At 53.2% G+C, this 59,176-nt stretch overlaps 1 protein-coding gene across 1 annotated transcript; it reads left to right on the top strand.

Annotated features, from left to right (window-relative positions):
• The first annotated feature begins 21,734 nt into the window (after positions 1-21,734).
• Positions 21,735-55,927, top strand: GRID2IP (Grid2 interacting protein). The gene is made up of 22 exons (XM_032603918.1): positions 21,735-22,151; positions 30,273-30,427; positions 38,385-38,633; positions 38,863-38,948; positions 41,471-41,540; positions 42,034-42,128; positions 42,460-42,643; positions 45,226-45,380; positions 46,391-46,546; positions 46,802-46,899; positions 47,079-47,196; positions 47,970-48,325; positions 48,740-49,156; positions 50,950-51,037; positions 51,831-51,908; positions 52,448-52,644; positions 52,972-53,127; positions 53,252-53,338; positions 54,208-54,337; positions 54,427-54,545; positions 55,440-55,604; positions 55,841-55,927. The coding sequence occupies exons 1-22, from the start codon at positions 21,738-21,740 to the stop codon at positions 55,910-55,912; spliced, it is 3,645 nt and encodes a 1,214-aa protein (XP_032459809.1). The 5' UTR covers positions 21,735-21,737; the 3' UTR covers positions 55,913-55,927.
• The last annotated feature ends 3,249 nt before the right edge of the window (positions 55,928-59,176 follow it).

Below are 59,176 nucleotides of genomic sequence, written 5' to 3'. Positions count from 1 at the left end.
GGTCTTTGCTACCTACCCAGCTTACAGCTTCTTAATTTTTTTTTTTTCCTTCTTAATAACTTACCAAGCTGGGCACTTTCTGATACATTGTGTGAAAGGCCTTCACGAACTTGTGGACACAGAGTTGAAAAACAAAACCCCAAAATCAGAAAATGTGATACCACCAGGGAGGACTGTGGTTATTGGATGGAGCCTCATCACGTATGCAGAGTGGCTGGACTTCATCAGTGTCTCCAGCTGACTCCTCACCCTGCTGGTTCATTCTGAGCCGGTGGTTAAGTATTTTAATTAGCTTTCCTCACTCATAAATGCCGAATTTTAGTTTTAACCCCATTCATTTTTTTTCTCTGGATGGTTTCATTTGAGCCTAACTTTGATCTTCGTTTGATTACCTGTGGTATTTTGCGCTGGACTGCTTTTCTTTCGTTTCTTAAAATTTATGCAAGTGAGACAATGTTGTGTTCTCCTTGTAAAAGAGTCAAACTATACAAAACAAAACCAGAAAGCTCCCTTGACCATCACCCCTCCCAAATCTCAGTCCCTCGGCAGGATTAATCACTTATTTAGTGTGTATCTTCCACGACTCTTTTATACATATGTACTTATTAAACAAATATGTATTGAGTACACAGTATATGCCAGGCACTGTTTTAGTCACTGGGAGCATAGCAATAAAACAGAAAAATCCCTGAACTTCATAGTTTACATTCTAGATTGTACATACACATTTATAATTTTTTGTTTTACCAAAATAGCATTATCTTATACATAATGGCTCTACATCTTGCTTTCCTTTTACTTCCCCAAAGATATGTCTTGGCGATCCTTCCACACCAATACGTATATATTTGCTATATCGTATTTACCTCATTATGGCAATTCATTGTTTAGCTGAGCCATAGCTCATCTGCCAGGGTCCCAACTCTAGTGCCTACAGGGGATATGCAGGTAACAAATCAGTAAAGTGACAAAGTGGAGCAGGTGTGTTTTGTTCTAAGCAGAAGTAGCTATTTATTTACACAGACCAAAGGATTGTTAACTTGAATTCCAGTGTTTTAAGAGTATTTGAAAACCTGGCTTTTTATGACATAAATCAAAATTTTTAATGTTGGCAACTAATTCAAGATTTTAAAACACTATTCAGGCTAAGCACAACATACCTTCAGGACAAATCTAGCCTAAGGGCCACCAGTTTGTGACCTTTAATATAATGGTCCTATTACTAAACATTTAGGTTAATTTCACATTTTGCTATTACAGACTGTGCTGAAGTGAAAATACCTTCATGAACTTCGGTTACACACAAGTAGGTGTATTTCTCTAGGACAGCTACAGGAAGTAGAATTTCTGGGCCACAGCATAAATAGGCATTTTAAAATTTAATAAATACTAAATTGCTTTTGCACTACAAATGTCTGAAAGAGCCTATTTCTCCAAACCCTTGCCAACATTTGATAGATCGGCTTCTGTTTTTTTTTTTTTCTTTTTGGCCCTGCCATGAGACTTGTGGGACCTTAGTTCCCTGACCAGGGATTGAACCCCAGGCCACAACACTCTGGACCGCCAGGGAATTTCCCAGATCAGCTCCTTTAATATGTACGTTCTGATGGGTTAAATGGCGTTTTATTTATTTATTTGCTCACCACACACTTATGTAGCACCTACTGGGTACCAGGTACCGTTCTGTTTAAAAATTTTAAAATATTTATCATTTAATCTTTATAGTAAACTCTATGAGATAAGTACTATTATTAATATAATACCACTTTTATAGATGAGGAAATGGAGGCATAGAGAAGTTAAATAATTTTCCTTCAGGCCGTAGAGTTAAAAAGTATTAGAGCCATGATTCAAACTCAGGCCATTGGCTAAAGAATCAGTGTGCTTAATTGCTGTGCTGGGCTGTCTTCACTACAGCTGGCTGGTTTCTAGTGATGTTGAACATCTTGTGTGTTTATTGGCCAATTGTCTATCCTCTATTGTAAACTGCTTACAATTATCCCTTGCCACTTTTATTTGTTTACCATTTTCTTGTTGCATTGTGGTAATTATTTACGTATTTTATGTATTTGTTAGGGAACAGGCTAAGGTGCTTCCCTTAGTTCAGGCTCCCTAAGAGCAAACCCCAAGACAAGGATTTGGTATAAGTAGTTTGTTTGGGGAGAGGTTCCCAAGAAACATGGTGAGGGATTGGGGGAGAGAAAGGAAAGCCGGGAAAGCAGATGATGAGTAGAGGGGGGCATGTGGGGCCTCAGTCCACTGGGGATCATCTGAGAGGCTCCACAGAACACACCTCAGGATTGTCCCACAGAGGAACAGCTACTTCTGGGACAGTAACTCCCTAGTCCTTCGGGCCCGCCCACACGTAGGCCAGCCCAGCCCCACGTACAGAGGACACCTCAGGCAGACACTCAGGAAGCCATCCATCTCCACGGAGGGCTGTGGGGATACGGGCAGGGCACCTACAGTGTCTGCTCTGCTGTTATAACAGAGAGACCCCAAAACACAATGGTTTTATTAGGAAAGAAGTTTATTCTTTCGCATGCGATAGTCCAGAGGTAGGTGGACAGTCCAGGCGTGGTAGGCAGTTCCGCTCCAGGAGATCCACGCGATCACACAAAGACCCAGATCCTTCTTATCTTGTTGCTCCACTGCTTGGTAAAAATTTCCAAACCTTCTCTGATTACATCACCCCTCAGGGACTTAGAATTTTTTTTCACAGAGCACCTCAGCCAAAAGAAATATCTAATAATCCCATCTGTTAAATAATTATCTCTGAACAACTTCATAAGTATTTGTGTCCAAACAAACTTAGTGCCCCTTGCACACTGCACAGTTTATCAAACTTTAAAAACAGGTTGAAAACCACCATTCTCATTCCTGCTCCACATTCCAGCAGCACTTGCTTTCTAAAATCCATCTTCACAAAGATGAGACGTCAGGAATTTCTCCATCTAACGGCTGAAATGTGAACTACCTCAAGCTAGCATTTCATGTACAACACAGATGTTACTTTGTTTCTCAAATTTTTAAGATTATCCCATAGCATCCCCATGAGTTTTACTGTGGCACCGCCCCCGCCCCCCCCCCCCCCCCCCCCCCCCCCCCCCCCCCCCCCCCCCCCCCCCCCCCCCCCCCCCCCCGGCACTTTGGGCACAGTATGGAGCCACAGCACTAGGGTGTTGCCCTTACGCCAAGGTCACTACCTTCTAGCCCCTCAGTAGGGGAAAGAAGGAAATGAAAGGCTGTTCACTTTCAAGAATGAACTTTCCAGTTGCACTTAGCCTTTCCTGCTCAGATCCAATTGGCCAGAACTTAGTCACATGGCCATAACCTGTCTGCAAGGGGAGCTGGGAAATGTAGTCTCTGGCTGTACTGCTGTGTGTCTAGCTAACACTTGGAAGGTTGTTACTTCTAAAAGGAAGAAATAGAGAGACATTATTCTCTATCTTATTCTGGATATTAATCCTTTGTCTATGATATCAATTCCAAATATTTTCTCCTACAGATCACATCTCTGTTAACTTTGCTTATGGTGTCTTTGTCATACAGAGATTTTAAATTTGGAAGTACTCACATTTATCAGCCTTTTGTTTGTGGCTTTTGGGTTTTGTTTTGTTTTATTTTGTTTTGTTTTGGCCGCGCCCTGCAGTGGAAGTGTGGAGTCTTAACCACTGGGCCGCCAGGGAAGTACCAAGGGGCTTTTGTTTTGTATCGTATTCAGCAAGGTATTCTTTATTTCTTTTTTAACTTTTAGGTGTACAGCAAAGCGATTCAGTTAAACGTATACATGTATCTATTCTTTTTCAAATTCTTTTCCCATTTAGGTTGTTACATAATATTGAGCAGAGTTCCCTGTGCTATACAGTAGGTCCCTGTTGGTTATCCATTTTAAATATAGCAGTGTGTACATGTCAATCCCAACTCCCAAAGCGAGGTATTCTCCAATATTACATATACCAAAAATAAAAAGCACACACACTCATACACACAGATATATTCTGCAGTGTTTTCTTCTAGTTGATTTAAACCTTTTATCTCGAATTCATCTGGAGTTTCTTCCCTGATGGCTGAGATCATTTCAGAAGGAAAGGAAACATTTTAAAGTGGTAGCCAAGGCATTATGTATCTATATATCTTTCTCCATTTACAATGGAGTTACCTTCCAATAAACCCATTGTAAGTTGAAAATATCGTTAAGTTGAAAATGCATTTAGTACACCTAACGTACCAAACATCATAGCTTAGACTATCCTACCTTAAACGTCCTCAGAACACTTAACATTAACCTACAGTTGAGCAAAATCATCTAACACAAAGCCTATTTTATAATAGTATTGAATATCTCATGTAGTTTATTTAATACTGTAGTGAAAGTGAAAAACAGAATGGTTGTATGGGCACAGTATGGTTGTAAGCGTATGTTGTTTACCCTCGTGATTGTGTGGCCGATTGGGAGCTGCAGCACACTGCCACTGTCCAGCATCACAAGAGAGTGTTGTACCACAATTCGCTAGCCCAGGAAGAGATCAAAATTCAAAATTCGAAGTCTGATTTCTCTTGCACCATCATAAGTCGAACCATTTTAAGTCAGGACTGTTTGTATTAAATTCTCAACTGCCTTACAACTCTCCTTCCTGCTTTTCATGGCAATCTTCTGCACACGTTCCACATGGAACAGTGAACACTGGTGTTTCCTACCCAACGTGTACACCACACACCTCCATGCATACTCTTTGGGTATGACTGAACTACCCCCACCTCTAGGAGTGGGTCTTAATTGGTCTCAGCCAATCAGGATAATCCTATCCTCCTTATCACAGTAATTTTTCAAAACAAAAGCCAATGTCTGGAATGCATGACCAGCCTCTGGGATGCAGTGAACCAATTAGAATGAAGCTAGGATTCCTTTCCAAAGGTGTCTCCTCTCCCTTAGATTGACTAAAGATATTAAGGAGGAAGCCTGTACCTTCACTTCCCTTAACTCGTAACTATGAGGAAAGACAGCCTGAGGATAAAGCCTACATACTGGACGAGGGCAGACCCAAGAGAGGCGCAGAGAAATGAAGTCAGAGCCCTGATCAAACTCTGCCTGAAGCCCACCCCACATCTGGACCTCCTAGTTAGATGTCCCCTTTATTTTTTTAAACTATGTTGAGTTACATTTTCTGTAACTTGCAGTTGAAGGCGTCCTGATCCTAAAAGAAACAGGTAGTCACTCAGCTCTTTTTCCCCTACCTCATATTTTTCTCTTTAAACTCATTTAAAATTTTATAGAAATGTAGAAATAAACAGCAAGAAAAAGACTGTATTTTACTATCATAACTGCTACTTTATTATTGTGTGTTTCTATAAACATGAAAATGTGAACTTTATATGCGTTTAAAAGGTTTACGTAGCTGTACCGTAGTGTCTAGACAATTTTTAAGTTTTGCTTTTTAAATTTAGTTTATCATAAACTCTTTTACTCTATCTAGATAATTTTAATTATTTTTCAGGATACAACATAATGAGCTTAATCTTACCATACAACATAATGAGCTTAATCTTACCATTGGACATTTGTATTATTTCCTACTTTTCAGTATTATAGTTTTGCAAGTATTCATATTCATAGCTTTTATTTTATTCAGTTGAATTACTTTCTCAGGACACATATCCCAGTGGTCAGTCAGTTCCTGAAACTCATGTATTTCTGGAATTTTAGTGTTTCCCTCTGTTCTTCAAAACCTCCAAGCATGAACCTTGACACTTGTACTTTTATAAATAGCAGAGGAGAATACATGCTACTTAAGCCTAAATCCAAAATTTTAATTCAAGTGTGATAGGAAGGATTGTATCACCCATGAAACATGTAGCAAAGAATCCCGCTTTGGAGCATTCCTAGGGCCCTCCTGTCAACCCCTGAAACTGGACCTGTGGTATCAGTTTTTACCTGCTACAAGATCGGTTGACAGGATCAACCACATTTTATACCGCCACCTCTTGTCCCCAAGGGAATGACTGAAGCAATACTTTGGAAAGGGGATACGGGACTTCATAGCTACCCTTGCAAAGACAAATATACCACATTATGCTTGTTTACAGTGATTTACTGGTTAGGAGGAATTTTACAATGGAGAAAAAAAGAAAAATATATAAAGGGACATGACCAAAGTATTTTTTTTGGAGCACAAACTTTGGGTCTGTATCTGCTTACTATTGTATCCCTATCAGCTATTTTGGTGCCTCGTTCATAGTAGATGCTCAGTAAAAACGTGTTGAATGAACGAAAGAAAAAGGATGAATTCTACCCAAAGGAAAATCTATATCCTGGATAGCAGCCAAAACAAAAATACTTCTGGCCAGTAGGTGGGGCCATAGAGTGTCACCATTAACCAGCCTGAAGCATTACATAGGTGTGGCCAACTTAATACTTTCCAATGGGCCTTTGCTTCCTTCATTGCTGCCCCTTAAGGTAACTGTGTTCAGCTCTCAGTTCAAAGGGATTGTCCAGAGCAGAATCTCCAGTTCCCGATCACTTCTGGTCTTGTCTTAAGCCTGTGCCCTGTTCAGCTCTCCTCACCCCAAATGCTCTGTCATTCCGGGCACCAATTACTGCAGTCCACTGTCAACTGTGGTATCTCTCAAAAGAGGGAATAAGAATAGCTATGCTAAAAAAATTATCCTTTCGTTTATCTGAAATTCAAATTAACTGGGAGTCTCGTATTTTATTTCCTAAATCTGGAGAGCCTATCTCTAGCTACCTATCTTAATGCCTCTCAACAGAGATTCTCGTTTTCTAACCCCAGTTGAGACCAAGAATTAGTTTTGCAGTTGGAATCTGGTCATCCCCTGGTTAGCAGGGTTGAGCAGAAGGAGAGTCCAGCCCTGGACATTGAGCTGGGGCTGAGCTGTCTCTGGCCTGACCCTGAGACATTTTCAGAAAAGAGAAGCCACCTGACAGCCCAAAGAAAAGGCAGACAAGCAAGAGATTCCAGGCTGACTGATGGAGGATGGCCCCTCCCTTCACATAAAGTATACAGTTTGTTCTTCACTTGTTTGGTTTGTATGTTACACAGAAAGAGGCTGGAGAAAGACAAGGGATGATGTTGTGAATACTGTCTCAGAGCAGTGGGGAAGAAATGAGGGGCACTTCTTGGTCAGGGTCCCAGAGTCACGACTTCCTTGTTAATGCTCTCGACGCCAAGCAAATCAGGACTGACACTGGGCTCTGTGAAGGGCAGACATGAGTGTCATCCCAGGAGGAAATTCAGAATGAAAATATTCGGTGGGAAGTCATGTAGGGGTTAAGAAGATGAGTGCAGGGGCTTCCCTGGTGGCGCAGTGGTTAAGAATCTGCCTGCCAAGGCAGGGGACACGGGTTCGAGCCCTGGTCTGGGAAGATCCCATGTGCCGCGGAGCAACTAAGCCTGTAAGGCACAACTACTGAGCCTGCGTGTCTGGAGCCTGTGCTCCGCAACGGGAGAGGCCGTGACAGTGAGAGGCCCGCGCACCGCGATGAAGAGCGGCCCCCACTCGCCGCAACTGGAGAAAGTCCTCACACAGAAACGAAGACCCAGCATAGCCAAAAATAAATACGTAAATTTATTTAAAAAAAAGAAGATGAGCTCAGGAATCAGGCTTCCTGGGCTCCAGTCCAAGATCCACCTCGTCTAGCTGTATGGTTTTTACTTAACAGCTGTGAGTCTGTTTCCTCATCAGTCAAGTAAGGATAAGAGACTCTACCTCAAGCGTTGTTGGGAGGCTTAAATGAGATAATGCACGTAAAGCACATTTGATCAACACTGGCCACTGCTACAGATGTTAACAAATGTGATTAATACAGGAGAACAAAGTGGGAGGGTACTTCTGACCTCTGAAGAGGTTTGGGGTATCAGAGTTCTTTATGTTGCAAGTAACAGTAAGCCCAACTCAGATGGGAATAAACAACAAAGGAGATTTCTTGGCCTCTGTCACTGGAATAGCCAGAGATGGTGCAGGCTTCAGAAATGGTTCGAACCAGCAGCTCAGTGACATCATCAAGGACAGAGGTTCTTTTTGTCCCTCACTCTGTCATCCGAGTATCAGCTTCGTCCTCAGACCAGCTTTCCTTCTGGCGGTAGGCTAGCTTGCCGGCCACAGCTGGGGCTTCATGCTTCCCCATTCACTTCCAGATGTTTACCCTGGTGTTCCAAGTAGGAGGTGCTGAGCTTCACCCTGGCTGGCTTGCAGCAGAGGCTCACTCCTGCACCTTGAAGGGCTGGGAAAAGGGACTGTGCCTTTTGGTGAGTTAAACAAGGCCCCCTGCTGAAGCTGCAGGGGAGATCGATTTCTTGCAAATCACGTGAGCTGCTCAGGGGAGAGGATGATTCCAGACAGAGACCTGGGTAATACTAGAAACGGGCATGGATGCTGGGTAGGCACTCAATAAGTGGGCATCTAATAAGTTGTATCTGGGATGGATGGTACAATAAGTAAAAAAATGTTCCCCCAGTTAAGATTGAGCCCAGGGCCTTCCCCGGTGGCGCAGTGGTTGAGAGTCCGCCTGCCGATGCAGGGACACGGGTTCATGGACCCGGTCCGGGAAGATCCCACATGCTGCGGAGCGGCTGGGCCCGTGAGCCATGGCCGCTGAGCCTGTGCGTCCAGAGCCTGTGCTCCGCAACGGGAGAGGCCACAACAGTGAGAGGCCCGCGTACCGCAAAAAAAAAAAAAAAAAAAAAAAAAAAAAGAGTGAGCCCAGGATGAAATAAGTTGCCACAGTGAAAACGTGGGATGAGTGGGGCGTAGCAGGAGCTCGTGGTGGATGCCCTTCGTCTCCCAGACTCAAAGGCAAATATATTAATAAAATTCCTTCCTGGCAAGCCGTCTCCTGGTGTAAGTTCGAGAAAATGTGTATTCAAAGGAAGAGGGAGGAGATTCTAGCCACAAAGCTGCAATCTCACAGTTCTGCAAGGTCACCCAGAACGGATGCAATTCCTTAGGAAGAGCAAGAGGCCTAAAGAGAGAAGAGGCAGAGGCTCTCCAGCATCACGGGGTGGCAGGCAAAGAAGGGCTGGCAAAGACAGCCAAGTTAGGGTGGTCCGCCAAGAGGGCCACCATGGAAGCCAAAGGAGGAAGTGTTCTCTAATCTCTCCAGGGGGGGCTCCAACAGGGGAGGCAAATGGGAGGCCCTGGAATGAGCATCCCACAGACGTGAAGAAATGTCCCTGGGGAAGCGAGGTGCCCCCTATCCTGGCACAGGTTCTGGCGGCCCTTCCGGTCCCCCGAGCTACCACAGCAACACCTCTTGCTACAGATGGCACGTTGTGGGCTAGGAGCTCCAGAATCCGCAGGATTAACAGCTTACAAACTGCAGCCTGGAGAAGGCCGATCCGGATCCTGCCGTGTTGGGAAGCAGTCCTGCATATTAGCCCGAAGCCAGAGGAGCGGAGGGAGAGGCTCCTGGGATACACAGAGTGTGTTGTCTGTCACACACAACACAACGAGGTCCTGCCGCACCCTGACCGTCCCACTCTGATGGCGCTCCCAGGAGTGGAGCAGGGCGCCGAGGGGGCGTGTGCAGCCGACAGGAGCTCAAACTGCCCCCAAAGTCAGCTGTGCCAAACGCAACCTCCTTCGTTTCCCCATAACTGGACCGAGCTTGGCTCCCATGACCTGGGTTCTAGTGGGGCGGTGGGTCTGCTCCTCCAAGCCTTCTCCTAAGCCTCCCTCCTTGCCCACTGCTCCAATTCTTACTTCTTTTGGGTGTGAAGGAGGCTCTTGGTCCCAGTGAAAGCAGTCTCACTCTATGGTTTATGGTGTAAACCATAAGCTTTTGCGATAATTTTTTTTCCCCTTCCAAAATCCCCAACTTGACACCAAAAAAAAAGAGTTTGTATTTCAGAACTTGATCTTTCGCCAGACACACTAAAGTCCACGAAAGAGGTTGAAAGACCAAAAGGTGCTCTTTTAAGGCTAAGTCTCCCCATCACACACACACCCCAAGTTCCCATCTAAAGCTACCTTGACGACTGAGGGAAGAGCAACAGGTATAAGGGATAGGCAGGGCGATTTCTCCAAATCTCAAACTATTCTCCACCACATTTACTTAAGGACAGGTGCTGTCTTATTCCTGGCAGGACTGGAGACGGTTTACATAGACATACAAAACAAGATAAAATAACTTTCAAATGAGTAGAGGGGAAACAAGACAAAGGGGAAATGAACGTAAGAAAGACAAGGTGCACCAGTGGGTGGATCTCACTTCCGTCGTGGAAGCAGGGGTGCCAGGAGGGGCTCCTACCGGCACTTGGCTCACAGACCAGCTCTACATGCAGCTCAGGCCAAGGCTCGTGCCAGGGGCTGAGCAGAGAGTCAATCCTGCCTGGACCCGGACGTGACAGCTACTTTGTTCTTCACTGTTGTTTTGCTAACGCTTCCTGTGACATGGTGGTGGGATCTACAGTCCCAAATGCTGCTCATCACACCACACTCCTCTCCAAAGAGCACCCCCAGCAACTCCCATCCTTAATTCACACCAGATCCGTGGTCAAGTAAGCCCCCAACTTTTACCCTGTTTACCACTAAGCCAACTCTCCTACTATCCTGTTGGATTGAAACGATTGTGGCAACCGGCATCCCTGACTCTGGAGGCTGAGTCCCCACCCACCATCTTCCTCAGCATCCCAACATTTACAGGCTGGGTGGGAAGATGAGTGTCTTTATCTGTGGTAGGGACAATGCCAGGTGCTTACCACCCGGCTGCCTCTTCCTGGGCACAAGGGAAGCTGACATGTCCCAGGCTCCTTTGAAGTTTGTTCTGGGCATTGAAAAGCAGGCAGAAGAAATGTAGGTCACTTCTAGACCACGCCCTTAAAACATTCCCGCACAGCCCTCTGGCAATCTCTTCCCCTTCCATAATGACTTCTACAGGAGTGACCACATGTTTACGATGTCGGCATCACAAGATAGAAGGATCTAGAACCCTGTGTCTTTTCCTGGAGGTAGCCCCCACCCCCGACCCAGGAAAGCCACCCAACCCATGCCAGACTGTGATGTAGGCAATAAATAAAACTTTATTATGTTAAGCCACTGAGACTGCTGGTCGTTTGGTACCACAGCCAACGTGCACCACCCTGACTAATACACTAGCCAAGTTGATGTCAGTCATCAAAATTCCATTATGACTCTGGTCAACTTCAGCTCTCATGTCACAGGGATGGACAATCATCTGGACCAGCCCCTCCGTCCCCTCAGTAGGCTGTTGCCTATTCCCCTGCCTTTGTTACCCAAGGTCCAAAGATACAATGCAGATATACTCAGAGGCTTTGGGTAGGAGTGTATGACATGACTGCAAGATATCAGTGCCCAGTCCTCAGTCCTGGGTGGCTGGATGTGTCAGGGTAGACTTGGCATGGAGAGAGGAAGACACGAGCCAATTTTAAACTGATGTCTGGGTCTTCCCACTCAATCCCTGTTTGCCCACATTTGCTCTCCTTGGCCAAGGCCACTCACCTAGCTCTTAACACATCCTGAGTGAAGAGCTCTTTAACCATATTCTGATGAAACTTCATTACAGCAATGCATAAGTTTGCTAGGGCTGCCTTAAAAATACCGCAGACTGGGTGGCTCAAACAATAGAGGTTAATTTTCACACAGATTTCAAGATCTGAGATCAAGGTGTTGGTAGGGTTGGCTTCTCCTGAAGCCTCTGTCCTTGGTGCTGTGTCCTCACATGGTCTTTCCTCTGTGCACATGAATCCCTCGTTGTCTCTTTGTGTCCAAATGTCCACTTCTCATAGGGACACCAGTCAGATTGGGTTAGGGGCCACCCTAACAGCCAAATTTTAATTTAATCACTTCTTTAAAGATTTATCTCCAAATGCAGTCGCATTTGGCGGTACAGGGGTTAGGAATTCGACATATGAACTTGAGGGGACACAATTCAGCCATAACAAACAAGATCCATTTTGTGGTGTTCACAGTCATATTCCTGTGGATTATTTAAGGAGAAAAAAGCATCTTCTTATGGGGGAAGTCAGATCAACTACAATATACTCTTAACAGGGCACCAGGACTGGGCTGGATGTTTCCAAAGTTTGCTGGAAGAAAAAACTTAGGAGAAAATCTGTACAACCTTGAGTTTGGTGATGGGTTTCTAGGTACAGCAGCAAAAGCATAATCTCCCCCCTGCAAATTTAATAAACTGGACTTTATTCAAATTTAAAATTTGGCTCTGTGAATAACACTGTAAAGAGAATTAAAATACAAATTACCCACTGGAGAAAATATTTGTAAATCACATAACAAGTGAAGGACTTGTATCCAAAACACACACCAAAAACTCCTAAAACTCAACAAAAATTTTAAACAGACAAAATACCTGAACAGACACCTCACCACAGAAGATACATAGATGGCAGATAAGCGTATGAAAAGATGTTCAACGTCATTTGACATTAGGAAGAAGCAAATTAAAATATCAATGAGATACCACTATATACCTACTAGGGCTGAAACCCCAAATAACTTTTACAATACCAATTGCCTATAAGGATGTGAAACAACAGGAACTCTCGTTCACTGATGGTGGAATGCAAAATGATACAGTCACTTTGGAGACAGTTTGACAAAGCTAAAGTCTGTCTTACCATATGATACAGCAATCGTTTGTATTTATGTACAACTCCTAGATATTTACCCAACTGATTTATGTCTACACAAAAGCCTGTATGTGAATGTTTATAGTAGATTTACTAATAATAGCCCCAAACTGGAAGCAACCAAGATGCCCTTCATAGGTGAACGGATGGTGATCCATCCAAACAATGAAATGATGTACAAAAGTAAAGAGGAATGAGCTATCAAGACACAAAAACATGGATGAATCTTAAGTGCATATTACTAAATGAAAAAAGCCAGTCTAAAAAGGCTGTTTGATTCCATTTATATGACGATCTGAAAAAGGCAAAACTAAAGAGACAGTAAAGAGATCAGTGGTTGCCAGTGGACTGAGGGAGCAGGATTGATCGAGCACAGGGGGTATTTTGGGGCAGTGAAGCTCCTATATGCTATAGTAATGGTGGACACGTGACATTAATCACGTGTCAACATCCGTGGAAAGTTAGAGCACAAAGAGTGAACCTTAATGTATGCAAATTAAAAAATCATTTGGGAAGTCAGGGCATCCCAAGATGAAAGACAGAATGCGACCCCCCCAATTCAAACTGTATTACAAATGTATGAAATAAACTCAATGAAGGGCATGAGGGGAAAAGATGCTGACCTAACTTGGGAACTGAGTGGAGACTATATGACTAAAGGTGCAGAAGCAAGGACACCCCAGTAGGAATGAGCACATCCAGTGCCAGATCTTAGTCTCTAATATCATTCTTCGAGAAAAGAAACCAGAGCTCCTCGGAGAAATGGCTGATTCTAGGGGTGGGATGAGCCTGGCCTGCGTTGTAGTAGCAGAAAATAAGACAGTGTAAAACACACGTATGATCTGAGCAACAAAATAAATAATGTAGGACTGGATTATGAAACAAAGTATAAAACAAAATATCCATGAGTCTATACAGATACAAATGATGGAATAAATCAACAGAGGAGAAGAGACATGTCTCCTATGCAGAAGGATCCCAAATAATTTATGTAGAGCGTAACTCCCCAACTTTAAGTGACTTCCAAAGAAGGCAGTGTGCAGGGGTGGGGGAGGGAGAGCTGTACAGGGGAGAAACCTGACAAACGGGACCTCAGTCAGGTGATCAAGTTAACAGCATGTAAATCACGTTGATAGCATGTTCCCTTGATACGCCGCGATGAGAATCGCAGTTTGCTTCTCTGGTCTTCCTCCCCCAAACCCACAACCAGTCTAACTATGAGAAAATATCAGGCATACCCAAGAGAGGAACATTCTGCGGAACAGCTGACCAAACCTCTTCAAAACTGTCAAGGTTAAAAAAAAAAAAAGTACTAAAGAACATATTCAATGAATCTCTTATGAGCTATTTCCAAAAACAAACCAAAAAAAACCTGTCAAGGTTATCAAAATCAAGGAAACTGCCACAGATTGGAGGGGCCCAAAGAGACATGACAACTAAATGCGGCATCTTGGATGGGATCCTGGGACGGATAAAGAACCTTAGGTGAAAACTAAGGAAATCTGAATTAGCTGATAATAGTGGATCAATTTTAGTTCATCGGTTTTGACAAATGTAACATGTAGATAATGTAAGATGTCAGCGATAGGGGACATTGAATATGGGGTATACGGGCACTGCACTATTTTTGAAATTTGTCTGTGAATCTAAAACTACACTAAATAAAACTACTCTAAAATATAAAGTTTCTATTTTAAGTGGTTTGTGACTTTGGGGAACACAACTGAATTGTCAGAAGAACCGAATAATACTGGATATAATAATGATCACAATACTTACCATGTGCCATACTGGGGCCCATCCTGGAGATTCTCTTAAGGTTACTAAGGGCAGGGGCTTCCCTGGTGGCGCAGTGGTTGAGAATCCTCTTGCCAAAGCAGAGGACATGGGTTTGATCCCTGGTCGGGGAAGATCCAACAATGCCCCAGAGCAACTAAGCCCGTGTGCCACAGCTACTGAAGCCTGTGTGCCTAGAGGCCGTGCTCCACAACAGGAGAAGCCACCGCATAGAGAAGCCCATGCGCCGCAACGAAAAGTAGCCCCCGATCGCCGCAACCAGAGAAAGACAACGCACCGCGATGAAGACCCAACAGAGCAAAAAATAAATAAATAAGATAAATTAATTTTTTAAAAAAAAGAGTACTAACGGCAGCCTTGGGGAGAGAATACACTTCCTTCTGTTTGAGGCATACAGCGTGGCTTTATTTATTTATTTATTTATGGCTGCATTGGGTCTTCATTGCAGCGCACGGGCTTTCTCTAGTTGCCGCAGGCAGGGGCTACTCTTTGTTGTGGTGTGCGGGCTTCTCATTGCAGTGGCTTCTCTTGTTGCGGAGCACAGGCTCTAGGCGCGCAGGGTTCAATACTTGTGGCACGCGGGCTCAGTAGTTATGGTTCGCGGGCTCTAGAGCGCAGGCTCAGTAGTTGTGGCGCAGGGGATTAGCTGCTCCGCGGTATGTGGGATCCTCCCGGACCAGGGCTCGAACCCATGTCCCCCGCACTGGCAGGTGGATTCTTACCCACTGTGCCACCAGGGAAGCCCAAGGTTTTATTCATGTATTCATTCATTTTACAAATATTTATTGAGCACCTGCTACGCAGCCAAGCACTGTTTTAGGTACTACAGATACAGCAATGAACAAAAGAGATGGATATCCCTGCTCTCCTGGGGCTTGCACTTTAATGGGGAGAGACAGACAATAAAAAAGTTAAATCAATAGGCCACACGGCAGGTCAATTGGTGAGAGTGTTATGGGGGAGGGAAAACAGAAACAGGGGACAGAAGGAGTGCTAGGGAACCACTCACAGAACAGGAGACACCGGAACAGATTCTAAGGGGGAGGGGGAGGGGCGCGTGCAGACATATGAAGGAAAACAATCTAGGCAGAGGGAAGAGCTAGTGCAAAGGCCCTGAGGTGGGAACATGCCTGGCCCTTGCACAGAGGGAGAGAGCAAAGTGTAGTGTAGCAGGCGGAAAGCCAGGGATTTGCGAGGGGCCTGACTGGGTGGGGTCCTACAGGCCACTGTGAGGAATTAGTGCTGGGCTGGGTTTTGAGCAGAAGGGTGACGCGATCTAACTTCAATTCAACAGATCATTCTGGCTGTTACATTGACAATAGAGTGCCGGGGGCAAGGGAAGACCAGTGAGGAGGCCGAGGAACCAGTCCAGGAGAGGGATGATGGCGGCTTGGACCAGGATGGCAGCAGGGGAAGTGGAGAGAAGCAGGTAGGTTCTGGTTATCATTTTAAAGTCCAAGATAGGGCTTCCCTGGTGGCGCGGTGGTTGAGAGTCCGCCTGCCGATGCGGGGGACACGGGTTCGTGCCCCGGTCTGGGAGGATCCCACATGCCGCGGAGCGGCTGGGCCCGTGAGCCATGGCCGCTGAGCCTGCGCGTCCGGAGCCTGTCCTCCGCAACGGGAGAGGCCACAACAGTGAGAGGCCCGCGTAACGCATAAAGTCCAAGATAGAGTCCGTAGGATTCGATGATGTTTGAATTTGGGATGTAAAATAAAGAGAGGGGTCGAGGGTGCCTGCTCTTTTCAGCAGCATCCACCAAGGGTCTCCAGAGGTTCCTTCTTCCACACCTACAGACATCCCCCTCCCTGACTCCCACGAAACCCTGGAAACCTGGGCCTGGCCTCCCCCACCCCCCACCTGCCGGCATGCCCACACCTTGGCTGGACCTTCTGAGATTGGGGTGGGAAATGCCCAGGACACATTGTGAGCCTACTGGGACATGCTGGGCAAAAGAAGGTGGAACCCGGAGGAGCATGGAGAAAGTATCTAGGCTTGGGGGGCAGAGATGTGCATTCATCTGCGGTCAGTTCTATAGGACCATGAGTCTCCCTGAGGGCTCAGGTCGAGGAGGGCAGAGATGGTCAAACACCATCTCAGCCACTCATGAGCTCGTGTGGCCCTGGACAAGTCACTTAACTCTCTGAAGCTCTGTTTTCTCCTCTCTGAACTGGGGCTAACAATTCTGACTTTGTTGGGAGAGTCGTGACCATCACATGCGATAACAAATATATGACAATTGCTGGCACACGATGGGGTCTGGCTCAGTGTGTGTTACTTTCCCAGCCTACATAAGTTACAGGGTTTAGGAGTGTACCCCTCAAGTACTTCAAGTTTCTAAACATCACCTTTATCGAGGTATAATTTATATGTAAGAAACTGCATACATTTAAAGCGTACAGTTCAGTGAGTTTTGACAGGCACATCCCTGCCAAATTACCACCACAATCACAATACAGAACATTTCCATCTTGTCCAGAAGTTTTCTCACACCCCTTTGCAGTTCATCCTTGCCTCTACCTCGGCCCCAGAAATCACTCATCTGCTCTCCAATGTTATAGGTCAGCTTGTATGTTATAGATTTTAATATAAATGGAATCATAGAGCCTTTCATTACCAGCTTCTTTCACCACGGAGCTTTTGAGGTTCATCCTTGTTGTTGATTGTATCAATAGTTCATTTCTTTTTATTACTGAGTAGCATTCCATTGTAGAGACAGACCACAATCTGTGTCTCTATTCGCCAGTACACGGGTATTAAGATTGTTTCCAGTTTTTGGCTGTGTGAATAGTGCACACACTCTTTTTCATATTCTTTTCCATTATGGTTTATCACAGGATATCGCATACAGTTCCCTGTGCTATACAGTAGGACCTTGTTGTTTATTCATTCTATATATAATAGTTTGCATCTGCTCATCCCAAACCCCCCCTCCATCCCCCACACACACACTCCCCCTTGACAACTACCAATTTGCTATGTCTGTCTGTTTCTGTCTCTTAGACAAGTTCATTTGTGTCATACTTTAGATTCATATTTTGATATACTTAGATCACATAGAAGTGATATCATATGGTATTTGTCTTTCTGTTTCTGACTTCCTTCACTTAGTATGATAATCCCTAGGTCCATCCATGTTGCTGCGAATGGCATTATTTCATTCTTTTTTATGGCCGAGTAGTATTCCATCGCATATATGTACCACATCTTCCTGATCCATTCATCTGTCGATGGATTCATGTCCAAGTCTTTGCGTGGGCATATGCTTTCATTTCCCTTGGATAAGTCCATACCCAGGAGTGGGATGGGTGGGTCATTTGAAAAGTGTTTAGTATGTTTAGCTTTTTAAGAAACAGTATTCCATAATGGTTGTACCATTTTACATTCCCATCAGTGCTGTTAGGTAACTTAATTTTGTACCATATAGACTCTGTTAGTCAGGAGGACAAAAGAGCAGCCCAAGTGAATCAGCCACGTGACTGCCCTGGTTTGTGTCCAATTACCATGCAGCACAACAGTTCTGCAGCCTAACAGGCACTCAGAGTTGTGCTTGAAGACGTACTCAATTACAGCATCAGTCACTCTTCCACCGGGCTCTGGGGACACTCTTGTTCACTCACAGTTTTGTTTTTTTTTTTCCAATGAGCATATACTGTAAGCTTCCTAGCACAGTTTATAATGTACATGAGACTAGAGCACACATATATACACTTCTCTCTCTCTCTCTCTCTCTCTCTCTCACACACACACACACACACACACACACACACAGTAACTTGGAGCACCTATGGTTAAAGCAAACTCTGGAAAGCATCCAGCTCAATCATGATGACCTATTAAGAGTACCTTCTAATCTGTCTGATCCCCATTCCCCACATCCTGAGAAAAGGATTTTAAAATAAACTTTTAATTTTAGAACAGTTTTAGGCTTGCAGAACGTTGGGAAGACAGTACAGAGTTCCATCTTACCCCGTACCCAATGTCCCCTATTGCTGTCATCTTACATTACTATGGTCGATTTGTCACCCCTAATGAACTGATACTGACCCATTATTATTAGCTAATTCAGATTTCCTTAACTTTTCACCTAACGTGCTTTCTCCATCCCAGGATCCCATATTGCATCTAGTCATCAGGTCTGCTTAGCCTCCTCCAGTCGGTGAGAGTTTCTCATACTTTTCTTGTTTTTGATGACCTTAACCATTTTGAAGAGCTACGTATTTTCAGAATGTCTCCCAATTTGGGTTTTCCTGAAGTTTTTCTCGTAGTCAGACTGATTACGGGTTTTGCAGAGAAGTCCACAGAGGCAAAGTGCCATTCCCATCACAGCAAATAAAGGGTCCGTGCCATCAACCTGATTTGTCCCTGCTGGTGGTGACCTTGATCACCTGACTGAGGTCATGTTCATCGGGTTTCTCCACTGCAAAATACTCTCTCCCCACCCTCACATCTGTCCTCTTTGGAAAGAAGTCACTACGCTAAGCCCACACTTAAGGGTGGGGAGTTCCGTTCCACCTCCAGAAGGAGAAATAGCCGTCTAAATTATCTGGAATTCTTCTGTACAGGAGATATGTCTCTTTTCCTCATTTATTTATTCAATTGTTTATATCAGTGTAAACGTGCAGATATTTATTTTATACTTTGGGTTGTAACCCAACACTATGTTATTTACTTTTTTGCTCAAATTGTTCCAGTTTTGGCCACAAGGAACCCTTTCCTTCAGCTCCTGTGTCCCTTTGACAAACCCCATCGTGTGTGTGTGTGTGTGTGTGTGTGTGTGTGTGTGTGTGTGTGTGTTTAGCACTTCCTTACTCTCCAGCACTAGAAGATGCTCCAGGCTCACCTTGTATATTTCCTGCCCCAGCCCTCGAATCAGTCATTTCTCCAGGGAGCCCGGGCTCCTTTTACTGGGCAATGATATTAGAAATCAAGATCTGGCACTGGATGTGCTCATTGCTGCTGGGATGTCCTTGCTTCTAAGCCTTCTCAGCTGACAGAGCAAGCGAACTGATGTGCAGGTACTAACCTATGCCTATGCGCATATCTGTAAAGATTTCTCTGTGTATCTATCTGCTGTATAGTAGTCTAAGCATGAGTTCATACCGCTGTTCCTGACTAATCCAGTGCCTCGCGGGTCATTCCAGCTTTCCCCCTTTGCTCATCTGTAATCTCCCACTCCAACAGGGAGAAACCTGGCTCCCACGATCCACTGACTTAACTGTTCAGTGCCAGTGTGCACGTACAGTGTGGTTTCAGAATTGTCAACCCGCACCCCTGTAGGGAACAACTTTCCCAACTAGAGCACAGTGTTATGCACAGTTCCTTTTGCCTTTCGTTTTACAGACCCTGCTCGTTTCCAAAATTACTTAGGTCAGCATCTTTTCTCCCATCCAAACGTCTTTTTCTGGACTGGGTCTCCCTTTCTCCTGCCAATAAACCTGGCCTGTGGGGCTCCGGAGGTGGTGTCCTCCGTGGGGACTGGATCTCCATGCCCCAGTGAGTCTCATCAGTCCCCTGTGCCGTCACCCCCACTCCCAAACAGCCCAGTTGAATCCTCTTGACCCACCTGTCAAGCTCTGTGACCTCAGGGGTGGACCTGGCCCCAGCCCCAGCTCCAGTCAGACTTCACTCCTGCCTGAGGACCACTGCGCATCCCCCAGGACCCTACAGCAGGGGCCGGCCACTCTGGGCCCTGGCCAAGCTGTCCAACCATCCTGCTGGTCCACCTGGTAACCGGGGCCTTCTCGGGTTACTCAGAGGATCACTTTGCCTTAGAAACTCCAGCTGTCACCTCGGACGCATCAGTAACCAATGCCAAGGCCCTGAGCAGCAGAGGGCCGGCAACAAGCGAGTGTCCCCAGGTGTCCCGCGAGCACTGTGCTCTGTCACTGCAGCCACTGCCGTCACCAGGGAGGAAGGTGAGCAAACCTGGAGGGAGGTGGGGGACCCAATATTCTGGGATGCCTGCCTCTCGTAAGCCCTGTTGGGAGCCTGGAGTCCTGTTTCCAGGGGAAGATGAGGGAGGAGAGTGACCCAGACGGGGAGCTCTGCACGGGTGAGAGAGGGCTTTGGTCAACCTGCAGGGCTGCGGACGCACTGGAGGGCTGGACACAGCTCAAATGCCCAGCAGGGTTCGCTTGCGGGCAGCCTCTTTGGTCGTGCAGGCTCCCCAGGTTGGGTGTAGATGTGTTAGGAGTTGCCTGTTCTGGCCTCTGATAGGCAGCCCTGCCAGAGGTCGCTGGTCAGAATAGGTGTGCGCAGTTTCCAGCCAGCCCCTCTTTGATCGTGGAGGAGCTGACTGCTTCTCTCGTGGTACAAGAACTGAGCTCAGGCCCATCCAAGACACGGGGATGCCCCCACCCCGCCTGGGCCCAGCAGACCCAAGAGTCCAGTGATACCACCGTGTGACAGAGTAACTGTCCCTGAGGCTCCATGGTGGCACCACTGCCTGGCGGAAGAGGACCAGGTCCCTTGGGGTGGGCTCGGGAGTGAGCCTGCTAGCCTCGGGGTATGGCAGCTCCCCCCCCCCCACCAAGTGTGAGGAGTTCTCACACCGTGCACTCTGGTGGCAGGTGACACAGGTTCTCACTGAATGTCACTCAGGGACATTTCCTCCCAGAGTCCATGATGCTCCTGGAAGCCTGGACCTCCTCCCTGCCCCCCAACGGTTCTAAGAAGTGTTCCCCAGGTGTCCTGGGAGAGGCCAGCTCCTGGGAGAGGGAGCCAGTGGGAGGATGACACCCATAGTGTGGGTGGAGGGCTCTCCAAACACCTTCGGAGGGCTGAGGGGTACCGAGCCCAGGGCCTTCAAAATCCAGCCCTCAGACGTTCTTCTAAGCCAGCTTCAAGAAGTTCTCAGAACTATGGACTCTTACCCAGAAAACTAAGCCTCACCTATGACGTGTCAGCCTCGCCTCCCCAAGATGTGTTTGCGTCTCCAGCCCACACAATCATCTGCTTTTGGAGGACAGAGTCACCTCCCCTACCCCGAGCCTGTCCTAAGGCCAGGAGCCCAGAGCCCCCAAATCAGCCATATCACGCTTCCTCAAGGAGGGCAATTCAAAGGGCAAATAACCCCCAAAGTCAGTAGGAATTTGTGAGCTCATACCACTGGGAAGTCCCATTGTCCCATGGAAGTTGGTGAATCGGGCACAACTGGATCAAAGAGTTCAGACAATATCCTAAGAACTCATCCTCCACACGGAGGCAGAGAGGAAGAAGTAGAGACTCGGACTAGCACAGGCCTTGAGTCTTTGAGCGGCACGCAGCCCAGTGTGCTGTCTCTCTCCCTCTCCAGCTGCTCGGACACCACTGCCATGCCAGCCACCAACCAGGGCTGGCCTGAGGACTTCGGCTTCCGGCTGGGCGGCTCGGGTCCCTGCTTCGTCCTGGAGGTGGCCGAAGGGAGCAGCGCACACACCGGGGGTCTGCGGCCTGGGGACCAGATCCTGGAGGTGGAGGGGCTGGCCGTGGGCGGCCTGAGCCGCGAGCGCCTCGTGCGCCTGGCCCGGCGCTGCCCGCGCGTGCCGCCCAGCCTGGGCGTGCTCCCCGGCCCCGACGGCGGCCCCAGCGTGGGATCCGGCTGTGCACCCTTGACCACAGCCTCGCGGCCCCCTCGCTCCGGCCGCGGCCTCTCTCTGGGCCGCGAGCTGCTACGCCTGGCCGGCCGCAAACGCCCCGACGCCGTGCACCGAGAGCGCAGGCGCAAAGCCCAGGAGTTCAGCCGCAAGGTAGGGCGCCCAGGGCAGGACGGGGCGGGGCCCTAGGAGGCGGGGCGGTCTGGGGGGCGGGGCTCTAGGGGCTATTGTTCTGGGGGGCGGGCACTGTGGGCGGGGCACGTCAGGGGCTTGATTTGTGGGAGTTGCTTTTTATTTATTGAGGTAATACGGATGCACAGCTCAGTAAATCTTACCTAGGCATACACCATTGTAACTACCACCCTGATCAACCTGTAGATTAATAGCATAAAGACAGTAATAGAATACAGAGCATAGAATGATTCCTTCACCTTCTCCTTCATGAGAAGGTTCTCATGTGATCCTTTCCCTCTCTGCCCCAACCAGAGGTAGCTACTACGCTGACTTCCATCGTTATAGATGACTTTTGCCTGTTTGTGAACGTCATATAAATGGAATTATATAACATGTACTCTTTGGTGCTGGGCTTCTTATGGTCATGTTATATCTGTGACTTTCATCCCTGTTGTGTGTGGTAGTGGATCATTCTTTCTATTGCCCGTATTAGTAACATACTGCCTTAGTCTACTGCGGCTGCTAAAATGAACTGTCAGAGTGTGAGTGGCTTATAAACAACAGGAATTTATTTCTCACAGTTCTGGAGGCTGGGAAGTGCAAGACCACAGTGCCAGCAGATCGGTGTCTGGTGACGACCCACCTCCTGGGTCACAGACAGTGGCCTTCTTGCTGTGTCCTCACAGAGTGGAAGGGGCGAGGGATCTCCCTTGGGTCTCTTTTATAAGAACACTAATCCCTTAATGAGGGCTCTACCCTCATTACCTGAACATCTCCCAAAGGCCCCATCTTTGGGGGTTAAAATTTCAATATATAAATTGGGGAGGGGGACACAAACACTCAGACCATAGTACATAGTGTTATTTTTAAAAGAGCCACACCTGGGCTTCCCTGGTGGCACAGTGGTTGAGAGTCCGCCTGCCAGGGCTTCCCTGGTGGCGCAGTGGTTGAGAGTCCGCCTGCCGATTCAGGGGACGCGGGTTCGTGCCCCGGTCCGGGAGGATCCCACGTGCCGCGGAGCGGCTGGGCCCGTGAGCCATGGCCGCTGAGCCTGCGCGTCCGGAGCCTGTCCTCCGCAACGGGAGAGGCCACAACAGTGAGAGGCCCGCGTAACGCATAAAAAAAAAAAAAAAAAAAAAAAAAAATCCGCCTGCCAATGCAGGAGACACGGGTTCCAACCCTGGTCCGGGAAGATCCCACAGGCCGCGGAGCAACTAAGCCCGTGAGCCACAACTACTGAGCCGCTGTGCCACAACTACTGAAGCCCGTGTGCCTAGAGCCCGTGCTCTGCAACAAGAGAAGCCACCACACGAGAAGCCTGCGCACCGCAACGAAGAGGAGCCCCCACTCACCGCAACTAGAGAAAAGCCCGTGCGCAGCAACGAAGACCTAATGCAGCCAAACATAAATAAATAAATAAAAGAACCACACCTATTTCAAGCCCCCACAAAACCGGGATCTGGCCCTGCACAGCAGTCTGGATGGCAGGCTGGCCACAGGAGGCCCAGGTTTGGGTCCCCCAAACCTCCAAAGGCATCGCCTGTCAGCCTTTGGCACAAACAGGCTCTGAGTGTTCTCAGGTGGAAAGTTAGGACTTCCCTGAGGACTGAGAGTTAGGAGCCTGAAATGGCCAAGGCCTCTAGACGAAAGAGGAGCCCAAGGCCTGAGTCACCTTCAGGAAGTGAGGGGTAGCCACCAGGAGAGGTGGGGACCTGGGGCTGGGAAGGAAAGGCTGAGGATGGTGTTGGCCTCAGGCCAGAATCCCAAGAAATCCCTGATTTGCGGAAACATATCCCTTTACTGGACCAATCCAGGCAAGCCCGAGAAACCTGGGATGTGACACATATATGAGGAAGAGCCTGCCCAGTACGATCACGTCTAGCAGGAAGGTCTCAGTGCAGCAACTACCTCAGGCCATCCGCCCTCCTACGCTCCAGGGCCTTCAGATGTGGTCCAAAGGCCCTCATTTGACTGAAACTCCAACTGAACAACAAGTGAGCCAGGAAAGAGTCTGGAGCCTAGACACTCCCCTCACCCTGCCTGGGGTTCAGGCCCCATGTGGATGCCAAGCCCAATGTCCTGGAAACTTCGTATCTGCTTGGTACTTGGGACAGTTGTGTTCAGATACCATTCCTTGTCCTCCATGGAAGTGGATTTGCTCAGTCCTACCCTTGGCAGGGTTTGGCCATGGGGTTTGGGGGCGAAGGGGCCAGGAAGCCATGCTGGAGTTTGGCCATTGCCCAAATGGCTCCCAGCTCACTGCCCAGGTATCAGATCCCCACCCACCTGGCCTCTTCCAGCACCTAAGCTTGGCCCAGTCCTCCTTCTAAACTGACCCCCCTCAGGAGCCTCACCTCTACCATGTGCCCCAGCATAAACCATTGTCTGGGCAGGACCTCAGCCGAGCCTTTCAGCCCCATTCCCCCAAGCAGGCCAGACCCTAGCCAGGTCCAGGCAGTCACTCACACATACACACAGGACTCAGCTCTGGCCTTCCTAGGTCACCAGAGTCCAGCTCCTCAAAAGATGTGACTTTTTCCTATCTCCATAATAAGCTCGCCCGAAACAACAAACATCAAAGATATGGATGCCTTTGCACCCACCACAGTTTATTTTTACCCCCACTTTTAGTCCTCTAAGTGTCCAGAGGGCTGACCTCTACATGAGGTCCCAGCATTCCAGACTCCTCCATCTCAACATGACGCTCAAAGATTCCCATAGAAGAGGAAGAGAGCATAAAAGATTGTGCCTCACAAAATTAAAATTCTAAGCAATACTAACAAGGAATATGATAGGGTGATAAGTGGAGGCGAGCTGTGTTCCATAGTAAAGTGTCATAAATTTCTTTTCTTATCTAGGAAGGGGCCAGAGATTAATGTCAGACTTCGGGTCATTTTCTTTTTTTTGGTTGTTTAGTTAAATACATGTGTTAATAATTTAATGGTAACTACTTAAAAAATTAAGAAAATATTCATTAAAAAAGAAAAGAAGATTGGGCCTCAACTCTTAAGGGAGGAATCCACCCACTGCACCTCCCGTCAATGCTCATTGGCTAGAACCAGTCACACTGCTGCTTCCAAAAGATGCTGGGAAGTATAGTCCTCTGTGTGTTCCAGGAAGGAGGGGAGACCTAGAGATATTGGTGAGCGCTAGCACCTGAATCCATTCCAGCTGTTGTAAAAAACTACCACAGATTGGGTGACTCATAAACAGGAATCTATCTCTCACAGCTCTGGAGTCTGGAAGTTTGAGAACAGGGTGCCAGCATGGTTGAGCGAGGGCCCTCTTTGGATTGCAGACTTCTGGTTTTGTCCTCACATGGTGAAAGGGGCGAGGGAGCTCTTTGGGGCTCTTTTATAAGGGCACTAATTCCATTCATGAGACCTCCACCCTCATGACCTAATCACATCCCAAAGGCCCCACCTCCTAATACCATCGCCTGGGGCATTAGGTTTTCACCGTACAAATTTTGGGGGGACACAAACATTCAGACCATGGCAACTAGTAAAGTCTGCTGTAATGCCAGATGACCTGCTGTAGAACCAAAGGTCTGTCCCAGACTCCATGCAATCCCTGGAGAGTCGGAAGGGGGCCCATCAGAGGCCCCAGAAGGGCAGGGTGGACATGCACACTTGGCCAGGAAGCAGGGCCAGGGGTCATGACCGAGGGAGGAATCTGACCAGCTGCCCAGGTCAGCTGTGGTGCATTTTCTGGCAAGAGGGAATGGAGAGTGGTAGATTCTGGTTAGAGCTCCCCAAGCAGCTCCACAAATCCCAAAAAAGGGAAGATCAACAGTGTCTGTGGAGCGCCTCCCCCCACCATCCGCCATTGGTTTTGAACAATCAGCTCCCAGATTCTCGCCAGCACTCTTCCTGCCCCAGATTGTCCTCCTTGAAGAGTCTGATATTTAATAGAAAATCCATTAGTGTCCCGTGATGGCGCATCATGCTTAGATGTAGGTTGAGAGCATCTCGGTAATAGCTGACACCAAAACCGCACTGTGGCAGGGGCCCCAGGAGGGAGGAACTATTTTTTCCTCTTTCTTACATAAAACATCTTTCCCCCTAGCCATGTTCTCCTTTGAATCGAGGCTGCAGCTGACTTTGATTTCAAAGCCACTAACCTTCCTCGGTCTGGCGGGTTCTCGAGGAGGGGTGCCTGGTACTGCAGCCTGCCCCACGCACTGACAGGGAAAGAAAGGTCGGCGGGGGAGCTGCAGGAAATGCGCCTCGAGAATGGCTGGCCACTTGCCAGCTCTTTGGTTCAGTTCTGTAAACGCTCACTGAATGCACCAAGCCCTGTGCTCGGGTCTGGATAGGAGTAAGATGTCAGGTCTATGTCTCGGGCCATCACACCTGGTGAGGGAGACCTGGTGTGCAGGTGCCGGGACTCAGGCATGCACAGAATGTGGCCTCTGGCTGGATGCCCTGGAAGCCACCTGCTAATACCTGCTCATCCTCTATGGTGTCACCACCTCTGGAAAGCCTTCCTTAATCCCCTTGTGCTACCACGTAGAAAGCAGCTGGATGTACAGTTCTGAAGTTCAGGAGAAAGCTCTGGGCTGAAGATCAAGATCTAGGCGTCACCATCTGGGGTCCTTGTCCAGAGCGGTGTCAGGGAACACTTGTGGCAAGTCAAGGGGTGGACTGTGGCAGGTAAGGACAGTCATATGGAAAGAGCAAGTATAGACAGTTCTGAGCAGGAAAAAGAAGAGGATGGTGGGGGTGTGGGATCAGGGAGGACTTTATTTACTGGGAGAGATGTGAACATTTGTATGAGCTGAAGGGAAGGAGGCTGTGGAGACACTGAAATCCGTGCATTTTGCCGCTGTTGATCGTAGCCCTCTGATGAGCGAGGGTTGGGGAAACGGCTGTGAACAGGACTGGAGGGGAGCCTGCTCTCATAGCTGCTGACATGCCTGTGCGGAAAGAAATGATGAGCACGTGGACAAATCAATAAACAGTTATTTCAGATGATGATCAATTAAGGGAGGAAATAAACAGGGAGATGAGAGAGTGATGGGGGCCCCTTGAACGGAGTGGTCAGGAAAGGCTCCCTAAGGAGGGGACTTTCAAGCTGACAGCTGAGTGACAAGTAGGTGGCAGGAAGAGAGGGTGGGGACTCTGGTGTGTGTGTGTGTGTGTGTGTGTGTGTGTACAGTGTAATGTCTGTGGCCTTGTGGGTTGGCCTTGCCCAGCAGAATGGAGGGTGGAGGGGAGGGATGCTGGGTCTGTTGAGAAGTTTGGAGGTGGATGGAAGGGGGTACCGAACAGCCCCACTTCTGGCCGAAATTGCACCTGCACCGTCCTGAGAGAGATGCATGGCAAACTCCCAGACTCACCAAGTGGCCCAGCCTCCCACCCCTGCTTCAGGGTTAGCTCAGGACGTCAGTACCCAGAGGCACCCCCAGACCCCGGACTAACAAGGCAGGGATCTCCTGGAGTATGGACAGACAATGGTTAACTGCTGCATTTTTTAAAGTATTAGTGGGAATTCCCTGACAGTCCAGTGGTTAGGACGCTGAGCTTCCACTGCAGGGGGTGCAGGTTCGATCCCTAGTCGGGGAACTAAGATCCCACATGCGGTGAGGCAAAAAAAAAAAAGTATTGGTGCCAGGCACAAAAGCCCACATAGTATATGATTCCAGTCATAAGAAATATTCACTGTGAGCATCCATAGAACAGAAAAATAGATTAGTGGCTGCCCAGGCCTGGGGAAGTAGGGAATGGGGAGTGACCGCTTAATGGGTACAGCGTTTCCATTTGGGGTGATGAGAATGTCCTGGAACTAGAAGGTGGTGATGGTTACACCACACTGTGAATGTACTTAATGCCACTGAATTGTACATATGAAAATGGTTACTGTGGTAAATTTTATGTTATGTGCATTTTTACCACAGTAAAAAAAAAAAGGGAAAAAAAGAAGCAATGACAACATGTATGCCTTTTCCTGACTGTATAAGTCATATAAGCTCACTGTTTAAAAAATGGAAACCATTGACATAAAAATAATCAAAATCACTATAAACCTTAGTGCATATTCCCTGTGCAGACATATGCGTAATTATCTATGATAAAAATGTAATACCGTGTGTTCCATTTGATAACCTGTTTTTTTCACTTACCTGTTTATCACAAACATTTTCTATGTATTTTATAACAGCTTTAGTGAGATGTATTCATATACCATACAATTTATTCATTTAAAGTGTACACTTCAATGGTTTTTAGTATATTCACAGAGCTGTGCAACTATCACCACAATTTTAGAACTTTTTAATCACCCCAGAAAGAAGCCCTGCACCCATTAGCCATCACTCCCCATTTCATGGTTTTTAAATAAAGACCTACAGCATCATTCTCTCTGGCCAAATGGTACCACATTGCATCAAACCTTAAACACTGTCAATTGCAAGATGCACTTGTTTTATTTACCACGAAGAAAGAAAAATCCCTGCCAACTGACCCGTGACACGTGCTTCCTTATCTTCTTGTCACTTAATTTGTAGTTAGTGGAAGAGGGCTTTTAGACTTATTTGGACATATTTAGTACTCGCAATGTATATGACTCAATGGAAGTAACAATATGAAAGCTATGACCAAATTCACACATGCACAGGAATGACAACCAGCCATAGGACACAACCTGATTTCAGAGATGTTAAAATTTTTTTTTTAAAAAGTGCTCACCCTAGGGCTTCCCTGGTGGCACAGTGGTTGAGAGTCCGCCTGCCGATGCAGGGGACACGGGTTCGTGCCCCGGTCCGGGAGGATCCCACATGCCGCGGAGCGGCTGGGCCCGTGAGCCATGGCCGCTGGGCTTGTGCGTCCGGAGCCTGTGCTCCACAGCGGGAGAGGCCACAACAGTGAGAGGCCCGCGCACAGCAAAAAAAAAAAAAAAAGTGCTCACCCTAGAATCAACGATATCCAATATTGCAGAGTATGGAGTGAACTTGGCTGTGAAACAACAGAAGTTGACCCCGCTAACTGAGGCAGAAAAGGAATTTGTGGGAGGAAGAGTTCACAGAATCAGTGCTGGAGACCTAGGCTTAGGACCAAGAAGGGATGGGCCACCTGGAGCACAGCTGTCCTAAACACCCTTCAGGATGAGTCTGCTCAGGGCGCGCTACAGGGCTCTGCCACTGCCCTGAACAAGCTCCGTGTCCCCACATCTCTGCATCATTCCTTCAAGAGCAAAAGCCCTGGGCAAGAGCCTCCAATTGCCCGAGGCTGCAACATAAGGCCCAGGACCTTGCCTCTCACCTGGTTGGGGATTTCCTCCCATCTTGGCTGCATAGCCAAGGAAATATCCCCCAAATGGATGTGCTACAATTATTTAGCCTGTAATGTCAGATATTTATACTGCTTCCAATGTCTCAGTATCATAAACAATGCAGAGGTGAACCTCTTCACTCATGTATCGTCGTGCACTTGTCAGGACACGTCAAGGATACATCCGTCGATGCACGATCATTGGGTAAAATGACAGGCGCATTTTTAGGCTTTGGACACTCTTGCTGCCCATGTCCGGTAGGCTCCTCTGAGTAGATGAGCTCTGTCTGGCCTCAGCTGGTTTACACAATAAGGTGAAGAAAACAAAAGTCCAGAGGGAGCATTGAGGAAACCAGAATTTGGGGTGACGCGTGCACCCCAGGGCCTTTTTGTGGAGCCAGAACGTTCTCTGTGGGATCTCTCGGCGGAAGAGTACGGTGGAAGGGGATATGGTGTTATGATGATAGTAACTAGCAATTACAGAGTGCTTGGCACGTGTTTTAAGCCCTTGCATGGATTCCTTTAATCCTTACGATATTCAGTAGAAGGGCTGTCTCTGGGTTTGAATCCTGACTCCATGGCCTTGAGTAAGTCACCCCACCCCTAGCAGCCTCAGTTTCCTTAGATACAGAACAAGGATACTGGCCCCGCCCACCTCGTTGGGCTACTGTGAGCTCTGAAATGGCATGGTCTGGGTAAGGAGCTCTCACGGGGGCCCAGAGGGGACTGCCATGTCAGCTGTCCTGGGGGAGAAAGGGAGGGAGGTGACTGATTCCCCTGGTGTTCTGCCCTGGGACCCTTGTGGCCACTCATCAGACCCTTCCCGCAGGTGGATGAAATCTTGGGGGACCAGCCGATGACCAAGGAGCGGATGTTCGCTGCTCTAAAGCAGTTCGCGGCTGAGCAGCGGGTGGATGAGCTGGTGTGGGCGCTCACCCTGGTGCTGCCCCTCGAGGCCCGTGGGCCCCTCCTGGAGAACCTCAGGTACCTCAATTGGGGGACAGGATGGGCAAGCAGGGGTGTCCACTCTCCCACCACCACCCGGGCTCTGCTGCTGCTGTTGCTGCGTGGCCCGCCCCTGAGCTGGACCCCAACACCCCGTCAGCTCCAGGATATGGGTGGGCCAGTGACCCCGAAGGCTGCTGGGAAGGGCAGCTGTTGGCCTTTGCTGGCCACCAGGGCATCACTTTGAGTGAGAAGGAAAGGGCTGCTAACTGCTGGGCTGGGACGGGCTGCAGAGAAGACCCACCTCCTGAGCTCAAGTCACAGTCTGCCCTGCTCTGTCCCAAACCCAGATCACAGAAATCTCCAATGCGACACCAAAACAATCCTAGTTCTTCACTGAGAGGGAGTAATGGCGCAGTGTCAAGGCAAGGAAGCCTGGAGCTGTGCTGTGTCCATCCCGGGCACCGCCCCCCTCCCCATCCTATAAACAGTGTTGTTCTCTCTGCCCTTGATGATGACAGCTGCGTGCCAAGAACCTCGCCAGGTCCCTAGACAAACACTCTCTCACTGAATCCCACCAGCACTATTATTGTCCCCATTCCACAGAGGTAGACTGAGGCTCAGAGAGGTTAAGGGACTGGCCCAAGTCACACAGCAAATGAATAGCAGTCACAAGAACATGAACCAGTTAGCTGTGCACTTTCTGCTCAGCTTTGGACCTTCTAAATTCCTCCTTCAGGAAAAAAAAAAATCTCCCAGTAGGTCCACACCTGGGAATCTCCTGAAACCGGCCCCCCACCTCCACCCCCATCCTGCCCTGCACCGCACAGCTTTGATTAGGCCCCCGTGGGCCTGAATGATGTGTTCCCTGCACGGGTCCTGCGGGGCTGGCTCTCCACCCCCTGCCTCCAGGGCCTGTGACGCTCCCCCATCCCCGCCCCTCCCCCTTCCTGGGCTCAGCCCGCCCCCTCCCCTCGCTGCCATTCACCCCGCAGCCTGCCCCTCCCTCTGGGCCTGGCCAATGTCAGGGACCGGGCTGGCCACCCCCACTCCCCAAGCCCGGGCGCAGCGTCTCCGCTCTGCAGCAGAGTACAGAAGGCCACCAAAAGAGGCCACCATGAGCGCCTGGGGTGAGTTAGGGGCCTGCCCCTTGCTGGGAAAATCCGGAGAGAAAAAAAGTGATTTCTAGAGCCAAATTTGCAGAGCAGATGATGCGCTGGCGCTGAGGGCTCCCTGGGGAGGTGATGGATGGGCAGCCCCCCACCCCGCCCCTCCGCACCAGTGCTGGGCCAGGGGCCGGGCGGCCAGGCTGTCCCTGGGAAGTTGGCATGCAGGTCTTAAGGCTGTTAGCCGCCAGACTCAGCTGGAGGCCCCCTCGGTCCCTCATCTCCCTCCGGCGCTGCCCAGGCTTCCGTCCCTGCCGCCTCTGCCGGGTCAGCCGGTCTGCCTCCCGGGACAGCCCCTACGCCCGCCTTTCCCGTCCGCGGCTCGTCCCCCGAGCGGCCGGCAGAGGGTCAGGAAGAGTCGGGGTGGAGAGGCACCCCCTTGGGCATGCTCGATTTAGAGCCTGGGAACCGGGAACCCTGGACACCTGGGATGCCCAGTCCCCGCAGCGTCCCCGTCCCCGGGGCGCTGCTGGGGAGGATGAAACAGCAGCCTCTTGTCCAAGCGTCAAGGGCGACAGGAAAATTGGGGAGGCTGCTGGAGGGGGGGGCGGTGCCCAGCTGGGCTCTGCAGGGAGAGGGGTGCCCTGGCAGCCTGGCTTCAGCCACCCATCCCGCTACCTCCCCACCCCCCCTCCACCACCCCTCTGGTGTACTGGTGTACTCTGGTGCCCATGTACTGGGTTCCAGGGATGAAGCGATGATCCCCACGCAGCACCTTCCCGAGAGAGCTCAGAGAAGGCATGGAGGAATCACAGACAGTTTTCTGTGATTCTGAGAGCTGAGCATCAGCCGAGGGGCAGCTGAGAATGGACTCAGCACAGGGCAGTCAGGGCAGGCTGCCTGGAGCAGGCAGCAAGTTCCGGTGCTGGAGCCTAGACAGTGACCGGTGGGGTGTGGCATGCACCCTGTGGAGGTGGGAAGATAGTTCATCAGGGCCAGGCATCTAGCCACAGAGGTGGAGCCCGGACAGCCAAGGCGAGGGTGGTGCCACACACAACCCAACCCTGGGTACCCCACTGTGCCTAGCTGTGACCCACCCTGCCTCGGTAGAGGGCCATGAAGGGCTCTGGCCTTGGGACCCCCCGACTGAGGAGAGACAAGGCTTGAATGAGAGGTGCAGCAGCAAAGGGTAGGTAAAGATACACGTGTGAGCGTGTGTTGTGCTCATGTGTGTGCACCCTCGACAGAGGCTGGAACCCACCCAAACCACCGTGTGGCCTCTGAGGGGTGGTCCCAGTGGCCCAACTGGAAGACTTGGGGAGAAAGGAGAAGGAGCAGTGAGACCACGAAGTTGGGCCATCCAGTGCAGTAGCCACTAGCCACATGTCACTCTTTAACATTGAATTTAATGGCTATCAAATAGGACTTAATATTCAGCGTGGCCTCATCGTCTTAGCATGGCTGTGAGGGTGAGATTTGGGTCAGTGGCGATGTTGTGAGTAAAGGGTCTTATCTTTCTTTACGACAGCCGTTACCCCTGTGGCTCAGAGCCTAATTTGGGTCTATCCCCAAAGGGATTCCAGTCTGATGAAGTGATAAAATGACTTTCTAATTAGGGCAGGCCAGGTAGTTTGGAAAGCGTGACGTGGATAGGAGGGAACAGGAAAGCAAAGTCAGCTTTGTGCTCTGCTAGTACGCCTCCACCACACAGCTGAGGTGGTGGAGGAAGCTGTGCTTTGAATCCCAGCAGACCTAGCGAACCCCCAGTCCACTCACTGGCTGTGTGACCTTGAGCAGTTTCACTAACCTCTACACTTTATCCATAAAAATGGGGTTGGTCATTTCTACGTGTTCCCGTGGGGTTCTTGGTAGGAAAGCATGTAAGTGGACTCTGCCAATGGCAAAGCAGAGAGAGATTAGTTGAGAACCTGGGGGATAGGGTGTGAGCACCTCCTTCACCCTCCTCTGCTTTAATGATAAGCGCCACCATCATACAAAGCTCCTTGGAAAATTCTATGACACTGTGTAGGGGGAAGTGCCAGGCATCTCGTATGTGCTCCGTTAAATTGGTTTTCTCTAGGGAAGGTCTCTTTCTCCCTAGAGAGGTTCCTTGACCATGGCACTATCGACGTTTGGGGCCCCGTGTTTCTCTGTTGCTGGGGGCTGTCCCGCATGTTGTAGTTGGCAGCATCCCTGGCCTCTGCTCACTAGATGCCAGTAGCACGCCCTCCTCCCACTTGTCATTTTGTGACAACCAAAACTGTCTCCAGACAATGCCAAATGTCCTCTGTGGGGCAAAATCGCCCCCAGTTGAGAAACACTGCCCTGGTGTGACCTGCCTTTGGTAGCACCCTCTTGCTGGGGCAGACACTTCAGCAGGACCAGCCTGGCCCACCCTATACTGCCATGGGTCATCTGGCCAGATGCACCAGCTGCCGGCCCCTTTGGTGCCTTCACTGTGCTGGGGGGGGGGGGGGGGGGGGGGTACCTGGCCCCAAGGCAGCGAGTGCACTGCTGGCTGTGTCTGGATTCCAGCAGGAGCATCGGCTCCATGGTCGTGTCTCCAGTGCCCACGGCAACGTGGACGGTCTTCACAGCCTCAGGGCCATCACAGCTGGTACCAAACAACCAGAAATGGCTCGATCATGATGGGACGGCTGTGGCCCTGTGGATGACAGGGAGCTGTGCTCACCGTGAGGACTTTCAGACACTTCTCCCCCTGGCAGGGCTGAGGTCAGGCACGGGGAGGACACCGAATGAGCACCGGCTCAGGCTTCCTGCTGCTGCAGGGGAGACATAAAGCCATGAGAGGTCACCCCAGAGTGGTGGCCTCCCTGGGGCCAGGCATGCAGGGCTGAAGTGTGTTGGGCAGCATGGCCTGGATAGAGGACAGAGACTGACCGTCAGGTCTGCAGGGGCCTCCCTGTGACGGGCTGCGGGAAACACGCAGGCAGGATCATGGAGGATGTTCCCCGCAAAGACGGAGGCGGAGGCAAAGTCCCCAGGGTTTCCTGCCTCTGCGGTTCCAGCCTGTCTGGGTGGTGGCCGCCTCCTTGTGCCAACCCCCCTGCCCCCAGCGCCCTGCCACTTTGAGGCTGTCCCTGAGAGACCCCTCCCAGGATGCCCTGGGCTGGCTCCCCGGCATCTATCCTTTGGTCCTCAGAACTCAGATTCTCACCCTTTCCAGCCTGAAGTTAGGACTCGGTTCAGCAAGAAATGACAATGCAGTGGGGGCCCTGGGGCCTGCTCCTGCTTTGTGGCAGGCCCAGAGCTGGAGGAGGGGTCCAGGCCCCCTTTCCCCTTATCTCCGTCTCTTCCCCTTAGCTGCTCCTCCCCTCCCCTCTCCCAGTAGGACACGCCCATCCCGGGGAGGCCCTCTGTTCCCCCCACTGCCCTCACCTGGGACTTGCCCCAACCTGGCCACCCCCTCCTCATTTCCACTCACTCACCAGGTCTCATTAACTTGACTTCCTGTGTTTTAGAATCTGGCCACTTGTCCCATCCCAACATCCTTTGCTGTGCCCCTCCCAGCATCACCCCTCCCCTGGTGTACCAAAACCTTCGGGGTCCCTCCACCTCCCCTTAAATCCTTATACCCTCCCGCGGCTCCTCACTGTTCGGGAGTGCAGCTTGAGCGGCTGACAACGGCATTCAAGGCCTCCTTCTCTAGCCCCTTCTCCTCTGGAGCTTCCCCCTGGGTGGGAAGGGAGGGTCTCTCTGGACGACACCTGCTGAGTCCTCGAGTCCCAGCGCAAAGGCCACCTCCTCCAGAAAGCCTTCCCAGGCTCTGCACAAGGCAGTCGGAGCTTCCTCTGAACGGTCGGGTTCGGCCTCGCTGCATTCGGGTGTTGGGGACTCTCCGGAGCGCCGCGGCCCGAGGGGTCGGAGGCGAGGCGCCTGGGGAGGTGCTCGTGGAGGGGGGCCAGAGGAGGCTGCGTGACGTCCTAGACCAGCCCCAGCTCGCGGGGAGCTGACAGAAGGGTCCCCCGGAGGGGCGGGGCCGGGAGGGGCGGGGCCACGCGAGAGGGGGCGGGCGCGGGGCCTCGGGCCCAGCCGGCTCGGGAGGGGCCGAGCGCGCTCGCCCAGCAGAGGCGCGCGGAGTCTCGGCGCCCTCGCTCTGCTCGCGGGCTCCGCCACCCCCTGTCCATCGGCACCTGCCGCGCCGCCGTCGCCGGCTTCAGATGGGGAAGGACCAGGGCTTCTCTCGGCACTTTCGGTAGTTTCCCCACTGCGCCCAGAGGCCCCGGGAACCGCGCACCCTGGTGCGACGCACCCGCCTCCCGCTGACCTGAAAAGGGGTGGGGCTGGGGCACCGAGGGGCTTCGCTGTCCTGGGTGGGCACCCACCGAGCCTGGCTGGGAGCGGGGGCTTGGGAGGGCAGGCATAAACCGGAAGGTTATTAAAGGGGCGAGTTTCCCGCGCTAGGCACCCGGAACCCGTCCGAAGCCCTAGGGGTCAGGATCCGGGTCGGGGATCAAGGGCTGGGATTGAAAAGCCCTTTTTCCTTCCTACGACTGGACTGATTGAGGGAACTGGGCAGAGAACAAGGCGGGGAATGTGGTGGAGAGAGAGGACCCTATGGGAGCCCCGGGTAGGAATCTGGAGTTGGCTTTAGACCTGATCCCCCAGAGAGAAGAGAACTGACTCTGAGTGCAAGGTCATTGTGTGGCACCCAGAAGAGCCCTGTGGCCACAGAGAAGCTTCTTGGCATAGCAGGGACCTGGGAGTCCTGAGGCAGCCATAGCCAGGCTGTCAGGTCAAAGGGGCATCAAATCTATCAGCCACAGTGGTCCATGAGACCCCACCCACTGCATCTGGATCTGCTGGGCCAGTCAATTCAGAGCAGACCCAGGGCTGGGGTGCCTGGGCCAGACCGAGCCGCATGGAGGGCCCACACCAGCCAGAAAGGGCGTCTGGCACACCAGGCAGCCTTGGCTTCCTTCTCAGCCCCAAGAACACCAAGGAGGGAACGGGCCACCCAACTTTCTCCTACCTATGCAGTTGGTGACTCACCTGGCTTCCACTGCAGGGGCAGGGTGGCGGCTGCCACCCTCTATTGCTGCTAGAGGGTGGCAGGTTGGACCTAGGGGCTGGGGGTGTTGGGCTGATACCTTCTGGAGCCTGGTGCCGGAGCCAAAGTGTAAGGTAGACAGTTTCCGGCTTGTCATCTCTGCTTTGCCTGAGCATGAGGCATGTGGGGAAGGTGCAGGCCAGGCGGAAGGAGAAGTCAGGCTCTGGAGACCTTGACTGACCATGTGGGGAATGCGACCGAGGCTCTAGATTTTCGGGAACCACTGGGGGTGGGCAAGGATGAGTGTATCAGGCGATGACTCTCCTGGCAGAGTTGAGCAGGCCATCATTCTAACCTCCTGGTTGCCTGGAACATGCAGATCTGAAGCAGAGCTCACTGGGGGGTGGGGGGCAGGCCCTGATGCACCCTCCTCCCCGAGGATCCACATCCCTTCCCTCCCACCAGGTAGCTTAGTCTGTCCACTGACCTTATTAAACTACCCACAGAGATCGGGGGAACTTAGCGGGGGCCACCGTGCGACATCAGAGGCGTTGTATTTCAGCTGTGGCTGCAAGGCCTCTGCTCCCTCCCCTCCTCCCATGACCTTGGCAGTGGCTCCTGGTCGAAAGAACAGGAAAGGGAGCCTTGGGATGCAGCCAGGGAGGCCTCGATAGCAACCAGACCTTCAGGGGCCCTCGACAGAGCCCTGCCACAGTGCGGAGGTCCAGAGGCTGGGCTTCCATCTCAGCTGTGCCAAGGGCAGCCGAGTAACCCTGGAAAGTTAGGGATCCTCTCTGAGCCTCAGAATCCTCTTCCATGGGCCAGGGAGTCCACCAGGATGTTAACTGCCATTACTCAGAAGTATGGGTGGGCCACTGGTAGACCCCCGTTTACTGAGTCTCTGAGCCCCAACCACGTGCCGAGCCCTGGCTGGTCACTGTCGGTCACACCCAGGCTTCAGACCCAGCCCTCTGAGAGCTTCCAGCCTTGCCGAGGAGACCTATGAGCACCAAGGAAACATTCCAGGGTGTGGACCCCAACAAGGGACTGTGTGAACCTCCCCACTGCCTCTCATCACTTCCGGGGTGACTCCTTTTAGAGCAGGGTCCACAGTGCCTTCAGCTTTGAAGCCGAGCGCCTGGCTGGCACAGAGAGCAGAGACTTCCTAAAACATGTTGGACAAAGCAAGGAAGGCCAGTGTTGGGTGTTGAAGGGTGAGCCCGGTTTAGCTAGAAGAGCAGAGAGAGTGTGCTAGGTGGGGGCCACAGCCTGGGCAAAAGTGTACAAGACAGGACTGGATGTGGTGGTCCTGGTGCTTTCTGAGGTGGCAGCGGTAGAGAGGGCTGCTGGGAGAAGCAAGCTGGGAGCTGGGGAGTCTGATGAGGGTCTGGGCGAAGTCTGACCCCGGAGCAGATTGTGGCTTCAGTTTTCTCCAGCAGAGCTGCCTGGAATCAGGCAGGGAGATGGTGGGTGGTGGGGACCCCTATCTGCTGTTTGGCCTGGTGCGAGGGCATGAGATGAGGGAGTCTGGGAGAGGCCAGAGGTGGGAAGACAGAGGCAAGAGGAGGAACGGGTCCACGGACGGGCTTTGAGAGCACTGAAGGCCCCGAGGCCAGAGTAATGGGGACAGTGGGAACGAGACTTTCCCTGAAGTGCAGCAAGCAGGGCGCCGTGGCCTTTGTGTGGCCCGGGCCCGTTGGGGCGCAAGTCCGGGCACCGAGGGGGACACTTGGGGTGTGGGCTGCTGATTCCCCCGCCACCCTTGGGTGGAGGGGAGAGCCAAGGGCAGCGCCCACGAAGAGAAGTCTTTGGGCCGAGGTTTGCCGAGTTCAGGGCGCGATCAGGGGGCGCGCCCCGACTCTGCTGTCCTCGCCCGCAGGATCTTCATCCCCAAGAAGCACCGGGCGCGCTTTGACGAGGTGGTGTCTCAGGGTCTGCTGGGCAAGCTATGCCGCGCCCGGCGGGCGCAGGGCGCGCAGCGGCTGCGCCGGAGCCGCAGCGAGGAACGGCCGGAGCGCCTCCTGGTGTCCACGCGCGCCAGCGCCGCCCCGCGCCGCCCCGACGAGCCTCCCCAGCGCAAGGCCGCCTCTCTGCTCGGCAGCCGCGCCGGCCCCGGGGGCGCGCGCAGGTACCCGAGACGAGTGGGCGCGGGCTGCGGACGCCTCTCGGTCGGTGGGCTCGGCATGGAGACCCGGGCGGAGGGTGCGGGGGCGAAGCGAGGACACCTGGGGGTTGGGGTCCAGGAGAGGTGAAGGGGAGCGGGACACTGGACGTCGCCATCTCCTGCACCCCCCAGGCTCCTCTCCCCAGGGGAAGGCGCGCTGCCCACCCCCCACCCGCCCCTTCTTTCTCCCCAGGACGGTCCGAGTCTACAAGGGCAACAAGAGCTTCGGCTTCACGCTCCGCGGCCACGGACCTGTCTGGATCGAGTCTGTCCTGCCTGGTGAGGTGTGGGTGGGTTGTTCAGGATGGGGTGAGGGAGTCTGTTAGGCCAATGCTCAGCAGCCCCTCCCCCTTTCAGGTACCAACCTCAAGTAGCCTGTGTCCTCTGAGTGTCCCAGAGCAGCAGATCCAAATCACCCACCTTCCCCAGTCAGGACGAACCCCCTCCAAGTTCAGGGTCACCCCTGTGCCACGTGAGCCAAGTTCTCCATCCAGATCTTCCCTATGTCCACAGGGAGGGCAAGGGGCACTGCCTGAGACACGGGGGCAGCCGGGACAGAGCTGGTGCCCGCCCAGGCTGAGCCCCAGACAACATTCCCATTCCCTGGGAACTGGGCACTTGCTGGGCGGGCAGCAGGGCTTCAGGGCCTCTTCCCACTATCCAGCCCCCAGCCCCCCAAATCTGGACTCCCCTCCTCCTCCCAGCTGGCCAGCCCCTTCTTGCTCCTGGAATGGTGCATCTTGAAAAAGGCAGTCTTCTCAGTGAAGGAATTCCTTCTTCCCACCCTTCCAGTGGGGCGTTGAGGGGAGGGAGGGAAGAAACCCATTTATTGTGGAGGCAGCCCATTCCCTTGTGGAAGGTCTCCGTGGACAGACATGTCTCCTGGTACCGAATTGATCTCTCCCTCCCTGTAAGCAGCCCACAGGGCTGGGTCACCTGCTCTGTCCTGTCCCCATCCCCTCCCAGCACCTGAACACGATACGCCTAGTGAACCAGCCCCATCGGTGCCCCTGCTGATGCTGAGTTCTTTCTACCCTTCTGCATCTCACATCTCCAGTGCACGGATTTGTGAGAAGGGCTGTTCTGATCGCTGGGAAAGTGCCTCAGTGCCTTTGCATCACTGTTCCGGCCTTCGGATCATTCTGAGACCCAGTCCATCTTGGATTTGTACATCACTAAGTCATTGACACACTGTTGTAGAGAAAAGGCCCAAGGCTGCTCTCTGGGGAGCTTCCTCTAGACATGATTAATCTCTCCTCTTTGGATATGTCTCTTCCAACTTTGCCATCACCCCCACCCCCACCTCCCTGCCTCTCCCACATGTGTAGCCAGAGATACTTGGCCTGGGGCCATGTTAAAATCCAGGGATGCTGTTCTCCCCAACCCAACCTCCAGGCTGGTAACCCCATGCCTTCCTCGTCATAGGAAGCCAAACGGGTGCTTCGATGGGAGCTTTTACAGATGGGGATACAGGCTTGAGAGACTCTGGCAAATCAAGGACTAGAACCTGGGATCTCCTGACTCCTGATCCAGTGATCTTTCATCCCTTGCTACTACCTCTCTGGCCTTTCCACCCCAGCCTGGCCCAAGCTTCCAGGCAGGCCATGTTGGATTTGTCACCATCGCCCTTGCCCCCTTTTCAGTCCCCGGAAAAAAAAAAACCCCTGGCCCCCTCTGTCAGGAAGTCTTCCCTGATCATTCCCCTTCCTCTCCTGACAAATCCCACCTCAAGAGAGAACCAGTTGCTCACAGTCTGAGAGTATATTTAGGTATCTATCATTTCCCCCCACTTGCTTCCAGATCAAATTTAGAGTGATGAATAATGAAAGAGGCAGAAAGAAAAAAAGTCTGTATCCACAGGAGCAAACTTAGCAGCTCCCCCTTCTCCAGGTATCAGGTACTGGGTTAGGGCTGACCTGCAGGGCCATTAAGGCAGAGTGAGAATTAGCTGCTCCCACGTGCTGAAAATGTAGGTTTTATTATTAAGACATGGTGAGGTCAACAGGTCAGGAGATGACTGCCATTAAAAAGATGGTGTGTTACAGCTGCCAAGAGGAAGGGGCACGGCACACCATGCCACAAAGGGCCACACAGGGAAGCACCAGGATTGGTCACGAGGCAGAGGGAGCAAGAGAAAACGTGGGCAAGAGTCCTTTTTTTTTTTTTTTGTGAAGAAATGGGTGAGGCAGGGTAAGCCAGCTAAGCAGGTTTACCCGGACCGTGCGAGTCCCATAGAGGAAGGGTGGGGGAATGGGCTTAGGATTGGTTGGTTGGCACGGGAAAGATGCACTTGCAGACCAGTCGTGTACCATCTCTAGGGATTGGCTAGCCCTAGAGGGACAGTCCTTCCAGTGTCAGCAAGGTCCCAAGATGTCGAAACATGATTAATTCTTCATGTTTCCCAGCCTGAGGGAGGAGCCTCCCTCTAGACACATTTTCTCCTAGTGACAAAGGCACAGAGGAATTTATGTTGTGGACCTTTGTACGAGGGGTCGAGAATAGATTATAGAGTAGGGTCGTCTGCGGATGTGCACACCTTCCTTTTCTGCTCTCCTCCCCCAGCTCAGGGCTGACCAGTGGTCCACGCCGGGTCCCGAGCACTCCCACCCTCCCCAGGCTATCACTCCCTGCTTCGAGCAGCTGGGAGCAGAGGGGCGCTGGCTCTAATGTGGGACTGCTGGCCTGAATTTGGCTCTCCTCTGCCACCCGTCCCACTTCTCGCCTGTAAAACAGGAGGACGACACAGGGATCCCTGAGTGGGTCACTGCTCAGCTGACCGCACCCTCTCTCCTTGCTTCCAGGGAGCCCGGCTGACAATGCTTCCCTCAAATCGGGTGATCGGATCCTCTTCCTCAACGGACTAGACATGAGGTCAGAGGCTATTGGGGTCACTGGAGCTTGGTGGCAAACAGTCCCCAGGACTCCTGACTCTTGGGATACCCCGGCCATGGGCCTCTGACCAGCTGGTCCCCAGTTTGTCCCTCTTCTCACAGGAAGTCTTGAATCCACCCTCCCACCCTCTCCAGGATGTCAAATCGTCCTTCCAACCAGGAAACACCCCAGCTCCGTGCAGGGGGCACAGAGTTGAATGGATCATGTGTGTCTGACCCTTAAGAGGGGACCCTGCCCAGGGGTGGCATGGTCATGACCCCTTCTGTACCCAGAAGTGTCCAGCTGGCCCTGGGCCTGGAGCTTCTCCTGCAGAGGAGATTAACAAGCAGGAGAGGCAGGGCCCTGGCTTCTGGCCCTGGCCCAGCCGTGGGCTTGCTGTGTGGCCTCCACCGGCGGGACAGGGAGGTCTGGCGGGTGGCTTTGGGCAGAGCTCATCCTGGGCAGGCCCTCCTGGGCCATCTCTGCTCGGCAGGAACTGCTCCCACGACAAGGTGGTGTCCATGCTGCAGGGCAGTGGTGCAATGCCCACGCTGGTGGTGGAGGAGGGGCTCGTCCCATTCGCCAGCGGTGAGACCCCCACTGGCCCTTGGCCGCCTTGGCCCACATACCCTGCTGGGGTCGCCATGGGTGGGATTTATGATTCTACAGAGGACTCTGCTTGTCCCCCATCTCTGCAGCTTCCCTCTCCAGGTGGTGCTGTAAAACCCAGTGGGGTGGCCTCAGGGACGCTGCCTGGGGCTCTCCCTCCTCCCCCAATGGGGCACATCCCCAGGTGTGCCTCCCAATGCATGGCGCTCACCCCAGTTCGGGAGGTCCCCTGGCCCCAGCTGCCAGGAAAACCGCGCCTGGCCTGGGGACGCTGGGTCACCCGGGCCTCTCCTTCCCGTGGCCCCTGCAGACTCCGACTCGATGGATTCTCCCAACCCGTCGTCGGCACTCACCTCCCTGCAGTGGGTGGCGGAGATCCTGCCGTCCAGCATCCGGGTGCAGGGGAGGACCTTCAGCCAGCAGCTGGAGCATCTGCTCACGCCCCCCGAGCGCTATGGGGTCTGCCGGGCCCTCGAGAGCTTCTTCCAGCACAGGTGGCTGGGCCAGGGAGGGGGTGGGGACCTGCCCAGGGTAGACCCCAATTCCTGCCCGGTCTCACCATCGGGGTCTCCCTGCCTGAGCTTCCTAAGCCCCCTTCTCCCGAGGGAAGCTCAAAGGACCCGAGTTGGGGTGGGGACCATCGGGGCTGCCCTGGAACAAACCCTGACTCTGAAACCTCCTAGCCAAGTGCCCTGGGCAAGTCACAGCCTTCTCTGTAAAGTGAGGCAGGCGGCGACCCCCTGCAGGGTTGTTGGCGGGACCCTCACAACACCCCCCGCTATGGGCACTTGCCACCAGCCCCATCCTGTTAGGCTTGGTTTAGCACCTTTCTTTTTGCACCAGCAGCAGCAAGAGTGCTTATCACACGCCTTAACTTAGCCCAGAGGGTCGTTTCATGGTCCCTGCAAAGCCAATCACTTGTTCATTCCCTTTTTTTGTTTAAACAAAAATGTATATTTGTTGAAATATAATCCACATATCATACAATTCACCCATTTGAATGTACAATGCACTGGTTCTTAGTATATTCACAAACACATGTAACCGTCATCATACTCAATTTTAGAACACTTTCATCAGAAAGAAAGCCCCAGCCCTTTCACTGTTGCTCTCACCCCCTGCCACTCCTCCTTCACCTTAAATAACCACTAATCTACTTTCTGTCTCTGTAGACTTCCCTGTTCTGGACATTTCATATGATGGAATCATACAATATGTGGACTTTCATGTCTGGCTTCTTTCATTTAGCATGTTTTCAACATTCATCCAAGTTATAACACCCACAGTCGGTCCTTATATCCATGGGTTCTGCATCCATAGATTCAACCAACCACTGAACAAATATATTTGGAAAAAATTCCATAAAGTTCCAAACGGCAAAACTTAAATTTGCCAGAGTTCCCTGTTTGTTTTATGTTTTATTTATTTTTTTATAAATTTATTTATTTATTTATTTATTTTATTTATTTTTGGCTGCATTGGGTCTTCGTTGCTGCATGTGGGCTTCCTCTAGTTGTGGCAAGCGGGGGCTACTTTTCATTGTGGTGCGCAGGCTTCTCATGGCAGTGGCTTCTCTTGTTGCGGAGCATGGGCTGTAGGCACGTGGGCTTCTGTAGTTGTGGCTCGCGGGCTCTAGAGCGCAGGCTCAGTAGTTGTGGCGCACGGGCTTAGTTGCTCCGCGGCATATGGGATCTTCCTGGACCAGGGCTCGAGCCCATGTCCCTTGCATTGGCAGGCGGATTCTTAACCACTGAGCCACCAGGGAAGTTCCTCTCTGTGAGTCTTAGGTTCCAATTCCTTGTTGATTTTAGACATTGTAAATATCTTCTCCCATTTGCTACTCTACTGTTACTTCCATTATATCTAATATTTTGTGTGTGTGTGTGTGTGTGTGTGTGTGTGTGTGTGTGTGTTTGCGGTACGTGGGCCTCTCACTGTTGTGGCCTCTCCCGTTGTGGAGCACAGGCTCCGGACACGCAGGCCCAGCTGCCATGGCTCACGGGCCCAGCCGCTCCGCGGCACGTGGGATCTTCCCGGACCAGGGCACGAACCCGTGTCCCCTGCATCAGCAGGCGGACTCTCAACCACTGCGCTACCAGGGAAGCCCCATTATATCTAATATTAACAGCTCCAAGTTGTGCTTCTTTGAACAAGTATTCTTGATTTTGTATCATCACATTCAATACATTTGGGGCCTATGGCTTTGGCTTTTGAATTTTTGTTTAAGAAGTCCTTCCCTGCCCCTTGGTCAAAAGATATCTCCTGCATTATCTTCTATTAATTTTATAATGATACCTTCCACACTTTGGTCTTTTATCCACCTGGAGTTCACCTTTATGCGTGGTGTTACATGAGGATCAGTTTTATTTTTTCCATACAATGCAGCGATCAGCAAACTATTTCTAGAAACGTCCAGATAGCAAATATTTTAGGCTTTGCAGGTCATATAGTCTCCATTGAAACCATTCATCTCTTCTGTTGTAACTTGAGAACAGCCATAGACAAAATATAAACCATAGGCTTATATAAACCATGTTCTGATAAAACTTGCTTTACAAAAACAGGTGACAGGCCAAATTTTGGGCCTCGGGCCATCGTTTGCCAGTCCCTGATATAGTGAGTCAGCTTTCCTAACACTTTCTATACGTTTTAATCTTCACAACAGCTCTGCGTGGTAGATGCTTTCTTTTTTTTTGGTGCAGCACAACTTGTGGGATCTCCATTCCCCGACCAGGGATTGAACTCAGGCCACAGCAGTGAGTCCAGAATCCTAACCATTAGGCCACCAGGGAACTCCCCAGTAGATGCTATTTTTATCTCCCATTTTACAGAGGAGGAAACTGAGAGCAATTAGTAGCAAGAAAGGTCACTTGGCTGGTTAAGTGGCAGAGCTGGGATTTGAATCTGGGCAGCCTGTCCGCAAAGCCTACCTTCCTTCCCACTTCTCTGTCTTGGGGAGGAAGGGAAGGGCATGAGGCTGAATTCTGTGGCCTGGAAGTGCCCCCTTGTCCACCACCCTGCCCCCTCTGTTGAGCCCCTGAGTCATGAACTCCTTGCTCCTGCACGCCACCCCCAGGAACATCGACACCCTGATCGTCGATGTCTACCCGGTGCTGGACACGCCCGCCAAGCAGGTCCTCTGGCAGTTCATCTACCAGCTGCTGACTTACGAGGAGCAGGAACTCTGCCAGGAGAAAATCGCATGCTTCCTGGGCTACACGGCCATGACAGGTAAGCAGCCCCTCCCCCTGCCCAGCCCGCCAGGTAAAGGCCAGACACCTGCTGTTCTCACCTGTGAGGTATTACAGCCAACCCGGGCTCCTCCCACACACAGACGCACCCACTTGTCCTGGAGATGCACACCCAGCACACCGGGGCTGGTCCCACGCTTTGCCCACGTATGTGCTTTGCCAACTTGACCCTTAAGGCAGCATGACCTTAGACTTTAGACACCCCACCGAACGCCTAGGGTCTCAGGTTTCTCACCCACAAAATGAGGGTGACCACAGTGGCTGTGCTTTGCACCCTGGGAAGTGTGGCACAGATCAAGAAGTTCACGTGGACACTGTTTACAGACCTGGATTGTGAGCGCACGGCCAGGTCACACCTGCCTAGTGTGCTCTGGAGCCCACAGACTCACACAAGGGCCTACGGGGCCCCGTGCAGCCTCAGCTCCCCGCTGCTGCCCCGTCACTGGGTGCCCCCGTGCCCACACCACGCACGCGCTTCATCACTCGGCTGCGGGCATCGAAAGTGGGCTAAACCCTGGGCACCTGCCGTTCGCCTGCCCGTCTCTGTGCTGGCCCTTGTGCGCTCACCAACCCTAGTCCTGGGGACCCAGAGTTTGTTGGGGGGTTGAGGGTTTGAGCTCAGGTGCAGGCTGGGCAGCAGATGTCCCACACATCTGCCCTGACCTGGAACCTTCCATTTCACTCTGCAGGCCCCTAGGGGCAGCAGCGCCTGCGTGTTGAGACCTGGGAATCAGGGAGTCCTAGGCTCTCGGCATGAGAAGGGGCCCTGAGGGTGGGTTGTGGCCACCTCCGCCCAGCCTCTATCCTCAGGCTGGCACCACCCCCATGTACCTCCTGTGCCCAGAGCCCTGCCTCTCACCCTAGGGTTCCCAGCTGTCCTAGAGCCGAGCAGGCCCAGGCTCACAGGTGGGTGCCCTCACCCTCCCTGTGTTTGGAGGCTCCTTGTCAGGCTGAGAGGACAAGGGGCCTGTCTCCCCTTTGGTCCCACAGCAGAGCCAGAGCCCACACTGGACCTGGAACCCGAGCCGGAGCCGGAGTCGGAGCCGGAGCCAGCGCCCGAGCCCCAACCACGGAGCTCCCTGAGGGCCTCCTCCATGTGCCGCCGCAGCCTCCGGTCCCAGGGCTTGGAGGCCAGCCTCAGCTGTGGTGAGGCCCCGGACCAAAAGGCTGGAGTGGGTGAGAGGGCGCGACAGGGCTCAGTTTTCCCACCTGCAAAATGGGCTTGGCGAGATGAGACATCCCTGGGAACGGGCTGAGCAGTGGCCCCTCTGGGCCCACAGGGCTTGGCGGTCCTTTCTCCAGAGGCCCTCGCTGGGTCTGGGCTGGGGCCTGAGTCTTAGAGCTCAGGGGTGGTCACTAGACCCCCGTGTTGTGGACTTGGCCCTCCTGATTCCCCGGCAGGGCCCAGCGACTGCCCGGAGATGCCTCTTCCTCTGATCCCAGGCGAGCGCCAGGCGGGCGATGGCACATCCCTCCCCGAGACCCCCAACCCCAAGATGGTGAGACCTTCTCTCTGCCCTGCTTTTGGTGTCAGTGGGGAGCTGGGAATGGGTGGCCCACGGAGCTGGGGCAGACCCTGGCCTCCCAGGCCACCCAGGCCTGGCCTCTGAGGCCACGTTAGGGCCACATGGGGGAGGTAAGGGCAGGTTGGACCCATCCCCACCTCCTCTCCCCAAAGATGTCGGCTGTCTACGCAGAGCTTGAGTCCCGGCTGAGCAGCAGCTTCAAAGGGAAGATGGGGACCACCTCCAGATCCCGTGCCTCCCCACCAGTGCCCAGCATGGCAGGCACAGAAGGTAGGGGCTCGCCAGCCCCGGCTCCCGAGGGCAGCTCTGGCCTCCGGCCTCCCGGCTGGCTGGCTGGGTGTTACCACCACCTCCAGGCATATCCCTGGACCTCCCTCTTCGCTCCATGGCTATGGGACTGAATGCTGGGGAGCCCTGGCAACCTCCATAGCTAGGGGCCATCAAGGTCCGGGTTGTCCTGGCCCCTCCCATGTCCCCTCTGATCCTCACCTCTGCTATGGATCTAGAAAAGCAGAGGGCCGCCCCCATAGGAGTCTCCAAGTTCGCATGTGACTGTCCGATAGACTATGAAGCGCACGCATTTTGCTCTGTGAGTGGCACAGCTGGGAAGATGGTTCTTCACAGACACACATGGTGGTTTCTCGGCAGTTCAGAAGGCAGGACCCCTGGGTGATGTTTCTGTGAGCCAAGGGCTTGCTGGGTGCGGGAGGTGCCCCATGACCTTTGGTCTGGAGACCCCCTCACCCTTGACTTGTGTTCAGTGGGTTCCAGGTGGGACCGTGGGATCCTGTGTAAGATGAGCTGGGGTCTGCCTGTCCTGGGGCCAAGCAGTACTCCCCCGGCCCACTCCGGCCTTTGATCACCCTAAGGGAAGCCTGGGGACGCAGCGTCATCCAGGGTCTTCCTGCACTGTGTCCAGAGGAGGAAAGGAAGGTGTCCAGGGACACAGAGCCAACCCGCCCTGGGGCCCCTCCCCTCCAGCCCGCACCTGGAACCCAGGTACTGACCCAAGAGGGGTCCTCACGTTCCATCCCCCACCCTAGGACCCAGGACCCTGTCCAGCGTCTCGTGGCCCAGCGAGCGGCTCCTGCCCTCCCCCTGCTACTACCCACTGTGCTCAGAGGGCCTGGCCTCCCCCAGCAGCTGCGAGTCCCACCCCTACGCCAGCTTGGACAGTAGCAGGGCGCCCTCCCCACAGCTGGGCCCCGGGCCCCTCCGCTCCAGCAGCACCCCCAGCCCGGACCCCGGCCGCCCGCCCAGCCGCAGGAAGCTGTTCGCCTTCGCTCGCCCTGTGCCAAGCCGGGATACTGACCGCTTCCTGGGTGCGCTCAGTGAGCAGCTGGGGCCCCGGGTCACCATCGTGGATGATTTCCTGAGCCCTGAGAATGACTACGAAGAGGTGAGCACGCGGGCAGATGTGCAGGGTACGGGGGCCTACGTGGGGACGGTGTCCACAGGCTCCTGCAAGAGGCCTGCCGCCCTGGGGATGTGCCCCAGGCTCCCCCTCTCCCTGCCCCAGTCCGTCCTAGAATCTGTCCCAGGACGCCCCGCTCCCTGGCTGCAGCTATCCCACCCTGGGCTCAAGCTAGGACCCTGTTTGTCCAAGGCCGCCCCATATGCCCTGTCTCAGGTTCCCTACACTCTGTCGGGCTGTCGCACCACAGCCTCAGGCTAAGCCCCCAGCCTCTCCTGTCCCATCCCCGGGCCATGCCACCCCCTGCCCCAGACTACTCCACTCTCCCTCACCTTGGCCCAGGCTCCAGTCTCCCTGGGCCCAACCTGACCCTCCCCTTGCCTTGCTCTGTCCCCCCAGATGAGCTTCCACGACGACCAGGGCAGCTTCGTCACCAATGAGAGGAGCAGTGCCAGCGAGTGCGTCAGCAGCAGTGAGGAGGGCAGCTCCCTGACCTACTCCTCCATCTCCGACCACATCCCCCCGCCCCCACTCAGCCCCCCGCCACCGCCACCCCTTCCCTTCCATGACCCCAAGCCCGGCTCCCGCACCCCTGATGGCCCCTGGGGCCCCGCTCCGATGCTGGCCAAGCCCCTCACCCAACTCAGCCACCCAGTCCCTCCACCACCCCCGCCACCCCTGCCCCCACCTGTCCCCTGTGCGCCCCCCATGCTGTCCCGGGGCCTGGGCCACCGCCGCAGTGAGACCAGCCACATGAGCGTCAAGCGCCTGCGGTGGGAGCAGGTGGAGAACTCGGAAGGCACCATCTGGGGACAGGTAGGTGACCCGGGGGCCAGGAAGGCACCATCTGGGGACAGGTAGGTGACCGGGGGCCAGGAGTGCTCTGCGCCGGGGGAGGTGGTCTGGGCAGCAGCAGTGAAGGCAAGACCCTTCTCCAGGCCTCTTCCAGCGTCAGCTGAACATCCTCTGGTCCCTATGCTGAGCAGAGGATGAATGAAGGCCCAGCCCATGAACACGCCCACCCTTGGTGGCTGACACAGGCACCGAAGCTCAATCTGTGTCCCTAAGCCAGTGACACACTGGGGACATCCAGAAACAGCACCACACTCACCCTTGAAACCTATCACTTGAGATTTGAATAGTTCCCTTAGGCTCTTAGAGCCAAGAGAAGGACATCTGGTTAGAGAGTCACAGACCTTCGAACTGTCTGCCAGTCTACGATCAGTAGTTTATTCACAGGAGCCAAGACTGAAGGATTCTTAAAAGGGCAGCTGTTCCAAACCCCTGCACACCAGCCTCCACCCTTTCACTCTGATGCTTGAACTTCCTCCCAAACAACACTGCCAATAGATACTTGAACCCCTTTAGTGATGGGGAGCTCACTACCCGTCAAGGCATCCCTTTCCTCACTGGACAGTTTTCACCATCCATCCTTGTATTGCTCTGAAATTTTGTCTCACCAAGATTCCCATGTCCTGCTTTCTGTCCTGCCCTTTGAAATCAGGCAGAGCAAGTATATTTCCTTATCCACAGACCAACCAGCCTGTCCCATGAGCAAGGTTCACCCCATCCCTGTTCTTTAGGTCATTCCCCTAGTGTGTCGTTTCTAGCCTCATAGTCTGTCAAAGGGCAGGTCCCAAATGGAACTCCTAATGGGGCTTCACCAGTTCAGAGGAGAAAACAGTGCTCTCATCTCCTTTGACCTGGACATCATACTCCTTTTAACATGGCCTGGGAACCCTCCAGCTTCTGGGGCTGCCCCATCGCAGTGCTCATTCCCACCGTCATCCTCAACCCTAGTCCCTTCCTCTTCTTGGGACCAACAGCATGTCCTTAACATGCAGCCACACTCCACTGGGGCATGCTTGTCATTTTTTCCCATTGCCACTTCCTGGGTCCCAGTCCTGTCTCCTGCCTTCCCAGCCAAGTTGGCATGAGCCCACACCTCTAGGGAAGCTTTCCATGTTGCTGATAGACAAAGTCACAAACTGGGACCTACTGGGTCCCCTGGAGACCTCACTCCTACCAGCCTCAGATGGTCCTTGAAGCCTTGCTCTGAAGAGTGGTCTTTCCACTGGATTCTGAAGGTGGACACAGGGACAGAAGTCATGCACATGGCCAAGTCCAAATCCACACCAGGTGTCCCTGGCCTGCAGCCATGGCCCTTCTAGACTGTCACCTCTCACCCAGGTCATTTGTTAAAACCACCTGTCCAGTTCCTAGCTCCTGGCATTTCCCTGCTTTAGTTTCCCCAGAATCGGGAACCCAGAGCAGCTCTGGTGAACTCACTCAAAACAGACCCAGACCCCTTAAGCCTCCTTGGTGGGCTCCAGCCCCTTTGGAGCCCCTCTACCCCCTGCCCCAGCGCAACTTGCTGGCTTCTGCATGGAGAGTGCTACCGGTGTGAATGGTGTTGACCACAAGAGGGGCCGGCTCACCGCCTGGTAACTTGGATGATTTAGCTTCTCCTGCAGTCTCCTCCTGCCGCTGGGTTTATCCCAGGGCTTGACGGAGGCTCTCCCTCCTGGAGCTCACAAGGCAGCCCTTAGAGGGTGGGGGAGGTGGAGGGCGGCAGTTCTTCCTCGCTCTGAACCTCCCCTCCCTCGCAGCTCGGGGAGGACTCTGACTATGATAAGCTGAGCGACATGGTGAAGTACCTCGACCTGGAGCTCCACTTTGGCACCCAGAAACCTGCTAGTGAGTGGCCTGAGGGCCCTAGGGGAACCCAGATACCAGGTCCTCTGTGGCAGCCCACCCACTACCTTCTGTGGCGTCCCAGGGCTTAGAGTCCCCAAGGTCTGCACGGACCGCCATTTATTTACTGTGTCCCTGAGTTATTGAACTTCTCAGAGCCTCAGGTTTCCTACCTCAAAATGGAGATAATAAGAGCTGACATGTGTTGCATGCTTACCAAATGTCAGACACCCTTGTTTCTAAATTAATCCTGTGACAATTCTGTGAGGTAGGGACTGTGATCCCCCTATCCTCCTGATGAGGAAGCACAAAGGGGCTAGGTAATTTGCTCCGAGTCACACAGCCACAATAAGGTAGACAGATATCCCTTCCAAGTCTCTCTCTCCCATTACCCCTCTCAGGGTATCTCCCTGTAGTTGTTGGGTGGGGCTCCAGGCAGCCAGGGATACTGTGTGTGGAAAGTGGTCCCGGGATTGAAGAGAAAGGCCGCTGTCCGTCCAGGAAGCATCTGCAAGGTCGAGAGGTGATTGGTTCTCCTTATGGGGCCAGCTCAGTCCCAAGGGCCCAGGGGAGAGAGGATGGGGGGCGGGGGGCGGACACACGCCACATCACGCACACTGTGTTAGACTGGACCCCAGAGTCCATGAGTGAGGGGAGTGTGGACACGTGGAGCTGATTCAGTCAAGTCCATGGTCAGGGGCGTCTGGGCTGTGGGTTGTGGCCACACCCCTCCTGGGCCCTCGCACGGCAGCCTCAGCATAGCGTCCCCTCATTAAACCATCAGTTTCCCTTCCAGAGCCGGTGTCCGGGCCTGAGCCCTTCAGGAAGAAGGAGGTGGTGGAGATCCTGTCCCACAAGAAGGCCTACAACACCTGTGAGGGGCTGGGGGTGCCGGGTGGTTGTGGGGGGGCACGACGCGACCCCCCACCGGGCCACCGAGCCTTGGATCCACCCCGGTGGATGATCGAGATTAGGCCGTGGGGGCCCCAACACCTGCCTCCCGCGCGGTGAAGACCCTCTCCCAGGTCCCACGGCCAGCCCGATCCCACCGGGCGCAGGTGCCGGCCTTGGCTCCACCCCCATCGGCCCCGCCCTCATCCTGTAATCGGCTCCCCAGTTCCGGCCACGCCTCCAACCGCATACCCTACTGTCCCCGTCTCAGGACCCTCCCTAGTTCCCTGGCCCCAACTCCGCAGGCCCCGCTCAATTCCGGGTCTGTCTCTTTGAGAGCCCCGCCCTCGCCCCTCAATAGGTCGCGGGAAGGACCCTCCCCTCCTCTGGGCAGGCTCCTGCTCCGCCCCGGTTCCTGGCCCCCCGTCCCCCGACACACCCAGGAGCCAGGGTGGATCTTGAAGCCCCGCCCACTCCCCGCCCGGGCCCTGCCCCGGCTCACCCTCGCGGCCCCGCCCGCAGCCATCCTGCTGGCGCACCTGAAGCTGAGCCCGGCCGAGCTGCGGCAGGTGCTAATGAGCATGGAGCCCCGGCGCCTGGAGCCCGCGCACCTGGCGCAACTGCTGCTCTTCGCGCCAGACGCCGACGAGGAGCAGCGCTACCAGGCCTTCCGCGAGGCGCCCGGCCGCCTCAGCGAGCCCGACCAGTTCGTCCTGCAGGTGCTGCGGCCGTGACCCCCGCCCGGGGTCAGGGGTGGCTGCCCAGCGGCCTCGGCCTCCTTTTGTCGCGGCTTTCGCTTTGTGCCTTTGTGCGTGGGTCTCGCTCCCCTCCCGCCACCGCGTTCACGCCTCTGAGTCCCGGTTTTACACCTGTAACAGCCAGTTCTCACTCAGGGTCCAAGGTAGATGGGATGAGGGTGCCCCCTAGAGGTTGTGCTTGTTTTCCTAAGGGAATACCGGGCAGCCCGCTGACCCTCACCCCAGGCTGCCCCGGGGCAGCGGGTCTCCTGGCGGGATGGATGAATCCTGGCCCTGCCTTCCTGTCAGATGCTGTCGGTTCCCGAGTACAAGACCCGCCTGCGCAGCCTCCACTTCCAGGCCACCCTACAGGAGAAGACAGAAGAGATCCGGGGCAGCCTGGAGTGCTTGCGCCAGGCCTCCCTTGAGCTCAAGAACAGCCGGAAGCTCGCCAAGATCCTGGAGGTCAGAACCGCCCCTTCTCAGATCACTCTACCTGCCCCTCTGTCCCCTGGGGCTTCCAGCCTGGAGGTTCATCCTGAGAGGAGCCAGGGCGTGGGGTAGGACCTGCCCACCCTTCTCTCCACAGTTTGTGTTGGCTATGGGCAACTATCTCAACGATGGACAGCCCCAAACCAACAAGACCACGGGCTTCAAGATCAACTTCCTGACGGAGGTGAGGGGGCCTGTCAGACAGTCACTGATTTGTTTGCTCTACCTTTGAGGCCCTTCCCCACCCCCGTCCCCCCCCCACCCCGGAGGAAGAGCTGGCTGCCCTCAGGCCAGGATGTAACAGAAGCAAAGTTTGGGGGTTGAGGGGATGGGGGGACAAGGTGGCGTCTCCAAGCCAAGCCTCAAGATCTAGAAAAATGGAGTGGTGGGAGAAGAGAAGGGCAGGGAGGGAAGGCTCCAGGAGGAAGGGGCGAGTCCCACCTGGTGGATTCTGTGCCCTCAACACCACCACCACCACCATCAGGCCAGTCCTACCCCAGAAAGATCTAGGATCAGAGAAGGGACAACTCAAATATCCAGCCTTTCCCCTGTGTTTCTGGGACTTTTCCCCCATGACGTCTTCGGGTGTTTTCAAAAAGAGAAAGAAAAACTCCCTTTATAGATATGAATGGTTTAGGGTGTCTGAGGCTCAGATGTGCCACAGATGGTTCCAGAAAACCACAAAAGGGAAGAACTGTGAGTGATGCTCCCCGCTTTCCCTGGGGTTAGAGAATTTTGGGCTCTATCTTTTGATAAGGGCAAACTCACAAGGACAGAAAAACCTAGGGTCGTCCCCTAGCTGGGGGCTGGGGGCCTGGTTCCTGGGGGTCTCAAAGATCTGGGCCAGGAAACAGGCCTGTGGCATCCCAGCAGATGAGAGCTTCAGAGTTAAGGATTACTAGCCATCAGCTTATGAGCTTTGGAGTTGGAGAGTTTTGGGGGCCAGGAACTGACGCCACAGCCCAGGGGAAGCAGGGAGGAGAGCACTTGAGGCCGTGTGACCAGGAATCTGATGGGGTCCTTGAGGAAGATATATGTTGGGGTCACTTGCAGCTGAACTCCACCAAGACGGTGGATGGGAAGTCCACCTTCCTGCATATCCTTGCCAAATCGCTGAGCCAGCACTTCCCCGAACTCCTGGGCTTTGCTCAGGACCTGCCCACCGTGCCTCTGGCTGCCAAAGGTAGGCTCGGTGGATGGGTAGGGAGGCAGAGGCACCGCTGTCCTGGGCTGGGAGGGCAGCCCCACGAGGCTCTGTTGCCTACCCTACAGTGAACCAACGGGCCCTGACCAGTGACCTGGCTGACCTCCACGGCACCATCAGTGAGATACAGGCCGCCTGCCAGAGCATGTCCCCCACCAGCGAGGACAAGTTTGCCGTGGTCATGGCGGTATCCTGTCCCAGTGCCACAGTGGACCCTGGGCGGGGGGGTCAGGTAGAGCTGGCTGTAGCTCCAGTGGCCAGCAGAGATTCTGGGCAGAGGCTGCTCTGGGTCCAGGGGTTCTGGAAGGGGGTCCGCCTTAGGTCATTTAGAATCTAAGTGCTTATGTCAAGTCTGTGTGTAACTGAGAAGGAGGAGCTCTTTTTTTTTTTTTTTGCGGTACGCGGGCCTCTCACTGTTGTGGCCTCTCCCTTGCGGAGCACAGGCTCCAGACGCGCAGGCTCAGCGGCCATGGCTCACGGGCCCAGCCGCTCCGCGGCATGTGGGATCTTCCCGGACCGGGGCACGAACCCGCGTCCCCTGCATCGGCAGGCGGACTCTCAACCACTGCGCCACCAGGGAAGCCCAAGGAGCTCTTCTGATTGGCTACATTGCCCCCTCTGTCCTCGGGGGTGGCAGAGTCCAGACTTAAGTCACAAGATACAGGGAGAGGCTTGTCAGACTTGTCAGGCCTGGCCAGTCAAAGGCAGTCAGGAGAGGGGAATATTCCAACTGAGCACAGACAGTGACAAATGCTATAGAAAAAGAGAAACAGAGAAAGTGGGCCACTCTAAGTGGGTGGTTGGGGAAGAGAGGGTGGTAGCATCTGAGCAGAGCCAGGAGGGAAGAGAGAGCTGCCCCACAGAGAGAGGAGCAAGTGAAAGGCCTAAGGCTGGACTGGACGTGGCAGGTGTCAGGACGAGCTTGGAGGGCAGTGGGCAAAGGGACTGGAGCCTCTGACCAGGGCATGGTGCCCAGGTGAGCAAAGGGCCTGGGGTAGACTGGAGTGGTCGCTGTTTGGGTCACTTCCCCGGGGACCTGCCCCAGGGACCTGGGGCAGTTTCCTTAACAGAGGCCCATCAGTCCTTCCTGGAGACAGCCCAGCCGGTGCTGCGGGCGCTGGACGGGCTGCAGCGGGAGGCCATGGAGCAGCTGGGCAAGGCGCTGGCTTTCTTCGGTGAGGATTCCAAAGCCACCACTTCCGAGGCCTTTTTCGGCATCTTTGCGGAGTTCATGAGCAAGTTCGAGGTGAGCCACGGTGGGAGGCCCTGAGGAGAGAGCAGGGCCATAGGTCCAACGAGGGGGGTTCCTCTGTGAAGCTCGGGGTGGGAAAGGGCCCCTAGTGAGTGACACGCTCCCCCAGTGGGGCGGAGCCAGTAGGCTTCCGCCCCGGCGAGGGAGGGGGTGGGGGGAGACGACGCAGGGAGGGGGCGGTCCCGGGACCACCGACCAACCCTCGTCCCCACGTGCTCCTCCCTCCCCAGCGAGCGCTCGGCGACCTGCAGGCCGGGGAGGGCACACGCGGCTCTGGGATGGTTTCGCCCCTCTCCTGGTGACGGCGGCGGCCTCGCGTCCTCGGCGGCCCGAGCGCGGAGCGGACGCCGCCCGCGTGGCTCGGAGCGGCCCGGGTGCGGGAGTGGGGCCCAGCCACGCGCGCATCTCCAGCTATCTCAGCCGTCGAGCTCCGGCCGCCCTCGAAGGTGCGGAGACCCCTTCTTGGGGCCGAGCCCGGGGCTCCGAGGGTTGGGAGCGCGGGGACGGAGCCGGCACGCCGACTCCCCGGGACGCGTGAACTACCCGCCGCCAGGTCCCGCCGGCTTCCCGCGCCTTGTCCACTCCCCCTTCTCCGCCCCACCCCCGCCCCCTCCCCGCTCCCGGGCCTTCCAGCAAGGGCTGGCTGTGCACGCCCTCAGGACCTAGGGGTCCCGGGGAGGGGCCGCTGCCACCAGCCGGTGGATTCCGAGATGGCTGCGGCACTAGGGCGGCGTCTTGGCCAGAGGGTGCCCGGCCCCAAGGAAGGCCGTCTGAACCTCTCCTGAGCCTGCTCCCAGTGTGCCCAGGGGACGCCCTCGCGGAGCACGGACCCCGCAGACCTTAGACTGTGGAGAAGGAGGCAGACGCCCTTGAACATGCCACACCAGTGAGCACGATGAGGCCTGGAGGTCTCTCACCCAGCCCAGGGCCTCCTGGACTACTTGGACGAAGGCAGGCAGGCTGGAAGGAGAGCCCCAAGTACAGGGACCTGGGGGAGGGGGGGTGGGTGTGCACCTAGCCTGGGTCTTGGAAGCCAGAAGAAACCTCAGCTGGCTGCAGAGGAGAGGGCTGGACTGGAGAAGGCAGGAGACAAGCTGGGCAGAGATACAGGAAAGCATTAGGAAGACTATATCAGACTGCAGAATTGAAGTTTTCACCCAGCAGACAAACTGAAATCCAGTTTAGAAGTGGTTACTTGGAAGTGGGGAGTCTGGGAGTGGGAGGGGGGATGTCACGGTAGGGCAGAGAGAGCAGAGAGCTGCTCGGGTGATGGATGAGCGGGACTTGGTGGCTGGCTGCCAGGTTTCTCACCTGGGTGGGTGGCGATGATGGCGTTCCCTGGAACAGGCCGTGTGAGCAGAGCAGGCTTAGAGGCAGTAACACCACCTGGGACATATTTGGGATCTCAGAGTCTGTTTTACATGTGTGTCTGGAGCCCCTGGTGAGGACTGGGGATAGAGGAGGGAGCTACCTGGATGCTGGGAGCAGAGGGATGCTGGGGGCATCCTTTCCTTTCTTTGTTTCACCCTTTCCATTCTCCAATCGACAAATCCTGGATCAGGCAGCTTCCCGTTACCTCTTCCCTTAACTTTCTTCCAGAGAAGTCTGAAATGGACTTTAGAAACCATCTTCTGGCTTTTTTTCCCTCCAGTATGATTGAATAGCTGGTGTTGCCCCTGGACAGTATTCGGGACCCATCCAGTTCTACCCGGTCTCCCACAGACCCCTCGTTGAGGCCATGTATGTTCTTCCTTTGTTCCCCGCTCACAGCCACCATATAAAAATATCTAAACCAAATTGTGTAATTCAGGTGGGGGAAATGAACCCAGATTTGGCTAGTGGAGGGCATTTCTCCCCAGCAGCTCAAGCTGGATAATTTCCATAACTTCCCAAAGCCTTCGTCTCTGAGAAACATGTCAAAAGGTCCATTAAAATCCTGGTATGAGATCCGTAGAGACTGTAGACTCCACCAGGCTATGAATAGGCATGACCCTCCAGGCCCAGGTGTCCTGTATGGCATTTTTCCGCAAATTAGAAACACACACCCTCTTCAGGTAGATCCAGCCCCACGCCAGGGGACTCAGGTTGGCAAGCCAATCGCTAGCTGGGTTTTCTCCCTATAATGCCTTGTAACTGTTACCTATTTCCCACACAATGCTGTGTAACAAACTGTCCCAAAACTCAGTGACTTAAAACGGCAGCCACTACTGCTCTTGAGTCCATGGGTCCTGCTGGGCAGTTCTGATCCGAGCTGGGCTCAGTGGACTCACCTGGGTGTCTGTAGTCTTCTGTGGGTCAGCTGGGCAGCTTTGCTAGTCATGCAGGGCTCTTTCCATGTCTGGGGCCTTGGTTGGGACAGTTGAGATGGCTTCATGTGGTCTCTCATCCTCCAGCCAAATGGCCAGGACAGTTCACATGGTAAGGTCAGGGGCCTAAGAGAACAAGCAGAGACACAGAAGACCCCTGGAAGCCTAACCTCGGAACTGTCACACCATCCCTTCCACCACGGTATATTGTCAAAGCAAGTGACAAGTCCAGCCCAGATTCTAGGAGAGGGGAAATAGGCTCCCCTCTTGATGAGAGATGCTGCAGAACTACATGGCAGAGGGTGTGGATTCAGGGTCAGGTAGAGAGTCAGGGCCATTGTTGCCATCAGTGTACCACGTACCTCCGTGGCCAGGCACCCTGGTGCACATCCCAGCCTCCTTCAAATCCTCAAGCGGCCCCCGGTCCTCGCTGGACCAGCACAGCACTGATTACTCATCTTCATGTGTCCTGCAGGTGCCATGCTTTTCATTCTCTCTTACCTAGGCACCCATGAGTTACCTGACTTCTCTCCAGATACACTAAGTCCAGGGTCACAGTGGTCTGTGCCTGCACCTGCCTAGCAACCAGTCTCCCTTCTGCTGGCGAAAACTCCCTGTTTTTCCTTTGGGAAATTATCCCTCCTCTGCTCCCAGGCCTTGGAGTGTTGCTGATTGGATTAACGATGATCTTGTGACTCTGGTTGGGTGGCTCAGAGTCAATTCAAGACTCAAGTTGGAAGTGTTTGGAAAAGGAGGCTCCTTACTTCTGGATGAATTGTTGGGTGTAACGAGGGTGGAATCCTGGAAGGGGCTGCCAGGACTACCACGTGGAGGGCACCTGCCTGGGTGTAAAACCAATACAGAAGAAAAGGAGAGAAGACCACTCCATCCATCTCTTGTCCCTGGATCCAGCTGTGCCTGAAGCAGACATCCCAACTTTTCAGTTTCCAAGCCAACAAATTCTGCCACCACGTGTGAATTTTTTTAATTTCTTTTAATTTTTTGGCTTAGGCTGGTTTGAATGGGTTTCTGTCACTTGCAATATTAAGAGGGTTGACTAACATACTCATCAACAGATCGTTATAGATATTCAGTCTTTTAACATTCTCAGTGCATTCTCTTCCTTCATAAATGCAATCGCCAATACTATTTGACTGCCTACCATGTGCCAGCCACGATGCTGGGTGCAGATAACCTTATGGGTCAGCCTGTCTGAGTTTCGTTTCCCAGGGTTCTATTTCATGGTGATTCTACACCCAA

Source organism: Phocoena sinus, chromosome 15, assembly GCF_008692025.1.
Source record: "Phocoena sinus isolate mPhoSin1 chromosome 15, mPhoSin1.pri, whole genome shotgun sequence".
Classification (NCBI taxonomy): domain Eukaryota; kingdom Metazoa; phylum Chordata; class Mammalia; order Artiodactyla; family Phocoenidae; genus Phocoena; species Phocoena sinus.
The sequence above is the reverse complement of the archived record's forward strand: the minus strand, read 5'-3'. Positions and strand labels throughout refer to the sequence as shown.

What these genes read in the sequence shown, in the direction of transcription:
- GRID2IP (XM_032603918.1), top strand. Translation starts at nt 21,738, where the DNA reads ATGCCAGCCACCAACCAGGGCTGGCCTGAGGACTTCGGCTTCCGGCTG. An exon ending in GGAGGCCAGCCTCAGCTGTG is followed by an intron (nt 46,547 to 46,801) that starts GTGAGGCCCCGG and finishes ATTCCCCGGCAG; the next exon opens with GGCCCAGCGACTGCCCGGAG. An exon ending in CGTGCCTCTGGCTGCCAAAG is followed by an intron (nt 54,338 to 54,426) that starts GTAGGCTCGGTG and finishes CCTACCCTACAG; the next exon opens with TGAACCAACGGGCCCTGACC.